Source organism: Glycine max, chromosome 12 (genome assembly GCF_000004515.6).
Source record: "Glycine max cultivar Williams 82 chromosome 12, Glycine_max_v4.0, whole genome shotgun sequence".
Classification (NCBI taxonomy): domain Eukaryota; kingdom Viridiplantae; phylum Streptophyta; class Magnoliopsida; order Fabales; family Fabaceae; genus Glycine; species Glycine max.
The window spans coordinates 14,846,458-14,917,246 of record NC_038248.2 but is presented as its reverse complement, the minus strand read 5'-3'; the positions used below and the strand labels follow the sequence as shown (position 1 = coordinate 14,917,246).

At 30.7% G+C, this 70,789-nt stretch overlaps 7 protein-coding genes, 1 long non-coding RNA gene and 1 pseudogene across 18 annotated transcripts; 6 read left to right on the top strand and 3 right to left on the bottom strand.

Annotated features, from left to right (window-relative positions):
- Positions 1-2,222: 2,222 nt before the first annotated feature.
- LOC100820213 (disease resistance protein RUN1) lies at positions 2,223-13,081 on the bottom strand. Of its 2 annotated transcripts, XM_006592417.4 has the most exons (5): positions 12,399-13,076; positions 4,566-5,658; positions 4,041-4,322; positions 3,112-3,906; positions 2,223-3,009 (listed from the first exon to the last, which is right to left on the bottom strand). In XM_006592417.4, exons 1-5 carry the CDS (start codon positions 12,902-12,904, stop codon positions 2,422-2,424), a joined length of 3,264 nt encoding a protein of 1,087 aa, XP_006592480.1. In that variant the 5' UTR covers positions 12,905-13,076; the 3' UTR covers positions 2,223-2,421. The 2 variants fall into 2 exon arrangements, with proteins under 2 accessions (XP_006592480.1, XP_040863623.1); XM_041007689.1 differs by having other exon boundaries at positions 2,223-3,906; positions 12,399-13,081.
- Positions 13,082-19,783: 6,702 nt separating this feature from the next.
- Positions 19,784-21,546, bottom strand: LOC100820004 (uncharacterized). Its single transcript, XM_014764704.3, has 4 exons — positions 21,523-21,546; positions 20,664-20,738; positions 20,387-20,450; positions 19,784-20,294 (listed from the first exon to the last, which is right to left on the bottom strand). Exons 1-4 carry the CDS (start codon positions 21,544-21,546, stop codon positions 20,200-20,202), a joined length of 258 nt encoding a protein of 85 aa, XP_014620190.2. The 3' UTR covers positions 19,784-20,199.
- Positions 21,547-23,931: 2,385 nt separating this feature from the next.
- On the top strand, positions 23,932-29,821 carry LOC100819678 (disease resistance protein RUN1). 6 transcript variants are annotated; one of them, XR_417123.3, is made up of 8 exons: positions 23,933-24,539; positions 24,651-25,773; positions 25,879-26,166; positions 26,414-27,184; positions 27,255-27,913; positions 28,701-28,956; positions 29,280-29,364; positions 29,493-29,821. XR_417123.3 is itself a non-coding variant. In XM_006592415.3 (6 exons), exons 1-6 carry the CDS (start codon positions 24,067-24,069, stop codon positions 27,557-27,559), a joined length of 2,856 nt encoding a protein of 951 aa, XP_006592478.2. In that variant the 5' UTR covers positions 23,932-24,066; the 3' UTR covers positions 27,560-27,696. The 6 variants fall into 6 exon arrangements, 1 of the variants encoding a protein (XP_006592478.2); XR_001383845.2 differs by having other exon boundaries at positions 29,219-29,364; XR_417122.3 differs by having other exon boundaries at positions 28,701-28,964.
- A 5,692-nt stretch (positions 29,822-35,513) lies between these two features.
- LOC102659803 (uncharacterized) lies at positions 35,514-38,120 on the bottom strand. The gene is made up of 2 exons (XR_005887665.1): positions 37,353-38,120; positions 35,514-35,868 (listed from the first exon to the last, which is right to left on the bottom strand). It is a non-coding gene; the product is annotated as an uncharacterized lncRNA (long non-coding RNA).
- A 496-nt stretch (positions 38,121-38,616) lies between these two features.
- Positions 38,617-39,186, top strand: LOC112998557 (probable disease resistance protein RPP1; annotated as a pseudogene).
- Positions 39,187-48,493: 9,307 nt separating this feature from the next.
- Positions 48,494-50,381, top strand: LOC100819139 (E3 ubiquitin-protein ligase RNF133). Of its 4 annotated transcripts, XM_041007686.1 has the most exons (4): positions 48,494-48,643; positions 48,756-48,945; positions 49,102-49,184; positions 49,656-50,381. In XM_041007686.1, the coding sequence occupies exons 2-4, from the start codon at positions 48,805-48,807 to the stop codon at positions 50,221-50,223; spliced, it is 792 nt and encodes a 263-aa protein (XP_040863620.1). In that variant the 5' UTR covers positions 48,494-48,643; positions 48,756-48,804; the 3' UTR covers positions 50,224-50,381. The 4 variants fall into 4 exon arrangements, with proteins under 4 accessions (XP_040863620.1, XP_040863622.1, XP_040863621.1 ...); XM_041007688.1 differs by lacking the exon at positions 49,102-49,184; XM_041007687.1 differs by having other exon boundaries at positions 48,496-48,906; positions 49,105-49,184.
- Positions 50,382-54,920: 4,539 nt separating this feature from the next.
- Positions 54,921-57,002, top strand: LOC100818410 (60S ribosomal protein L11). Its single transcript, NM_001378632.1, has 5 exons — positions 54,921-54,984; positions 55,112-55,219; positions 55,301-55,343; positions 55,914-56,109; positions 56,625-57,002. The coding sequence occupies exons 1-5, from the start codon at positions 54,982-54,984 to the stop codon at positions 56,818-56,820; spliced, it is 546 nt and encodes a 181-aa protein (NP_001365561.1). The 5' UTR covers positions 54,921-54,981; the 3' UTR covers positions 56,821-57,002.
- Positions 57,003-62,135: 5,133 nt separating this feature from the next.
- Positions 62,136-64,202, top strand: LOC100812386 (60S ribosomal protein L11). 2 transcript variants are annotated; one of them, XM_014764882.3, is made up of 5 exons: positions 62,136-62,246; positions 62,384-62,491; positions 62,584-62,626; positions 63,159-63,354; positions 63,908-64,202. In XM_014764882.3, exons 1-5 carry the CDS (start codon positions 62,244-62,246, stop codon positions 64,101-64,103), a joined length of 546 nt encoding a protein of 181 aa, XP_014620368.1. In that variant the 5' UTR covers positions 62,136-62,243; the 3' UTR covers positions 64,104-64,202. The 2 variants fall into 2 exon arrangements, with proteins under 2 accessions (XP_014620368.1, XP_025980394.1); XM_026124609.2 differs by lacking the exons at positions 62,136-62,246; positions 62,384-62,491; positions 62,584-62,626 and adding an exon at positions 62,821-62,947.
- Positions 64,203-64,284: 82 nt separating this feature from the next.
- On the top strand, positions 64,285-67,441 carry LOC100818606 (ervatamin-B). The gene is made up of 2 exons (XM_041007685.1): positions 64,285-66,380; positions 66,759-67,441. Exons 1-2 carry the CDS (start codon positions 65,955-65,957, stop codon positions 67,341-67,343), a joined length of 1,011 nt encoding a protein of 336 aa, XP_040863619.1. The 5' UTR covers positions 64,285-65,954; the 3' UTR covers positions 67,344-67,441.
- Positions 67,442-70,789: the final 3,348 nt, after the last annotated feature.

Sequence of the window (70,789 nt, the reverse complement as noted above, 5' to 3'; positions counted from 1 at the left end):
TAGTTTAAATTTAGTCATTGAATAAAAATTGCATGATATTTGTGAAGTGACTATTTAGGCTTTTTCTGAAGGATTTAACACTTGAAATGTTGCATGACAATTGTGAAAATACTGGTTTCCTAGAAGCAAGAGTCGGTCAAACAGTGGAACATGAATCACAAAGAGAAAAAAGGTTAGTTTGATGGAAAGAGATCATGGTCCAGTAAGTCAATAACTTTATCTTGTCCTAGTGAGTTGTGTGAACTTAATTATGAGAGAACATTTGTTTTTAAAATCCTAATTTTGCATCATTTTTAGACTGGTAAAGCATCCAATAACACTTTTAAGAGCATCCATATTGTTCTTTCTTAATTTACTTTTTTATCTTTTAGCTGTAGCCAGCAGATAAGAGCACCTTCAACATATACTAAATGTTTATCCATCCATATTAATATAAAATAAAATGAAGGAACTAAAATGTCAAAGTCTGATACAACATTACTAAGTTATATGTTTTTCCGGAGAGCTAGCTCGATAAATATTTATACCCAATTCAGGAATAGCAATATATTTGTTAAATATATTCTTCTACTGTTTCACTTTAGTGAGAATTTAGACCCCAAACCTATGACTGAAGGATAGAAACAAGCAATATCAGCAATCATCCTTCAGCTAATCAGAAAGAGTATCCTCCTTGAAGAAAAAATAATAAGAATACCAGATAACGTGTGATTGGATAGAGCATTTAAAGAGTGTAATGTAATTTTTTATGGTATTTCAATTGTTAAAAGGAGGCATTTAGAATTCCACTAAAATAGTTAGAATTTCAAATTCTTCCATTATCTCACACTCATACCCCAGGGCCCAACCACACAATGTGCTCCTCTCCTCAGAAATAGATTGCTCCACAAGAACGATTTCTGGCAACGTTGCACAACCAAAAACTCATCGGAGTGAGGTATCCCTTACCGAAATGAGACTACCAATGGAAAACTCACTCCATCTACTAAGGTGTTAAGCATTCCTATAACAATTGTTGCTAGTGAATCAGCATTCAGCATTGGTGTTCGTGTGCTAAACAAGTATCGCACTAGTCTTCTTCCTTCCAATGTTCAAGCACTAATTTTAACCCAAAATTGGATAAATGGTTTTGAAGATATTGGTAATTTACATTTCTTTTTGCATAATTTTTAGTTTGTTATGGGTGTGCTGTTTTATTTATTTGACTTATTAATGATATTGTTTTTTTTTGTCTTTGTAGATGAAATTAATGGTGATGTTGAGAAAGAAGAGGAAGTTGTTCTGGATTTCACAGTCCATGACTCTAATGTTTAATTTCAATAGTTTAGAAGTTTATTTTTTATGACATTTAAATTTCAATTATCTTAATATTGAATGTTTATTTTGAAGACTTCAATCACTTTAATATTGAATGTTTGGATTTGATTTAGTTTGGTTTTTATATTGGATTTTATTTTAAGTTGTTTGAAATAATTTTTTTTTTATAAAAAAAGACAGAAAAGTGGGTCAGCCCGCATAATCCACCAACCCATGGTGGGCCGGGCCAGGCTGACATTTTGTTAGCCCACACAAAAGTGAGCCGAGCTGGGCTAGCCCACTTTTAGCTCAACCTGTTGCGGGCCAGCCCACGTGGGCCAGACTGGCCCGTTTTGACAGCTCTAGACTGATTAGTAATAAAAAAAAAAGAAACGATTTGTGTGGGATACCGCGAATAAATCTTTTTAAGGTCAATAATTGTCACACCTTAGAACCGTGTTTGTGATTTTCGACTTCATTGAGAACACATCCCCGTCGCCACTGTCAATTGCATATCAACACGCATCCCTCAGCGTCGGAGGTAAGGTGGTGTTGTGACACCTTACCTTCATTGCTGTCAATGCTTGCAAAGGTTCGAACGTGACTAATGTTTGGCCTTTGATGCATAAGTGAGATCGTTGAAATGGTTACCCTTGCCACTACAGATTGCCGGAATAGTACTTGCCATTGCTGGAGACGTTTTCCAGATGGAAGAATACAGCGGGAAAAGGAATCAGTTTTTAAAGGGAACGACTGAAATAAATATTAACAAAATGATACATATTAAAATACCAAACAAGTTATTTTGCAATTTAATAAAATTAGATTGCCTTCATTTGAATTACTTTTTATTTTAAATCCTATGGTATTTTAAAAGTCTACATCCAAACACAGGATAAAGAGGCATGTGCTGAAAACTGATCGAGTGAAGAATCTTAGTGTCATGCAATGCCAGTTTTGAATTGTAACGGTTGAAATCTATATATAGAGTCTAGGGAAAATCACCCTCAGTGACAAGCTTGTTCATAGAAGTAATAACTAAATGGGAATTGTAGAAACACCTACCAAACGCTGTCAACCAATTAAAAAACAAATTGTGGACAAATATGGAAGCCATTATTCTGACTAGCTTCCAGCTTCTAATGAAAGAATTGAACCGCCGTTCACAAAATCATCATCAACTGGAATGTTGCTGTATCCTCTACGCATTATTGTTGGGTTTAAGTTTTGCAGATCCTCCTCAAATACCCACTGATATCCACAACTGCACACCTCCAAGTGCAAACCTTGAGAGTTGTCGACCATGGCATGCATTTTGATGCCATAAAGATCAAGCATTTTTTCTATTTTAAAATAGGAAAAAAATTCTCCCCTAGTCAAATAGAGTAACCACAAGTGATGCAATTTAACCGTTACAAGATTCCTATCAAGAAGTATTGGAATATAGAGCGGTGAACCCCGGGATGAATAAGATTTTGTCTCAAAACCAATGCTTATAGAGGATTTCCAATCATTATCCAAACTAGTTGGATCATCAAATACCACAAATACCACGCTGCAAGCAATGCCAATCCAGTTATTGTCAAGCATAATGGGAGACGGGTCTAGGCTTATTGAATTACCAACACATCGATTGTTGAACCATCTTGGTATTTGATTTCCAGGAACAATAATATCAATCCAACCAATAGGGGTAGCTGACTCTTGGCTCACCTGGTACATGAAACATGGACAGGTCTTAGTTGCTATAGTTCCTACATAAATGGAAAGAGAGAATATGACAGGGATGTAGGGAAGATCGAATAGAGTGAGTACCTGCAGGATTTGTAACAACCAAGAAAATGCCATGCCACGACAACGTTCAATATCAACAATTTTAGGACAGTTGAAAATAATTAATCCTCTTCCGTAATGAGCAAAAGAATAGATTCCTCTTATTACTGGCAAGGCAGTAGGTGTTGGCATCTCAGGCAAATATCTTAATTGCTTGCAATGCTCCAAGTTTAAATGTACAAGTTTGGAAAGCTTGTTGATGGTACTGGGGAGGCTAACAAATTTGTTTCCCCCTAAATTTAAGGTTTCTAAAGAAAGGATGGATCCAATAGCATCAGGGATTTGACTTAGATTGCAGAAACTTAGATCAAGGTCATGCAAACAAGAGAAGCTAGGCAAGGAAGGCAACAAACAACCACCTGAATTTTTAGACCCTCTAGAGTAGGAGAAATGGAAAGGTATGAATCTCTTGATGATGGAGGAGGATGTTGACTGGGATTGCATGGCAGTTTCCCTGATATTAGGAATCATGGAATACTCCTCATTTATTGGGTTCTCTAACAGTTGATTACTAAATATTTTTGGACAACCAGAGATATTTAGATATTCCAGAGAACTTAGACCCAAAATATTGTTGGGAAGACTTACTAGATTTTTGCAGTTTTTCAAATTCAGGAAAGCAAGCTTTCTTAAAAGACCAACCGATGGATGGATCCATGCAAGTTTTGTGCATCCTTCAAGAATTATCCACTCAAGATTAGGGACCCCTCTAAAGTCTGGAACCTTAATAAGATTCTTGGAATCACTGAGATCCAAAGCTCTTAAATTTGGCAGATACTGTAAAATACCAACAAGAATGAAGAGATAGTTACTAGCCATATTTTTTAATAGATTCTGAAAATTGGTGGGAATCAACTGTGATATTAGTATTTTTTTTTAACTCATTTCAAAAAGTAAAATTAAAAAGATACCTTTATGCCTTTCCATAGTTTTTTGATGTTGCTATGTTGCAAGATCAATTCTACCAGTTTGTCTGGCTGAAAACTTGATGGTAAATTGGAGAAAGGATACTTAAACCACTGGAGAAATTGTAGTTTATTGGAGAGACAATCAAGGTTTCCCATAAACTTCACATCATGGAGTATGAGTAACCTAAGGTTACTCATTTTGGACAATGCTTCAGCTTCAATAGTCATCAATATTCCCATCTCTCTGGACATGTCTAAAACAATGGCTTCATTGTTTGTAGTTTCCTAAAGCATTACAAAATGATTCATAAATTGTTGTATACATAAAACTAGAAATAAAGATTAGTTTATTTTGTATTTTCAATTAATATATTATATTTTTATCATGATTTTTGTGAAGGAGTTATCAAAATTTTCATAACAGATTAAAAATGAAAAGAAAGTGATATCATCAAAGTTAGTTAATTAATAATTTTTTTAACAAAAAGATGAAATTAATAAAATCTTGTATTTTGTAACAATACATACCGTTGTCTTCGACATATCATAGAAATCCTTAGGGAGCCACAACCTGCTCCACTTTCGTGGCTCATTGGGTGAATTGCCTTTAACAATTTTTCTGCCCAAAACTTTCAACAAATCATGCATTTCAATGAATCCATGTGAATTGTCTATGAGTGATTTATCAAGGAGAACTCTTATTCCAATTTCAGCATGAAATCCACAACAATCTAGAACTTTCTTCACATATAACTCCTCGTACCCGCTGAAGAAACAAGCAATATCTAAAAATATTTGCTTTTCCAATTCCTGTAGCCCATCATAACTTATTTGAAGCACATCCAAGATATCTTTGTTTGGATTCTCTTTCAGTCTAACTAAGGCACTTCTCCACTCTGAGACACTTCGACCACACAAAAATGAACCTAGTACTTTGATTGCTAGTGGTAGGCTATTAGCATATTTTAACACATCATATGTCAACTCTTTGTAACCTCCCACAATATCATCACAATTGAAAGCCTTTTTACAAAACAATTTAAGAGAATCAGCACCATTTAAGAGTTGAACTTTGTAGACTGAAGTCACTCCATACTCTTTTAAGTTATGCATATCTCTAGAAATTATGATGATTCTACTCCCTGCACCTAACCATTCACGATTCAAAACTAATTTTTCTTGTTGTTTGACTTCATCAACATTATCAAGAACTATAAGTGTCTTTACATAACGTAGCCTACTTTGTATCAAATTAGCTGCGTTATGAAGATTGCATATCTGAAGGTTTTCTTCATTCAGAGTTTGATGGAGCAGCTGCTTTGCCACACCAGTTGGACCGCAATCTCTATAAACTTTGCTTACATTATCAATAAAACAGCAGGCATCATACTGATGAGAGATTCTATGATATAAAACAGAAGCGAGAGTTGTCTTTCCTATTCCACCCATCCCAAAAATTCCTACAATGCGAACATCTTCAACTGGGTCCAAAAGTAAAAGTTTTTCTAGTTCTTCAACCGGAGATTCCATCCCAACTAGATCATTTGGAAGACTTGAAAAATTGCGACCCAATTTACTTAGTATCTCTTGAACAATTTTTTCAATCTCATCATATTGTGACCTGAAAGTTTAAAGAATAGCAAAAGTACCAAATTATCACCTAAGAGAACCAAACCGAAAGTAGATGTATAGAACAAGGTAACTATTTTTTTTTTTTTCATTTTGATAACAACTTTTCCTTAAACACGTGCCACGTAATTCACATCAAGTTTACCTGTTAAATGGTTCTAAATCGTGAACCACAACACCTATTAATGCGGCTACAATACTTTGGTTGTGGAGCTACCCACAATGGCAACTACCTTATTTGCAGTGTGAATTTAAATCATGTGCATGAATTACCGCAACACAACTGGGACAGAGCCGTAATGAAATTGTAACCGAGCCCAAAAGAACCTCAACACAATTCTATCCCAATTTTTAGTCAAAAACAAAGATTTCAAATTTCAATATTCTATTCCAAGTGTCGATGGTCAAATGGATATGATTGAGTGGGGATGTTGGGTAATGTAGGAGACATCTAAGGGTGGCAAACATACAAAATTTTAGAATAATTAAAATATGATACAAATTTCTAAAATAAAAAAGAAAGTCACAGAATATCGTGATTTATCTAGAAGTTAAATATACTAAAAATGTATAAGAGTATTGTTAAGAATAATCTAGAAGGACTTAGGACCTAAGTAGAAAATATTATTCTAGACTATTGTATAAAGTCTAAAAAAATCTATATCTAGAAGATTTATGCAACCAACCTTGTTTGTCTAACTATAAACAGGCTTACAACACCTTAATTTAATGAGTTTGAGAAATCAATGTAAACTCCTTCTTCCAATGTCTAAGAGCTACACAGCCACTAAGTCATTTATTACTTCTAATTAATGTTTCTAACTACACCTCTATCCTAAATCCAACTATCAATTATCATCCAACCACTAACACCTTTCTATTTCCCTAAAATACTTACAGTAGTCCCAGAGCTGCGTTCAGTCATCTACTGGGCGTAGAAATATCATCCAACTACTTTCAAAAAAATCCCACCATATTCTAAAATACTCAAGAAAATTTACCTTAAAGCATGGCCAATACTACCCAAACTTCATTTATTCCGGTCCCTATTTTCACAAGAGACAATTATGACTATTGAATCATTAAAATGAAGACATTTGTTTTGCTCTCAAGATTTATGGGACATTGTAGAAGAATGATTCATTGCTCCTACGGACACTTTAACTCTTACTGCAACTCAAAAAAGGAGTTGAAGGAGAATAAGCAAAAAGATTCAAGGGAATTATATATTTTACAACAAGCAGTAGACGACGTAATTTTTCCAAGAATAATGGATGCCACAAATGTTAAAGATGCATGGAGTACACTGCAGGAGGAGTTTCAGGGCAGCAACAAGGTATGTGCCATTAAACTTCAAAGTCTAAGATGGGACTTTGAGTTAATAAAGATGAAGGAATCTGAGACCGTTAAAGACTACTATTCTATGATAAAAGAAATAGTTAGTCAAATGAAAACATGTGGGAAAAATAATCTAGGCAAGAAAATTGTTGAGAAAATTCTTATTTCTATTCCTCTTAGATATGATGTGATTGTGACTACAATAAAGAAAACCAAATTAAAGTTCTGTCCACCATATCAGTGACAAAACTTATGGATTCTCTTGAAGCGGGTGAGCAAAGATTGAAAAGGCACGATGAAGACTCTGTTGAAAATGTCTTCCAATCAAAGCTCAAATTAGCATCTCAAAATAAAGCAAATGGTGGAAAGAAATATGGAGAAGTTTCTATAAACAAACAGAATTCAAGAAAAATATCCTCCATAAAGCATTGGTAAAAAGACAAGTCACTCAGAGAAGGAATTGTTGGCATCATTGAAATTATATATTTTTTTTAGTATACTGATTTCTAAAAGCAAGTTATTTTTTATTTATTTCTTTAAGTTCATTTTAAATTTCTTTGAATGTAAAGACTCGTGATGTGTTGTACTCTCCTTCCTGTTCGCTTTGTATTTTATGTTCTCACTAAGTCTTTGTGACTTATTCCCTCATTTTATTTTATTTTCTCAGATACACAAATAGTGGAGTAACTGACTTCCTAGGATTTGCTGACTTACCCAAGAATTTGATTATCTTTTGGTAGGCCTCCATTACGTCTAATGGATATTTTGTTTGTGACTCCAGTATAATACAACTATATGAATAAGGGTAGTAATAGATTTAGAGAGAAATCCTTTATCTTGAAATTTAAATGACTCTCTCTTATAGGTATGTTGATGATGTACTTATGATGCTTTGAGATACCTTGATGATTAATATTTAAAATCAACAGTGTTATTAGTGGATATTCTGGATAATATGTTAAGGGTCTGTGTTGTGACCTGAGGCCTTGATATTAAATGGATGGAATGGGATATATATATATATATATATATATATATATATATATATATATATATAGAGAGAGAGAGAGAGAGAGAGAGAGAGAGAGAGAGATTTATCTAGATATATTATGTGTTCTTTTACAGGTTATTTAATATAGGGTAGGCTAGCCAGACTAAGGAAATCATAATCTGTGTGTCGGTCATGGTCCAAAGGTGGATCGTGACACCAAGTGTCGATGGTCAAATGGATATGGTTGAGTGGGGATTTTGGGTAACGTAGGAGACATCTAACGGTGGCAAACATACAAAATTTTAGAATAATTAAAATATGATACAAATTTCTAGAATAAAAAAGAAAGTCCTAGAAACTCATGATTTATCTAGAAGTTAAATATACTAAAAAAGTATAAGAGTATTGTTAAGAACAATCTAGAAGGATTTAGGACCTAAGTAGAAGATAGTATTCTAGACTATTGTATAAAGTCTAGAAAAATCTATATCTAGAAGTATGATGCAACCAACCTTGTTTGCCTAACTATAAACAGTGTACAACACCTTAATGTAATGAGTTTGAGAAATCAATGTAAACTCCTTCTTCCATTGTCTAAGAGCTACACAACCACTAAGCCATTTATTACTTCTAATTAATGTTTCTAACTAAACCTCTATCATAAATCCAACTATCAATTATCATCCAACAACTAACACCTTTCTATTTCCCTAAAATACTAACAGCGGTACCAGAGCTACGTTCGATCAACTGGGCGTATAAATATCATCCAACTACTTTCAAAAAAATCCCACCATATTCTAAAATACTCAAGAAAATTTACCTTAAAGCATGACCAATACCCATTTATTTTGGTCCTTATTTTCACAGGAGAAAATTATGACTATTGGAGCGTTAAAATGAAGACATTTTTTGGCTCTCAAGATTTATGGGACATTGTAGAAGAAGGATTCATTGCTCCTACAGACACTTTAACTCTTACTGCTGCACAAAAGAAGGAGTTGAAGGAGAATAAGCAAAAAGATTCAAGGGCATTATATATTTTACAACAAGCAGTAGGTGACGTAATTTTCCCAAGAATAATGAATGCCACAAATGTTAAAGATGCATGGAGTACACTGTAGGAGGAGTTTCAGGGTAGCAACAAGGTATGTGCCATTAAACTTCAAATTCTAAGATGGGACTTTGAGTTAATAAAGATGAAGGAGTCTGAGACCGTTAAAGACCACTATTCTAGGATAAAAGAAATAGTCAATCAAATGAAAGCATATGGGAAAAATAATCTTCGCAAGAAAATTGTTGAGAAAATTCTTATTTCTATTCTTCTTAGATATGATGTACTTGTGACCACAATAGAGCAAACCAAAGATCTTCCTACTTTATCAATGACAACTTATGGATTCTCTTTAAGCGTATGAACAAAGATTGAAAAGGCATGATGAAGACTCTGTCGAAAATGTATTCCAATCAAAGCTCAAATTAGCATCTCAAAATAAAGAAAATGGTGGGAAGAAATATGGAGAAGTTTCTAGACACAAACAGAACTCTAGACATTTCTCTAAGACCAATCAAGAAAAGTATCCTCCATAAAGCATTTATAAAAAGACAAGTCACTTGGAGAAGGAATTGCTGGCATCATTGGAAACCAAAGTTAAAATGGAGAAAGGAAAAAATGTTGCACAATGTCACTATCGTAAGAAATTTGGACATGTAGAAAAGAATTGCCCCGATAAAAACAAGCATCAAGCAAATTCCATTGAAGAGCATGACAATAAGCAACATGTTTTCTATGCTACTTGAGATTCCAATGATAGGACAGGTGGAAATGGGTATTTGGATAGCGGTTGCAGCAATCACACAACCACAGTCAAAGTTCAATTGGGAAATGGAGTCATGGTCAAAAGGAAAAGACACTGTCGTGGTGGAGACAAAGAAAGGTATGAGATTCATCAAAGATGTCTTACTAGTTCCAAATCTTAAAGAAAATCTCTTGAGCATTGGCCAAATGATGGAGAAAGGCTATTCTTTTCACTTCGAAGGAGATATGTGCACTATTTATGATAAAAAGAACAAAAGGCAAGAAATTGCCAAAGTTAAAATGGAGAAAGGAAATATAAGTTTTCCAATAAGCTTCAAGTATACTACTAATACTAACATTGCCATGAGAGCAACAATTGATGATTCATGGTTATGACATTAAAGATTTGGTCACTTCAACACTCAAGCTTTGAAGTTGCTACATCAGAAGAATATGATGAGACATCTGCCATGCGTAGATGAATATAATGACGCTTGTGAAGGATGTCTTCTCAAAAAGCAACACAAAATACCATTTTCAACTAAAAAAGCACGGAGATCTAAAGACTTGTTAGAGTTAATCCACACTAACATTTGTGGATTGATGAGGACACTGTCACTAAACAACAAGTAATTCATCCTCTTTATCGATGACTTTTCTAGAATAACTTGGTCTACTTCTTCAAAGAAAAATTAGAGGTCACTGGAATATTCAAGAAGTTCGAAACTCTTGTTGAGAAAAAAAGCGGAAAACATACTAACATAATAGGAAGTGGTCGACGCAAAGAATATAACTTACACGAGTTTGATAAGTTCTGTGAAGATGAAAGCATCAAGCAACAACTTACAATCAAATACTCTCTGCAACAAAATGGCATGTCTCAAAGGAAGAATAAGACAATCGCGGAGATGGCTAGATCAATGCTAAAAGAAAAAGGTTTGCCTAATACATTTTGGACAAAAGCAATTTACATTGCAGTCTACGTACACAACAAATGTCCGACTAAGGCAGTTCAAGACAAGACTCCTATTGAAGCATGGAGCGGACAAAATTCATCGGCTAAACATCTAAGAGTATATGGATCTATTTGCTACATACATCATAAGAGACATGAGCTACAAGACAAGAGTACAAGAGAAATCTTCATGGGATACAACATGCAATCAAAAGGCTATAGGGTCTACAACTTACAAACAAAAAACGCATCATCAATCGAGATGTTGAGGTTGATGAAAATATTTCTTGGATGGGGAAGCAGAAAAAGTTCAAGAAGTGGCAGAAGAAGCAGGTATGCTTCTGTCTCCTCTACAGCAAGATTCTTCACCAGAGTCTACTCCAAGATGAGTAAAATCATTGGTGGACATATATGAAATTTGCAACCCAGCTACACTTGAAGAAACTTCAAAGAAACTAAGCAAAAGCAAATCTAGCTCAAGCACTACAAGATCGAAGAACAAGTACTTACGAAGGCACTATCAAGAACAAAGTTCAACTTACCATAGACCAAATTTAGAGTTACTGAAATTTGTATCAAGGAGCAGTGTTAAAATATGATACGAATTTCTAGAATAGAAAATGTCCTAGAAGCTCATGATTAATCTAGAAGTTAAATGTACTAGAAAAGTATAAAAGTATTGTTAAGAACAATCTAAAAGGATTTAGAACCTAAGTAGATGATAGTATTCTAAAATATTGTATAAAGTCTAAAAAGATCTATCTCTAGAAGTATAATGTCACCAACCTTGTTGGCCTATAAATAGGCTTACCGCACCTTAATGTAATGAGTTTTAGAAATTCATGTAAACTCCTCATTCCATTGTCTAAGGGCTATCCCGTCACTAAGTCATCTATTACTTCTAATTAATACTTCAATCTGCACCTTCATCTTAAACCCAACTAATCAATTATCATCCAATAACTAACACCTTTCTATTTCCCTAAAATATTAACAAGAATGAACTAAAAATCTATACAATCTTATAAACAAAACATATATACAACAATAACTATAATAACCATAACAATAATTTTTATTGCATAGGCTACAATGTAATAATGGTTTAAATATGTTTTTGATTTCTAATAAATATCTAATTTTTGTGTTTGTTCCTAATAAATTTTTGTTTTGTATTAGGTCCCTAATAAAATAATACTTTTATTTTTTATAGTTGACATTTTGTTTTAGTCCTTAATATATTAAAAAAATTTATCTTTACTTCTTAATAAATTAGTAATTTTTGTTTTAATCTGTATTAATAGCAAATGAAAAATATTTATCATAAAACAAATACAAAATTTGTTAATTTATTAGGGACTAAAAATAAGTATTAATGACCAAAAATAAAATTATTGTTTTATCATCACGTTCCAAAAATTTATTAAGAAATAAACACAACCAAATATTTATTGCGGATAGATCAAATATATATTTAAGCATATAATAATTTCATGCCGCAATGATGACCACACTCACGACCACAACTGCAAGAACTATGATGTTAACACATCAAGGGATTATAAAATACTTTCATCAACTTATGTCTAGTTGTTTGAGAACTGAGAGTGAATTCATGACTTTTCATTAGTATTACAGAATATTACTTACTTATTCATCATATCCCAACCAGAGAAATTGGCTACTTGTGTGAGAGCTCTTCTCCATCTTTTCACTTCCTCCATCTTCTCTACATCATCTTTGAATCTCTCTTCGTGTTTGGTGAAGGCTTTCCCGTAATCTCCCGTTTGTTTTCGAACCTCAGATGGATCAACATCATAAAAAATAGGAAGAACACGTTTTCCGGGGACTATAACACAATCAAGAATCTTTTCAAGTTCTCGCAAGCACCATGTTGAAGAAGCATAGTTCTTTGAGAACACAATAACAAAAATCTGAGACCCCTCAATTGCTTGCATGAGGCTAGAGAGTATACGCTCCCCTTTCTTCAGCTTTGTGTCATCCCTAAAGGTAAGAATGCCCTTCCTTTGGAGAGCACCAAAAAGATGATCAGTAAAATTGTTGCGTGTGTCCTTACCTCTGAAGCTCACAAACACTTCATATTTCTTTATCATCGCTGGTGAAGTGCTGCATGGGACCATGCTGTTGGAAGCCATAGCAATTGCAACAGCGAAAGCTAACTAGTTGAGCGTTGATGACTTGATGTATAATTAAAGTGCAATACGGGAAGAAGTGTTTAATAACGAAATTGTGGGTTGTGATGTGTTTTAAAAAATCTCGAGAGAGCGTGTTCTCTCCATTGACGGGCCCTGACGCAGCTTTTGAATTAACCAGATTTAAAATGTGATAATTTTGCACTAAAATCTTATTATAATATTAAAAAATAGCACTCTAATTAGTTAGAAAAGGTTATAGCTAGGTTCGAACCATCGTGTACCAAAAGAAGAAAGACTATTAACAAACACGGGTCAACGCATAAATTTCACACCATCAGGAATCACGTATTGGTGCTTGGCCCTACCTGCTATTTTAACTTTCTAATCGTGGAGAAATTTTAGGTAGTGTCATACTATCAAGTGTTATGGTCTTGACTCCACTAATTATGTGACATATATATAATTTTCTTTTTTATTATTTAGCAAAATAATTTAGTAACATATAGTTATATGTGATTAATTGAGATCATGGTTTGAATTACTTAATAATTTTCCTTAATCATAATCCTTTTCTTGCCTTGCTTGAATATAATCTTTATTATTGACCTAGTGATACTTATTGAACTCTACTCATGATGTTATAATTTTAAATAAATTATAATTAATAATAATAATAAATATATATTAAAAAACGTGTTACTATAGATCCTTCAAAGAATATTTGTTGGGAGTGCATGACAGTGCTTTGCAGTTGCACCCCACGTGAAGAAGTATTATTCTAATTCTTTTCAATCAAGTCCTAAATATATCATTGTCCTCTTTTGATTATAAAGCAGGAGGTAAGTTATTCGTTAGCTTTAAAAAGTTGTTGTTATCCTACCCGGAAAATATAAAAGATAAATAGTAACGGTGACTTACTTTTTGCTGGCAAGCAAACGGAGACGGTGATACTTCAGTAAATTTATCTATTTATCATATATAAAAATTTAGTTTTATAATATTACGGTGTCATCCAAAACCAGTGATTCGAAGGAAAAATAATTTTTCAACAGTGCGCTCTTACATCAGCAAAATTAATGATCAAATTAGTGATTTGAAAAAGAAGAATATTTTATATTTTGTGCCACTATATTAATTCAAAAAAATATTGATTAATAGTTGTTGATATATTTTAATAAAATTAATAACTTCTCACATTAATAATAATTTAAATTATTTTAAATATTTGATTTTACAAATTGAATTAAGATGAAGGAAAAATTAAATAAAATAAATTTAAAAGTTTACACTAAGTTAATATTACTATCTACACACAAATTTATTTTTTTTTTATAATTAGTTAATCTGGAAAAATAATAACTTAAATTCATAACTTTAAAGTTATAAAATAATATAATATAATATGAAAATAAAAAATAAAAAATTATTATATATATAAATTTAAAAATAAAATTGTTAATAGTTATATTCAATGTTAATTATTAAAATTAGATAAATCTAAATTAATGATAGAATATTTAATATAAATATAAGAAATTTTACATTGTAAATTTTATTTTATAGACTATTTTTTTTTAAAACTATAAATGTAATAATTAAATAATAAATGTTATTATCTTTATTTTTATATAAAAATAGCTATATGTAAAAATATGTTACAAAATTTATTGTATAATAAAGTTAACAATATTTTTTGATTTAAAATTATGTTTTCTAAAAAAAACTTTTTGTTCAATGATAAAAAAATATTTTAGATTATTTTAATACCATATTAAAGTTACACAATGATAAAAGATATTTGAATGTGTTCCTGATCATCGTAAAAATCGAGAATTTAACTTTTTTAGATCAGGTAGGTATAAGGTGGATCTATATTCATAATTGATAAAAAAAAATTATTTTTTAAATTTTTATTTTTAGTGTTATTTATATTTATATTTTGATTTCGGGTCTAATGGTTTCTTTGAATATTTTTGTAAGATTGATTAAACATTTGAATCAATATCATGTTTTTATTAAAAGGATCTTATATGAATTATTTATCTAATATATTTTGTGAGAAATGAAAACTGAAAATTGGAGCTCATATTTGATCATGTATATCATCTTATTCTTTGTTTTATTATTATTCTTTGCATGTATCACTCCCGTTATTTTTTTTTCGTCATTTTATTGTTATGGTACTATATGTTTTTATATAATATCATTTTTTTATTCTTTATTTTTATGCATTAAAGGATACTTTGAATGTGTCATCGATCATTCTCAGTAATCAAAATTTAACTCTTTTATATTAATAAGGTATAATGTGGATTTATATTCATGATTGATAAAATAAATAAATTTTTATAATTTTTATTTTTTATTTTTTATATTTATATTTTGATTTTAGGTTTAATTATTTCTTTAAATAATTTTTGTAAAATTAAATAAACATTTGAATCAGTATCATGTTTTTATTGGAAAGTTCTTATATGAATCATCCTTCTCATTGTCTTTCATTATTCTTTATTTTTTCTCTTTCAGCTTTTTTCTTCTTCTTCTTCATTCTAATATTTGTTATTATAAGTTTTAATTATTATCTTTGTTCAAGTTTTTTTTATATACATGTTTCATGTTTTTCTTCTATAACTATTATATTACAAATCTTATATAATTGTTCAATAAGCCATGAAGAGATTTTATTATTGTGATAATTTTTTTTTATCAATCATATTTTGAACAAATCAATTACAAATTTTTATTTTTCCAATTCAAATCAATTGTCGAATGATAATTTTTAACTATCAATTGACTAATTTATTTTCTTTAAAATATATGCTAAAAATAAGTATTTTTAGTTTAATAATTATCATTAACACAATCAATTTAATAATAATATTTTTAGTTTTGAAATATATGCTAAAAATAACAATAAATAATTTAAATAATTAAATTGACAATAATAATATTAATAATACAATAATTAATTATAAATATTAATCATAAGAAGTTCACTATAAGAAAAATGACTTATGCTTCCGGACATCTTTGCCTACTTGTTTAATCTAGTATAGGTAAAACCTAAGAAAAACTTTTACTTAACAAATATTTTTCCAAGTAAAATCAAAGACTTATACATTTTGGACAAAAACAATTTACATTGCAGTCTACGTACACAACAGATGTCCAACTAAGGTAGTTCAAGACAAGACTCCTATTAAAGCATGGAGTGGACAAAATTCATCGGCTAAACATCTAAGAGTATATGGATCTATTTGCTACATACATCATAAGAGACATGAGCTACAAGACAAGAGTACAAGAAAAATCTTCTTGGGATACAACATACAATCAAAAGGCTATAGCGTCTACAACTTACAAACAAAAACCTCATCATCAGTCGAGATGTTGAGGTTGATGAAAATATTTCTTGGATTGGGAAGAAAAAGTTCAAGAAGTGGCAGAAGAAGCAGGTATGCTTCCGTCTCCTCTACACCAAGATTCTTCACCAGACTCTACTTCAAGATGAGTAAAATCATTGGTGGACATATATGAAATTTGCAACCCAGCTATACTTGAAAAAAGTTCAAAGAAACTAAGCAAAAGCAAATCTAGCTCAAGCACTACAAGATCGAAGAACAAGTGGCACTATCAAGAACGAAGTTCAACTTACCATAGACCAAATTTGGAGTTACTGAAATTTGTATCAAGGAGCAGTGTTAAAATATGATATGAATTTCTAGAATAGAAAAGAAGGTCCTAGAAGCTCATGATTTATCTAAAAGTTAAATGTACTAGAAAAGTATAAAAGTATTGTTAAGAACAATCTAAAAGGATTTAGAACCTAAGTAGATGATAGTATTTTAGACTATTGTATAAGGTCTAGAAAAATCTATCTCTAGAAGTATAATATCACCAACCTTGTTGGCCTATAAATAAGCTTACAACACCTTAATGTAATGAGTTTGAGAAATTCATGTAAACTCCTCATTCCATTGTCTAAGGGTTATTCGGTCACTAAGTCATCTATTACTCCTAATTAATATTTCTAACTGCACCTTCATCCTGAACCCAACTATCAATTATCATCCAACAACTAACACCTTTCTATTTCCCTAAAATATTAACAAGAATGAACTAAAACTCTATACAATCTTATAAACAAAAGATATATACAACAATAACTATAATAACCATAACCATAATTTTTATTGCATAGGCTACAATATAATAATGGTTTAAATATGTTTTTGATTTCTGATAAATATTTAATTTTTGTGTTTGTTCTTAATAAATTTTTGTTTTGCATTGAGTCCCTAATAAAATAACACTTTTATTTTAGTCCCTGATAAATTAGAAAATTTTGTCTTTACTTCCTAATAAATTAGAAAGATTAAAACAAAATTTTCTAATTTATTAGAGACTAAAAATAAGTGTCAAGGATAAAAATAAAATTATTATTCTATTAAAAACTTATCAAAATATAAAAATTTATTAGAGAACAATTATAAAATCAAATATATATTTAAGCATATAATAACTTCATGCCTCAGTGATGACCACACTCACGATCACAACTGCTAAAGAACTATGATGTTAACACACTAAGGGATTATAAAATACTTTCATCAACTTAGGTCTAGTTGTTTGAGAACTGATAGTGAATTCATGACTTTTCATTAGTATTACAGAAGATTACTTACTTATTCATCATATCCCAACCAGAGAGATTGGCTACTTGTGTGAGAGCTCTTCTCCATCTTTTCACTTCCTCCATCTTCTCTCCATCATCTTTGAATCTCTCTTCGTGTTTGGTGAAGGCTTTCCCGTAATCCCCTGTTTGTTTTCCAACCTCAGATGGATCACCATCATAAAAAATAGGAAGAACATGTTTTCCGGGGACTCTAACACAATCAAGAATTAACTTCCAGATTTAAAATGTGATAATTTTGCACTAAAAGCTGATTATAATATTAAAAAATAGCACTCTAATTAGTTAGAAAAGGTTATAGCTAGGTTCGAACCATCGTGTACCAAAAGAAGAAAGACTATTAACAAACACGGGTCAACGCATAAATTTCACACCATCAGGAATCACGTATTGGTGCTTGGCCCTACCTGCTATTTTAACTTTCTAATCGTGGAGAAATTTTAGGTAGTGTCATACTATCAAGTGTTATGGTCTTGACTCTCCACTAATTATGTGACATATATATAATTTTCTTTTTTATTATTTAGCAAAATAATTTAGTAACATATAGTTATATGTGATTAATTGAGATCATGGTTTGAATTACTTAATAATTTTCCTTAATCATAATCCTTTTCTTGCCTTCCTTGAATATATTATTTATTATTGACCTAGTGATATTTATTGAACTTTACTCATGATGTTATAATTTTAAATAAATTATAATTAATAATAATAATAAATATATATTAAAAAAACGTGTTACAATATATCCTTCAAAGAATATTTATTGGGAGTGCATGACAGTGCTTTACAGTTGCACCCCACGTGAAGGAGTATTATTCTAATTCTTTTCAATCAAGTCCTAAATATATCATTGTCCTCTTTTGATTATAAAGCAGGAGGTAAGTTATTCGTTAGCTTTAATAGTAACGGTGACTTACTTTTTGTTGGCAAGCAAACGGAGACTTGATACTTCGGTAAATTTATTTATTTATAATATATAAAAATTGAGTTTTATAATATTACGGAGTCATCCAAAACTAGTGATTTGAAGGAAAAATAATTTTTCAATAGTAGGCTCTCACATCAGTAAAATGAGTCATCAAATTAGTGATCTGAAAAAGAAGAATATTTTATATTTTCTATTATTATATTAATTCAAAATAATATTGAATAATAGTCATTGATATATTTAATAAAATTAATGACTTTTCACATTAATAATAACTTAAGTTATTTCAAATATTTGATTTTATATATTGAATTAAGATGAAGGAAAAATTAAATAAAATAAATATAAAAATTTACATTAAGTTAATATTACTATCTATACACAAATTTATTTATTTTTATAATTAATTAATCTGAAAAAATAATAAATTAAATTCATGACTTTAAAGTTATAAAATAATATAAAAATAAAAAATAAAAATTATATATATATATATATATATATATATATATAAATTTAAAAATCAAAATTATTACTAGTTATATTCAATGTTAATTATTTAAATTAGATAAATGTAAATTAATGATAGAATAGTTAATATAAATATAAGAAATTTTACATTATTATTATTTTTATTGTAAATTATATTTTAAAAACTAATTTTTAAAAAAAAACTATAAATGTAATAATTAAATAATAAATGTTATTATCTTTATTTTTATATAAAAATAGCTATATGTAAAAATATGTTACAAGATTTATCGTTATGATAAAGTTAACAATATTTTCTAATATTAAATTATATTTTCTAAAACAATTTTTTGGTCAATGATAAAAAAATATTTTAATACAAAATTACACAATGATAAAAGATATTTGAATGTGTTCTTGATCATCAGAAAAATTAAGAATTTAATTTTTTTTTAGATCAGTAAGATGTAAGGTGAATCTATATTCATAATTTATAAAAAAAAATCATCTTTTAAAATTTTTATTTTTAGTGTTATTTATATTTATATTTTGATTTCGGGTTTAATGATTTCTTTAAATATTTTTGTAAAATTGATTAAACATTTGAATCAATATCATGTTTTTATTAAAAAAAATTTTATATAATTTATTTATTTAATACATTTTGAGAGAAATGAAAATTAAAATTAAAGATTATATTTGATCATGTATATCATCTTACTTTTTATTTTTATTATTATTATTATTTTATTTGCCAAGTATCACTAAATGGGAAAGTACACCCTCGGGACAGAACTTATTGGTGCTAGTGCAATGGTCGGATTGATTCCCTGAAGATACTTCATTGGAAAGTCGGAAGGATCTCAAGATTGACTACAACCTGAGGACAAGGTCGTTTTGGATGGCCGCGGGAATGTTGTGATTAAGAACCAGAACAAAGAGCAAAACCCAGAGAATTATGCAGAAACAGAGCAGGAAGAAGGAAAGAATGAAAGCAGTGGCAGACCAAAACGTGGAAGCAACAGACCAAGGTACCTGGAGGATTACGTGGCCAAGTGATGCTGAGCTGGGAATACCTTCCAGAAGCAGAATCCACCAATTCTGCAGAGCTGATTACCGTTAGATGCTGTCCCCTTCGGTTTTGCAATTTCACAATTCCTCCAAGACAAATAATGCCAAAATCTGTTAGGATTATACCTAGGGTTTGCAATAGAAATGTCTATAAATACAAAGAAAGTGTAATTCTAATGGATATGAATAATACAAGCTCGTTTCTGTAGTCCACAACAGGTGATTTCACAGTTAGTAATTCATTCAACATCCCTGTTTATTTTCTTTATGATTCTCTTGTAGATGAAAGTAATGTGGATTGCTTTTCACAGGTTCAATTGTGGAATATTGACTCTGGAGCACTTCTTGATACTTGCGAGGTTGCAATTAAGGTATTTCTTATATTTATCAGAGGCTCAGAGTTGTATAATTTTCTCACTATAGCATTCCGTCATATTTCTTATATTAATTAAGTTACTGATTTATGTACCGTACTGGATGGTTTGCTTGTTGCAGTGGCCATTCAGAGGTAATTCTCTCACTATAGCATTCTGTCATATTTCTCTTCGGGAGAATTATGTTTTTGTCTACTGACGAGTTTTATTTGATACTCTGTAGCTTGCAAGGAATAGTATTGTTGAGTTGCAGTGTTTCTGCACAAACTCTTTCTGTTGCCAAGGTAATGGCTGTTAAACATGTTGGAAATGACCATTGACTTGCATCATTATGCTGGAATTGACTTTTTGACTTGACCGTGACTTTTGTGCATCCAAGGTGGAAAATATATTTCTGGTCATTAGTTTGACCTCTTAAGTTGATTGAATTATGTTGTCCACTCCTCCTCTATGCTTTCTGAGACATAAGTGAGCTCCTCTGTATGAAATTGTGGACACATGAGCATATGTTTCTTGTGCTTCTTTACAAATTATAAATTTCTGTTTTTTAATATCATGTTTGCTAATTATTTGAGTTTTGTTTGGATCTACTATTTCTATTAAATAAGAAATATTAATTAAAATGGTGGATTTCCTTTTTTTCTGTGAAAGAAAAAGAAAATGGGGGAGAATAAAGACTGGCAGGTAGCCTTAACACAGATAAAGGCTGGAAATACAGTGCTAAAGAGTTTTGGGAAAATAATCAATCTCTGGTTTCTATTTTATTTTTGTCTTTTATTTTATCTATTGGTCCTGATAGGAGACAAGATGAGGAGTTGGATGAGCTTAGTTTAAGTGTACAAATAATAGGAGGTGTTGGACTTTCTATACATGAAGAGCTCCTTACTGTACAGGAAAATTTTTAATGCTGAAGGTGAAAGTTGAAGTGTGTCTCATTGTTTATGATATCAGAAAAAAGTGCCAATGGTCATGTAGAAGGCAGTGCAAATGACCAGATCATGATGATATTGGGTTTGTTGGCACTGTTCATTTTCCTCTTTATCTTGGTTTTCTTCACCTAGTCATTGAGACAAACCTTGTCAATGCTCTCTTTGAACATGGAAAAAGATCTAAAGCTTTTGTGAAGATACAAGATTATTGGGAGATTCAATGTGTAAAAATTGAATGGAAGCCTCTTTGGTTTGTCAAGGCAGGAGAAAAATTTGATTATGATTAAGAGAGAAGCCATGTACTTGGACTCAATAGATAACAAGCAATGTGAATTTTCTATTATGTGATTTTTACCTATTATTAAAGTCTATAAGTACAAGTAATTAAATTGTTTGTATCTACCTTCTTTTAATGATAAACTTAAGTTAATGGCTTTTGCTTACAATTGGAGGTTGTGGGTACAAGTTAATATTTTTATCTACAATTAGAGGTTGTAGATGTAAGTTAATGACTTTTACCTACGCACAAATTCGTAGATAAAATCTATATCGAGAGACTATAATCTATGCTCTCTCAAAGTTGATGATCAAAATGTCCGTAAGAGAACATCTTTATCACATTATTTTTAACAACTAGTGATGATTTTTGTCTGTGGCATAGGTTATTTTTCTTGTAGTGGTTATAACTTAATATTCTTGTATATTTAGACATAATAAACATCAATTAAATCTCATTAATTTTAAATAGCTAACGGATCTAACAATATAATTATTATTACAAAGAAAAAATAGAATGTAATAGTTAATAACATATTAATAATAAATACAAATAATTGGTGACATATTTAATAAGTTAATAAATGTGTAAACAATGATATTTAAAGTTTGAAACATACAATTATTTTTATAAATAACTTAAAAATTAGTAAGTAATGAAAATAAAACTAAAACTAAGAGAACATAAATAATAATAATAATAATTAAATCAAGGTGATTTGATTTATATTACGTCATAGTGAGGTTAATTAATTCAAACTTCAAAACTTTAAAAATATTACACAAAATTAATATATTCAAAATACGTAAATTTATAATTTTAAAAATAATTAATGACCATATATATTTAATAGAATTCATACTATTTCAATAAATTTAAAAATACTTTTTTAACACTAAAAATTTAATTAAATATTGTACATTATATATATATATATATATATATATATATATATATATTATTTTTTAACTTTTATATTTCATATTGGTATTGCATTCAAATTATTACTTGGAGAAAAAATAAATTATAATGTAATTCAAGAGACTTAATAAGTTTAAAGATAACATATATTCATTAAAAATATAATATTTAACATTATTTTTAAATTTTAATATTTATATATTTATTTCACAACTAAAAATCTTTAAAATAGATAATTTAATTTATGTACATTTATTTTTCAAAAGATATTACATCGCCATTATTACTTGAATAAACAAAAAATTACAATAAATTGTAATGCATTCCATTTTTAAAATGAAATTAGTTCAATTAAAAATATAATTAATCAATTTTCTCATTAATAATATAATTATGTTTAACATAATACGGAATGTTTAAAAAAATTATTTTTATTTATATAAATAAATAATGATATATATATATATATATATATATATATATATATATATAATTTTAAAAAAAATCCCGGGTTCAAAATCTAGTTATAAGTTTATAACAGCATCTTATTATTTCGTTCACCTTTCCAATAGCTTCAAATCATGCCTTTCCCACGAACAAATACCACACAATAGTGCAAGTCCTTGAAATATCGATTTCAAGAATAGTGAGAAGGAAAATTCTCATAAATTTCCAGTGAAGTTGATTGAAATTTCTTAAACTAGATTGCGAAAGAGCAAAATGGGAGGCTTCCTAGAAGCAACACCTAAATGGTAGGTAAAACATTCCACAAGAGATGACGATAAATATACACACACAAAAATATATTAATTTATAAAATGATTAATGTTACTATCATCCCATAACTTGTCATCAATTTTTGTTTTAAAAATTTTGTGATATTTTTATTTGTAGTATATTATTTATTGTTTGTGAGTATTTAATAATTAAATATGAACGCCCATTTTGATATATAAAAACAATAAAATTTAAAAGTATGCAACTCTTATTTAAATCGGAGGACACATAATCATACCTAAAATCTCCGATCTTTTCCTCTTTTTGCTTATTTCATCAGTACTTTTAAAAAAAAAAACAAGTTTTGCTTTTATTTATGTACCACATTTAATAACGAATAGAAAGTACTTGATGGCAGGCCGTGTAAGCCACTAGGCCAGACTTTTTCCTTTTTTTAAACAATTATGACAAGTTATGAATGACAGTAACATTAGTCTATAAAATAATAAAATTTATATTTGTGTGCGCAAATATATATTAATTCATTGTCAACTCGTAGAAAGTTTTACCTAGCTGTCGTTATATGCCTTGTTCTAAACACATGCAGTATTATGGTCCCTATGACTTGACTCCTATACCTTAGAACACGTCTTCCAATTATTTACATTTTTGCCCACCGGCTGCAGACAGCGTTTTAAATTTTAACTATCTACGCACTTTGTCGTCCCACTATTCAATTATCTTCAGGAAGCAGGTTTAGTTTTCACCTTCTGCAATGGCTTGCTCTTCATCACACGCGAAGAATTTTGATGTGTTTGTGAGCTTTAGAGGTCTGGATACTCGTAATAGTTTCACTGATCATCTTTTTGCTGCTCTTCAAAGGAAAGGCATTGTTGCTTTCAGGGATAACCAAAATATCAACAAAGGGGAACTCTTGGAGCCTGAGCTCTTGCAGGCAATCGAAGGATCACATGTTTTCATTGTTGTCTTCTCAAAAGACTATGCATCATCCACATGGTGCTTGAAAGAGCTGAGAAAGATTTTTGATAGGGTTGAAGAAACAGGGCGAAGTGTACTCCCTATTTTCTATGATGTCACTCCTTCTGAGGTCCGGAAACAGAGTGGAAAGTTTGGAAAAGCTTTTGCTGAATACGAAGAAAGGTTCAAAGATGATTTGGAAATGGTAAATAAATGGAGGAAAGCTCTCAAAGCAATTGGCAATCGTAGTGGTTGGGATGTACAAAATAAGTAAGTACTTGGCCATATTTTTTATATTATATATGTGATTTTGTTTTTGAAAGTCTCTTAACACTTAGTGATGAATGATGATTGTGGTTTTGCTCTAATTTGGTGTTTTAGGCCAGAACATGAAGAAATTGAAAAAATTGTTGAAGAAGTAATGAACCTACTGGGTCATAATCAAATTTGGAGTTTCAGTGGTGATTTAGTTGATATGGACTCTCGTGTGAAACAATTGGAAGAGCTTCTAGATTTGAGCGCAAATGATGTTGTTCGCGTTGTGGGAATTTGGGGGATGAGTGGAGTAGGAAAGACAACACTTGTTACTGCTTTGTTCGGTAAAATCTCTCCTCAATATGATGCTCGTTGTTTTATTGATGATTTAAACAAATATTGTGGGGATTTTGGTGCAACAAGTGCACAAAAACAACTTCTTTGTCAAGCTCTAAATCAAGGAAATATGGAGATACACAATCTTTCCCATGGAACCATGTTGGTAAGAACTAGGCTACGTCGCTTAAAGACACTTATTGTTCTTGATAATGTTGATCAGGTTGAACAATTAGAGAATTTGGCTTTGCATCCTGAATATCTAGGTGAAGGGAGTAGAATCATCATAATCTCTAAAAATATGCATATCTTAAAAAATTATGGAGTATATAAAGTTTACAATGTTCAACTCCTTAAGAAGGATAAGGCTCTTCAATTACTTTGCAAAAAAGCTTTCAAATCCGATGATATTGAGAAAGGGTATGAAGAGGTAACATATGATGTACTGAAGTATGTCAATGGCCTTCCACTAGCAATCAAAGTATTGGGCTCATTTTTGTTTGACCGAGATGTTTTTGAGTGGAGAAGTGCATTAACTAGAATGAAAGAAAATCCAAGTAAAGATATCATGGATGTGTTGCGAATAAGTTTTGATGGATTGGAGACAATGGAAAAAGAAATATTTCTAGATATTGTTTGTTTCTTTTCAAGTGATCAATTCCAGGATTATGACCGGCGGTCTATACCTCCTGAGAAAATTCTAGGCTATCGGGGATTTTATCCCAAAATTGGTATGAAAGTTCTAGTTGAAAAATCACTCATAAGTTTTGATCGTTATAGTAATATTCAAATGCATGACTTGTTGAAAGAGTTGGGCAAGATTATTATCCGAGAAAAGGCACCCAAGCAACCTAGAAAGTGGAGCAGGTTATGGGACTACAAGGATCTCCAAAAAGTTATGATAGAAAATAAGGTAAAGTATTTTTTAATAAAAAAAATTAGGTTGTCATTTTTCAAAAATATATACAATATTATAAAAATCTAATGTGTTTTCTTCTTCTTTTTCACAATGCTTTAGGAGGCCAAAAATCTTGAAGCCATATGTATTTGTAATGAAAAATACCAAGATGAGTTTCTACAACAAACAATGAAAGTAGATGCTCTATCAAAAATGATTCATCTTAAGTTACTCATGCTTAAGAATGTGAATTTTTCAGGAATTCTCAATTATCTTTCTAATGAATTGAGATATTTATACTGGGATAACTATCCTTTCTTGTCTATGCCATCAAGTTTTCATCCCGATCAACTTGTCGAATTGATTTTGCCTTATAGCAATATCAAACAATTATGGAAAGACACAAAGGTACTATATAGTGTTCGTATTCAACTTTCTTTGTCTTTAAATTAACAAATAGAAAAAATACTTTATCTCATCTCATTATTTTAAAATTTATTTAACACAATTAAAGAAGCACGGGAAATTCTAAATGTTTTTAATTTTATCTCCCACTATTGACAAATTAAAAAAGACGACAGATTATCTTTTTTTATAAAATGAAAATTAAAAATTAATGCATATAGTAACTTCCAAACTTTGGTTTCTTTTGCAGCATCTGCCGAATTTGAAAGATTTAGATCTCAGCCACTCCCAAAATCTTATTGAGATGCCAGACTTAAGTGGAGTCCCACATCTTAGGAATCTCAATCTCCAAGGATGTACAAAAATTGTACGCATCGATCCATCCATTGGTACCCTAAGAGAGCTTGATTCTCTGAATTTGAGGAATTGTATAAATCTTTTCCTTAATCTGAATATCATTTTTGGGCTTAGTTCTCTTACGGTCCTTAATCTCTCAGGCTGTTCAAAATTACTTACTAATAGGCTGTTACAGAAACCAAGGGAGACAGAACATATGGAAAAAATTGATGAAAATAGAAGTTCCATCCAATTATCAACATCCTCTGTATACGAAATGCTAATGCTGCCTTTCTATATTTTCTCCTCTTGGAAACAAGTAGATTCACTGGGTTTGTTGGTTCCTTATTTATCTCGTTTCCCACGTTTGTTTGTTCTTGATCTGAGCTTCTGCAATCTACTTCAAATCCCAGATGCTATTGGGAACTTACATTCTTTAGTAATATTAAATTTGGGGGGAAACAAATTTGTGATACTACCTAATACCATTAAGCAACTTTCCGAACTTCGATCTCTAAACTTAGAGCACTGCAAGCAGCTGAAATATTTGCCCGAGCTTCCAACACCAAAAAAGAGAAAAAATCACAAATATTACGGGGGATTAAACACTTTCAATTGCCCCAATTTGAGTGAAATGGAACTTATTTATCGCATGGTTTTTTCTTGGATGACACAAATCTTTGAGGTAACGACTCTCTTTCTTTCTTTATATTACTTTTTCTATGTCTACCTGTAACGTGTTTTTCTGGTATCAGGTACACTGGCAATCCTCTCTTTCCTTTAATAGGCTTGATATTGTTATTCCTGGAACTGAAATTCCAAGGTGGTTCAGTAAACAAAATGAGGGTGATTCAATAAGCATGGACCCGTCTCCTCTTATGGAAGACCCAAATTGGATAGGTGTTGCCTGTTGTGCATTATTAGTGGCACATCATGATCCGTCTAATATTGGTAATAGATCGACACATCTTGATCATTATCCAAGTATTGGATACAGTTTTCAAAATAAACAGGTTTTGAATAAAACACATCAATTACTTCCAATACATTTGCAGAATGATCTGGTCACAGGTGAATTAGATCACTTGCTGATTTTGTTTGCCTCTCGGGAAGAATTCCTTCTTTTTCCTAGACACGAAACTGATATGCATGGTCTTGATACAAGGGGATTCACAACTTGGATACGTGACCACCCTAAAGGTTTGCGGTTGCAGGTGAAAAGTTGTGGGTATCGTTGGGTATTTAAGGAAGATCTTCAACAATTAAACCCAAACATGATGTTCAGAGGAAATTCTTCATCTAGGAAGTGCAAGCTTTTATCAAGTGATTAACGACGCTAATTGAGCTCATTCACCCAAAGCTAGTAGTTTCTTTTCAACCACAGTTCCATCAAAGAAATTCTAATCCATTTGAGGTAAGATTTAACTCAAAGGCACAATTATTATTATTATTATTTTTATATTCATTTATATATACTCTGTTTTTTGTTTCTTCAATTAATGATGTAGTGGTGATTTTTCTTTTCTATTATATTTCGATACTGAAGTCAATATTACTAGAGAACATTGTTAATAGTCATAATAGCTATCTCAAAATAGAAGCTTCTAACCATAATCCATTTGTTGCTTGGAATAATTGAGTGAATCCAACTCCTTTCATCAGTTTCCAGTTTCCAGTTTCCTACAGAGAACTATTTGTTATTTCATATACAATTTTCAGACAGAAGTCTAAAATACCTTGACAATCTGCTTTTAGAGTTAAGAGTTATTGTATATTATAATATGTGCAAGTGTGTTCTATCCCATTGGTACATGTTTAGTACACTCACCATCTTTGAGAAAATGTTATGCAGACATATATAGAATTATAGAAGACCACTTAACTCTTACTCCTAACATTTGTATCAAACCAAAACACATTCATAGGCATTTAAAAATTTCATCGAAGTTAATACATATTATAACGTGGAAACATTCTCAGTTTCCACTAATTAATTGACAACAATATAAAGCTAGGCATTGAATATTTAATAATGTTTGATAAAGAACTTGTAAAAGAGACCAGAAACATATTGGTGGTAGAACTTTCCAGAAATTATTTTCCTATGAGAAAGAAAAAAAGAAAGACGTGAGGTTGAGAGAAATTGAATGACCCTATGGTGACTATCTTAAACCCTTACATGGAACCCTTTCTATTTCCAGGAGTGTAGTACCAGAGCCACCAATCGCTCCACCAATTTCCAGGGCTTGGATGAATTGCAAGATTCAAAGCAAAGTTACTGTGCATTTGGAATTGAATGGACATTACAGCAAGATCAATTCAATGGATTTTTACTTGGTCTTGACTCTTGAGCTAACAGCATTTCCATTTTTGATAGAACTTAGTCCACCTATTAGATTGCAGTCTGTTGAAGCTTCTCCGTGGGATGATTTGATAGAGAATGTCCAAGAATGAGGGGTAAGGCGGTGAGTACGGTAGACATTAATTCTGCAGCTCCTATCTATTTTGTGCTTCATTGTGGATATTGATCTTTAGCTTGAGGCAATTGTTAATATAGTTGATAAAATAACAACATTAATATTTGAGATTAGCTATGTCAGTAAGGTGACTATCCCCTCTTTTAGTCTTTATTCATTCATGATTTAGAAAAAATTTCATTCACTCTAACCTAGTCTTTTTTAGTTCTGCGTTGTTAGCTAGAATTTCTTTTTCCCCACAGAAATCCTCTTCCTGAAGGGGCTGATTGCTTGTGCTTGCTTTCTGCCTATCCTGTGTCACAGTTAGAACTAAGAACTCATGCCTTGCTTGTTCCAAAAGAAAATCAACCAATGATATTACCGATATAGTTGCTGATGATTTCACCATGTAAGTGTCTTTTACATACTTTCTAAATATAGATTGATTTGTCAAATTTGTTCTTTGAATAATATTGATCTTTCAATTTTAATAATTAATGCTATTGATGTCATGGTCTTTTATTGTCTTCATTGCAGAGACCAAATCACAACAGAAATGCATTGGATACGGGTGGATTAAATGTAAACTTTGAAGACAAAGGTGCAGTGCAACAGTATAATATACTGTGAAGTCTGAAGTGAGCGGATATTGATTAAAATCAGCTCCGGAACTCATTGCTAAAAGCAGCTATACACCTTATGCTTTTCTTGATAGTAGATTTATAATAGGTGTGCATATTACTTTGCTAACAGCGCGCTTTCAAAGCATGAAACAAGTTAACTGGTGCACTAAATCTGTTTTGTAAATCAACTTCCTCATTTTACTTGACTGTCTATTACGAGCTTTAGCTGCTGAATTTCTTGTAGTTTCTTGTGATAATTATCAGTATGTGCAGTTGCTGAAAGATAGGCCTTATTTCTGTTGGATTCTGAAATAGGTCGGATCTAATTTGAAGATTAGCAATTTGAGAATGGATTCTTGGTATTGGGATTTTTTAACTTTGTTTTGTCAAAAAAATAAAAAATAAACCTACATTATGGTAAAATTGATTATTTTAAAATGTAAAACGTGACAGGTGTTATTATGAAACTGATGGAATAATGACAAAAATTACAAGTTGTTTTTTAAAACTTAAAAAACTGAAACAAATTTTAAAACATAAAAAATAAAAGCAAAAATTATTGCAAACTATATATGAACTCGCATAATGCGCTGGTGTTTTAAATTTTAATAAACATAAGTATAAATTTTTCATTTTCTGAATTATAGTTCATAACATGAAGTTTATCTTTTATGAAATTTGATAATTCAATGTGATTTGAGAGAAAGAATTTGGTATCATGTCATATAATTATTTAATAATAATTTATATATATATATATATATATATATATTATTCTAATATATAGTAGTTTATCTATAAGCTTATAAATAAGGGAGTCAGTTAATAAATTGTTGATTTAATTGGTCATTGTTGTTGGATGAGTCTTGTGGATGGAAAAAAATATGATTAAGAAAAAAGATTTCACTAAAAATCATTAGGTTTCCGGACAAAAATTAATAATGAGAAAACAAGTAAATATTCTATATGAATGTCATGATGAAAAGAATAACATTTTTGGAAATTATAAAGAATTTACTTGTACATATTATAGATGATGTACTCATCTTCTCAAAAACTAAAAAGAATATTATCTACATCTTAAACAAGTTCTTTATTTATTTGAAAAATTTGGCCTAATTATTTCAAAGTCAAAAATGGAAATCTGCAAAACTCACATCTCTTTCCTAGGAACAGAAATAGGAAACGGAGAAATAAGGCTCCAGCTTCATATCTCCCAAAAAATTCTTGGTTTCCTAGATGAAATGGAAGATATAAAAACTCTGAGAGCTTTTCTAGGCCTACTTAATTATGCAAGAAATTTTATTAAAGACCTAGGAAAATATACTGCTCCTCTTTACAACAAAACATCTTTGACTAGACAAAGAAAATTTAATATAGATGATATAAAATTAGTCCAGAAAATAAAAGAAATGGTTAATAATTTATCATATCTATCTTTACCACTAGATTCTGACTATTTGGTCATAGAATGTGATGGTTGTGAACAAGGATGGGGAGTCATCCTAAAGAAAAAGAAAAATAAATACAAAAAAATTCATGATGAAGAAATTTGTAGGTATGCTTCAGGACCGATTGCGAAAAAATAGTGGCTTATGGTAGCAATAATGGCTTATGGTAGCCAACAAATAAATACTGATAAAAAATCTCACAAAAGATGGCTTTTATTATTCCAAGAATATGTTTATCATAACGGAATAAAAATAAATTTTGAACACATAAAGGGAATTAAGAATGTTGTTGCTGATATTCTCTCTCGTTTTCCAGGGATACAACAAGATGAAGCCTTGTAAGGTTTCTTATCAAAATATAAAGCAGAAAATGAAGTTTGGCAATCAAGAATTGTTTCTACTTACAAACGAGTTTCATTACCCCGGTAGGGAAGCTGTCAATGACAAATTCAATTGTCTTATTGATAACATTTGGAATATTCCAAAACATACAAACAATAATGACCAATTTGTCTATTCAGTTAAAAAGGGCATAATTTGCACCCTATACAATTTATGTATAGCAGATAACCAGAGAGTCTCTCTCCTTACAAAAGTCTCTCCTTCTAGAGAAAAGGTTATACAGTTATCAGGATCTCATAAAAGTGTTTATACCAATTTTAAAGACCTTTGCCTTGCAAAGGAGGCTATTCAAAGCTCAATCTATAAATGTTACTATTCGAGGGAAGAAGCTGAGAAAGCCCTTGAATTAAATATCACGGACATCAATAAAATAAAAAAAGGCCCTTGAACCAGAAACCATGACTATAGTCATAAATGCTGACCAAATCAAAACTAGCCATAAAACCTATAAGGACTCTGTCAGCCCAAATATCCCTGAACCAATAAATGGCTTGAGCCTATACAATTTAAAAAAAATACAAAAATTATTGTTTAGGGTACATAGCAACCAAACCCAAATTTCAGGTCTCTACATAGGCATGAATGCCTATTTCAACCAAAAATTTGTATGCGTCAACAAAACCCCTTTCTGCGAAGACAAAACCAATTGTCCTTGCAAAATAAAATTTCTTTTCAAGAAAGCCAAACTAGACCTAGACCAGTTTAAGTCCTTTGGATATGAGGACTTAGCAATTTCCACAAAGAGTCTACTGGACTATGGATGTTTGGAATCAGTCTTGATTCCTCCACCAGATAGATTTGAAGGATTTAACCCTTCAATCAATGAGGCCATAAACTTAATACAGACAGAAATGATGGATTACATTGTCATCAAGATAACAACCTACCCGAGTAATTTTTTGGCCCAAAATTACCCCTGCCATGTCATGAAACTCCTACCAGAGGATCATAGAAATTTTCCCTGTCTGTTCAATGACGAATATGAGAGTTGGGATGTACAGGGTAACACACAGTACCAATACAGCCTCATGAGGGCACAAATACAAGGGTACCAATAGTTTTTCTCAAAGTCAGACAAACGAGAGTTTGACCTAATAAGAGAAACCCACGACACAAAGCTCTTCCAGCCATCATACAATGGGAAGTTTTTTATTCCTTTCTCGGTTGATCACAACAACAAATTGGTGCAATTCTTCCAAAAAGAGAAGAAAGATAAAGAAATTTATGAAGCCAGTGGATGTCATGGACAACAAACCTCTCATTTTCCATCCACCGATCTCTCAATGGAAGACTTATCAGACATTTTCTATTCTGGAAATATCCAAGACGAAGAAGATGTTACTATTACAAAATCAACAAAGAGCTGAAGACAGAAGCATCCTGCCAAAAACACAGCTGTAAATTTAAGGCGCGAATCTTTACTTTTTCTAAGACTCAGACACTGAGTCTATCTATAAAATTTTACTGTAAAATGGGCCTTGCAACAAAGTAAATGAATAGTAAATTTATTGTTCTTGACTGAAGGGGCCTTTTGTTGTTTTCTTTCCGTTTTCTCTATATAAAGGCCTTTTGGCTCAGTTGTATGTACACTGGAAAAACACTAGAAAAACTAGTGAGAGAGACTGAAAGGAAATAGTTTGTAATAGTGATTTATGCAATAATATCACACTTCTTCTCGGATCTTCCCCCTCTTCCCCCCTTTGATTTCTTCGATAAATTGTAAGTATGATATCTATTATGTCTGGCTAGTCTCTTCGAAGGCACCCTCAAGGGACCTTAGTTACCTTCATTTAGAAAATGCGAATATGATTTAGAACCTAGATGTTTTACTTTACTCTTAAAACTTTTCGTCTCTTTTTGTCTTTGTTTTTCGAAAACCTGAAATTGGTAAGCTTGCAAAGGTGTACCCTTGATATTTGCTTTTGAAAAACAATGGAAGTCCTATAAGGTTAGGCTGGTGCCTGGAGGAAAATAAGATCATCGTTGTTGGACAACTGGCCTCATAAATTTTAAGAAAGGGGAGTTGAAATAAGATTTCGTTGACTATCCCTAATTGAAATTTTCCCTTTCTTAAATATTTCCCAGATTCAATTATTTCTTTGTTAACAAGTTACTGAAATAATGAATGAAGGAAAATAACTTGCGGAAATGTAAAGACAACAAAAAGTAAAAGAGATAAGGGAAGAGAGAATGTAAAATCGGATTTATCTTGGTTCGGCCACAACTTGTGTCTACATCCAGTCCCCAAACAACCCGCTTATGATTTTCACTATCCTTGTAAAATCCTTTAAGAGCAATGAATCACAAAGGAATCCCCTCCTTTGTGTTCAGTGATTACATCCAAGAAGTTATGCCCACTTCTTGCAATGAACCCAAAAGCGGTTAGTCTTTTGAGTCCAGTGATAACAACCAAGAAGTTGTACCCACTTCTTGCAATGAACCCAAAAGCGGTTAATCTTTTGAGTCCAGTGATCAACCAAGAAGTTGTACCCACTTCTTGCAATGAACCCAAAAGTGGTTAGTCTTTTGAGTCCAGTGATCAACCAAGAAGCAAATCCTGCTTCTTGTAATGAACCCAAGGAACGTTGGTCCCTTGTGTTCAGTGTTCAACCAAGAAGACCTTCTCTTGAAAATAGTCACCAAGAGTAGGTCTCTTGAAAAGCTTTTTTGTAAGAATGGAGGAGGAGAGGAAAATAGAACAGCACAAGTTTTTACCCAATGAACTTTTCTTGACAAAGCAAGTATTGAACAAAAACTCTTAGAAAGATGTTGAGAATGAATCAATAAATCGTTATTTCTGAAATTCGTGCCATGGTCACATATTTATAGTCATTTGATGGCTCTTGAAGAAATCATGTTAAAAGTTGTGACTCTTGGTAATTTCTTCAAAAACTAGTCACTTTAAAAGTTGTGACTCTCTTGAAAACAAGTCACTTTAAAAGTTGTGACTCTTGGCAAATTCTTCAAAAAACCAGTTACTTTAAAATTATGACTCTTGACAATTTATTTTTCAAAACCAGTCACTGGTAATCGATTATCATTATAGTGTAATCGATTACGCATTAACAGTTGTGACTCTTCATGTTTAGATTTGAAAACCAACGTTTAGAAATACTGGTAATCGATTACAAATGTTGTATAATCGATTACACAAGTTTGGAAATGTTTTATCACAAGTTGTGACTCTTGAAATTTGAAATTCAACTTTCAAAAACATTGGTAATCGATTACATGCTCATGGTAATCGATTACTACTTTGTAACACAGTTATAAAACTGTTTGGGCTTCTGGTAATCGATTAATGCCTTATGGTAATCGATTACCAGAGAGTAAAAACTCTGGTAAAAGATTTTTCTTTGAAAAATTCTTTTGGACAAATTTGTGTTATTCAATCTTTTATTTTGAAAAAAATCTTTTTATACTTATCTTGATGATTTTCTTGAAGTTCTTGCATATCTTGAGTCTTCTCTTGAATCCTCACTTGAATTTTGATTCTTGATTGAATGACTCTTTGATTCTTGAAACTTGCTTGTATCTTGATTCTTGACTTGAGTCTTTGGCATTATTAAAATAAGCTTGGAAGCTTTTCTTCCACAATCGTAAGACCCAAAGAGTATGGGCCGGTAGGCATGGCAACGGGGTGAAACGGGGACGGGTATTGCATTTCCCACCCCCGCCCCCGACTTTGTGACCAATCCCCAACACTGCCCCCGATCCCCGTCGGGATTAAAAATTACATACCCATCCCCGTCCCCGTTAGGGGTTGGGTTTCCCCGCCCCCACTAGTATTGATTAAAAATTTTTAAAAAAGAGAAAAAATATTGTAACTTATTGAAAAAAAATAGAAAAAAAATGGGGCTAAAAAGTAGTTACGTAACAAAAAAAACAATAACAAAGTCAAATTTAAAATATGGGATCATTATCATAATTTTAAAAATTACTAAAATAAATCAATCAACTCAATTAAAATCATAAAATTTGGGTATTGCATGAGGAATTAAGGACATGCATATTTATTTTCCCCCAAAATACAGTACCATCTAAATATATGTTGTCCCAACAATAAGTAGCATATAATTCTGTTTAGCAAAAAAAAAAGATACTAATATACTATGTTGGTTGTCATTCAACATGTTTCATTCTGTTTAGCATATGATTCTGTTTAGCAACTTAAACATGTTTCATTCTTTCAAATTACATAATAAAAAAAGAAATAACTTAAATTGTTCTGCAAATAAATGTTAATCATTCTTCCAAATTAGTGACATCAGCAGCACCCATCATTTCACCTGCATAAAAGAAATAAAAATTAGAACAAAAGCTTATATTATATAATAATAAAAAAATGAAATTTAGAACATTATTTACCTTCATCATCTGAAACCATTTCATTCATTACAGTAGCACATTCAGCAACAACTTTATAACTCATAGAACCTATAAAAATACATTACAAGTATTAGTTCTTGAATAAACACAAATATCAATTTAACAACATATATGAATGAGTTTGATCAATTGGTGAAGGTGAAGGAGACTCATTAATTGGTGAAGAAATAGGGTAAATTCCTTATGATGAAAAACTAATATCTTCCATTCTGAAAAGAAAAAAATACACTAATACCATAAAAAAATTTTCCCAAACAAGTAGTAATGTATTAAGGAAATAAGAAACCGGCTGTTGTTAGTATCAATCAATACATTATTATTTCTATTGTTTGTGACTACTTGCAAAACATTTTTTATTCTTCAATCTACTTAAAAAAGTTGTGCAAAGGCAAATAATATGAGTGAATGAATGAATGAAAGAACACCATTTTTGTACTTCCTTTTAAGCTAGCAAAATAGAAAAGAAAAACATGCATCATAGAACATAAAATAAGAATTATTTCTTCTAAAAAGAAGTTCCATATAAGAGCCATTAATTTTGAGCGTTTTCAAGCCTACAAGGATATGGTCTAACACTAAGGTTATTTAACGAGAATCATTTACCTGCTCCAGAGCCAAAAAGAATAAAGAGGCATGGTACTTGATGAGTTTTGTCATTGTTTTGTTTTGTTTTATTTTTAAAAATAGCATTTATTAAGAAAGGAGATACCGAGAATAAGACATCCTCCAAGACTAAATTAACCAAGAGAGAAAGGGGAAAAGCTAAGAACATGAAACATGTAACACAGCCTGCATTGATGTTCAAATTAATTAGCATTATTACATAGAGAAGTGGTTCAGCTCCTTCAAAAATGTAGTGCAGTGTTGTGAACACTTCAGAGAGTAAAGAACAAGTGGATGAGCAAATGAAATAATTAAGCGAATAGATTTGTATAATCCTCTTATTGTTTTATTTGTTGTACTCTACAGAAATCTAAACAATTGATTTCTCCATCAAATATTATCCACTCTACACACTTTACTCTCTAAAATACACCTTATAGCTTTAATTTCCTATTTTCTAATATTCTATTCATATTCACTAGTAAAATTTAAAATAAAACAGGGGAGATCAATATGTCTTCCAAACATAAATAAATACCAAGGTTACTTCTATTTTCTCCTTGATGTTTCTCAGTATCATTTTTAGTCAAAAAAATTAACATTGCAAAACTCAATTTCTTTACAATCACATCAAAATTTGCATTTCTGATACAAAACATCTTATATCATCAAAGGAAATTGCTATGTTTCTGCATTTTGATTCTTAACCGAGCCTTAAGAAACTCTTTCAAAATTCATGTACAAGTACAACAACAAACCAATTATATCCCAAGTAAAAGTATAGGTGACCAAGTGGGCAGAGTAAAGTGTTCAAAGGAACAAAGTTAAAAGGAGATAAATAACCAATCAATAAAAAGGAATGAAGTAATACGAAAAGTGGACAGCATCTCAAATTCTCAGTTGGTTAAGAGAGAGGGAGAGAGAGAGACCTTGGTGTCCTAGTCTATGGCGGAATCGAGATCGAAGAGTAGATCGAAGTACAGGAGTGGCAACTCCAAATCGGCAACTCCAAATCCCTAATCAGTGAATTTGTGAGAGACAGAGAGAGGTAGGTAGAGTGGGGACTGAGAGTTGCAACGGCGCAAATTAGACTTTAGGAATTAGGTTTTTCAAATTATAACAAATCTCGGGCGGGTCGGGGTCGGGGTTGGGGCGAATATCAATAATCTCATACCTGCCCCTGCCCCCGTTTTAGGTTATCAGGAAAACCCCAAATCCGACCCCGAACCCGATCAATGTGGTTTTTATCTGTCAAAGTCGGGGTGGGTTCAATTCAGTTCCCACGGGTCGGGTTCCACTGCCATGCCTATGGGCCGGTAAGGATATGCAATACTCGGCTTAATATCCAAAAAAATGATAAGGACCTTCAATTTAAAAAAAAAAAAACAAATCTATTTAAGGTATTGGATGAGTCTTGTGGATGGAAAAAAAAATATGATTAAGAGACGAGATTTCACAAAAGATCATTAGGTTTCCGGACAAAAATTAATAATAAAAAAAACAAATAAATATTCTATATGAATGTCATGATGAAAAGAAAAAAAAAAGTCATCACTCTTAATTACTAAAAAAAGACATAATTGAGATGAGACATCAGGATAATATGAACCAGAACTTCAAAAGATATGCAACTGTCATGCAATGCAAAGAAAGACCCCACAAATTGAAAGTAAAAAAACTTAAAAATATCAGCTATATGTGACTCATTCTAGTCGTGTAAAATTCATTACTGTTGACGCGTGCTTGTTCAAAGTCTTTCTAATTATTTCCTTCACACAGTACAAAAAAAAAAGTAATTTATGCTGATTAATCTTCTCATCAATTGGTTGAGCAGGGTCTAAGCACTACAGAGGAAAACGCCAAGTTTCAACACAATAACAATTTATTTAACAATATTATATAAGTCTCCGACTCCTAAAAATTGGAAAAAAGTTTTTAACTAATTTACGTTTTTGCCCACCAACGGCTGGCATCCTTTTCATTATCCACAGCATTTATCATATGTATTACAATTTTGTTTTTGAAAGTCTAAATTCTTAGTGATGATTTGGTATTTTGGCACTACTTTAGTACTGTTTCAAACTACAACATGAAGAAATTGAAAAAAAAAATTGAAGAGTCAACATATTGGGACATAATCAAATTTTAAGTTTTGGATATGATTTAGTTGATATGCATTCTCGTGTGAAACAAATGGAAGAGCTTTTAAATCTAAATTCAAATGAAATTGTTCCAGTTGTAGGAATTAGTGGGGCGGGTGGAATGGGAAAGACTATACTTGACTACTGCATTGTTTAATAAAATCTCTTTTCGATATGTTTTTTATTATTTCATTGAAGACATAAGCAAAATTTATTGGAATTTTGGATTGATAGCAGAAACAACTTTTTCATCAAGCTCTATACCAAGGAAATATCGAGATAAACAATTTTTGCCAAGGAACCATGTTGATAAGAACTAGGCTATGTCACTCAAAGCCTCTTATTATTCTTGATATTGTTGATCAACTAGAAAAATTGGCTTTCGACCCTAGATATGTAGGTGCTGGGAGTAGTAGAGTCATCATAATCTCTAGAGATAGACACATTTTAAGAAATTATGGAGTGAATGAAGTTTATAATGCTAAACTCCTAAATACGCATAAAGCTCTTCAATTATTTTGTAGAAAAGCTTTCAAATCTCATGATATTGTGAAAGATTATGAATGGATGACAAACCAAGTATGTTAGTGGCCTTCCTTTACCAATTAAAGTGTTGGGGTAGTTTTTGTTTGATTGAGACATTTGTGAGTGGAGAAATGCATTGGCTAGACTAAAAGGAAATCCAAAGATACCATGTATATATTGTGAATAAGTTTTGATGGATTGGAAAAAAATAAAAAAAATAAAATTTTCTGCATATTACTTGCTTCTTTACCTATGAATATAGGATAAGATAGTGAGGAAACTTCTAGCTTTTCAAGGATTTTATCTTAACATTGGCATGAAAATTTTCATTGAAAAATCACTTATAAGTTGCTATTGTTGGGGCGAAATTCATATGCATGACGTGCTAAAAGAGTTGGAAAAGAGTATTGTCTTAGAAAAATCACCCAAGGTGTGAATCATGCATGTTTTGATGATGTCGAAAAGAAATCACTTGATAATGATTGTCATCATCAAAAAGGGGGAGAATGTGAATGTATGTATACATGATTTTGATGATGCCAAAGAAACGCGCTTCTCAAGTTTTATTCAAGACAAGAATCTAAGATATCCAAGAAATTCAAGATATATGATCAAGATAATTTCTAGAGTCTTAGGAAGAAAATTCCAAGTTGAAACAGCAACAGGTTTGGCCAAAGGATTTAACTTAAAATGTTTTTTTAAGGAGTTTTACTTTCTGGTAATCGATTACCAAAAGATGTAATTGATTACCAGTGGCCAATGTGCCTTCTGAAAAGCTTTTAAATGTTTTAGAAAACATGTAATTGATTAAACATGACTTGTAATCGATTACCAGAGGTTTGGAACGTTTTAAAACAGCCTTAAAGAAATTTGAATTTAAATTACAAGTTATGTAATCGATTACAATGAATTGGTAATCGATTACCAGTCTTAAAAATTCAAATTTCAAAGTGAAGAGTCATAACTCTTTAGATAAATAGTTGTGTAATCGATTACACCACAATGGTAATCGATTACTAGTGAGAATTTCTGAAAATGGTTCCCAACAGTCACATCTTTTCATTTAACTTTTGAATGGTCATCAAAGGCCTATATATATGTGACTTGGGCACAAAATTTTCTTAAGAGAGTTTTTCTTGAATTGAAACGTCTTATCCTCTCAAAAAGATTCCTTGGTCAAACACTTTCATATTCAATAAGGAATCTTGAATGATCTTCAATTGTAATATCCTTCTCTTAAAAGAGAGAATTATTCTTCTTCTTCTTAATCAAAGAGATTGATTAAGGGATCGAGGATCTCTTAAGTTGTAAGGATTCTTGAACACAAGGGATAGGTTGTCACTGCGTGGTTTAGACTTTGTAAAAGAATTTTACAAAGAGAATGAAAAATCTCAAGTGGGTTACTTGAGGACTGGACGTAGGCACGGGGAGTAGTCGAACCAATATAAATCGAGTTTGCATTTCTCTCTTCCCTTATCTCATTTATTTTGTTGCAATCAATTTTGTCTTGCATGTTTAAAGAACATTATTAAATTAATTGTTGTCTCTTCTTCTGCATTCTGAGTCTATCATTTAGAAGGAGGTTTAAAGTTTGTTAGTAGAAAATTAATTCACCCCTTCTTAAGATAACTGAGGTCATTTGTCTAACACTAGGAACCAATAAAAAGGAGTAAGTTATGGGACTACAAAGGTCTCCAAAAAGTCATGATAAAGAATAAGGTAAAGAGTTTTCAATATTATAAAATCTTATGTTTTAATTTTTCCAAAATCTATAAACTATTAAAAAAAACCTAACATTTCTTTACTTTCTACAATACTTTAGGAAGCCAAAAAATCTTGAAGCCTTAGTTATTGAAGAAAGTCCAGAAGAATTTCTAGAAACAATGTTGATTATGGATGCTCTATCAAAAAATACATGAATCACCTTAATTTGCCTGTTCTTAGGGATGTGAATTTTTTAGTAATCTTCGATCATCTTTCTAATGAATTAAGATATATGTTTTGGGAAAAATATTCTTTCATGTGTTTATCATTAGGTTTTCATCAAGAGAGACTAGTTGAACTAATCATGCCTTACAGGAATATTAAACAATTAAGGGCAGCACAAAGATACTATAATGTTTTATTTCAATTTCCTTGTCTTTAAATGAATAATAAGGTAAAATATCTCTTATTTTTTAACTTTCGATAAGTTAATTAAAAACACAAAAAAGCTTAAATGTCATTAATTTTGTCTATTATTTTTAACCAATTTTTTAAAAAAATATTTTCTTATTTTTGTAAAAGAAAATTAAAAATTAATTGATGGTAATTTTCCTTACTTTTTTTTTTTTACAGTATCTGCCTAATTTGAGAATTCTATATCTAAGTTACTCAAAAAATCTTATTGAGATGCCAGACTTAAGAGGGGTCCCACATCTTAAGAGGCTTCATCTTGAAGGATGGGTAGAATTCATGTGGATTGATTCATCCATTGGTATTTCGGAAGAGCTTAATTCTATAATTTTGAAAAATTGTAAAAATCTTCACCTTGAACTCAATATCATTTTTGGGCTCAATTCTCTAGTGGTGCTAGATCTCAAGCTGTTCAAAATTGTTTAATAATCATCCTTTACAATTAGAAGCTGATGAAAATAGAAGTGTCATTCAATTATCAGCATCCTCTGTAAACGAAATGCTGATGTTGCCTTTCTATTTCTTTTCCTCTTAGAAACATGAATAGGTTTGTTGGTTTCTTATTTGTCTCGTTTCCCATGTTTATATCATCTACTTCAAATCCTTGACGCTATTGAGAACTTATATTCTTTGGGGGAAACAAATTTGTGACACTACCTAATGCCATTAAGCAACTTTCCAAATTTCAAAATCTAAACTTGTCTCCCGTTAAACAAAATGTGGTTAGTTCAATAAGGATGGACCTGTTTCCTGTCATGGACGATCAAAATTGGATACGCGTTGGTTACTTTGCAGTATTTGTGGCACATGATGATCCAAAGAATAATTACGGTAATAGTTGGGTACCCGATTATTGTCATCATATCGCATTTGGTGTTCGAAATGTACAACATAGGTGTTGCCCCTGTTTTGACGTACCAATTCAATTCAAGAGGGATTTGGTGAGAGTTGGATTCGAGCACTTGTTAATAATATTTTTCACTCAAGAATATCTCATTAATCAACTAAGGGGATGTGCAAGTGGAATGCATGATCCTGATACAATGGAATTCGGATCCATCAATAGCTTCAATCAAGGTTTCTATTTGGAGATGAAAAATTGTGGGTCTTTGGCTATTTGAGGAGGATCTTCAACAATTCAAATCAAACATGATGTTCACCGGAAATTCTTCATCCAGGAAGCACAAACTATTAACAAGTAATTAACTTTTAACAACACATCATTGAGTTATCATGGAATGTGTGATAACGGTTAAATAATTGTGAATTAATAGTAGTTAAATAGTCAAATTTTGGCTTAAAATTAATTATTTAGCCGTTATTTATAATTAAAAGTTGAAAAAATTAATTAAATTGAATTTCTGGTTGCAGATACGAAAAATGATGTTACATTAAGCAAAAAAGGCAACAGAAATGAAGAGAAAGAAAGAATTCTGAAGCAGGCCCAGCCCAACAGTGGCGCTAAGCGCGCAGAAGGCGCTAAGCGAGCAATCAAATGCTGGCGCTAAGTGTGGCGTTAAGCACGAAGGAGCAGAAACCGTTACGCGCGCTAAGCTGGCTACGCGCCCAGTGCGCGATCCAACAGAAGCACAGGCTAAGCCTGCAGGGAGCGCTGGGCACGCGATCCGAACGCGCTAAGCGCGACTACGAAGGTCCAGAAGCCCACTTCAGCAACTATAAATAGAGAGCCAGTCCCAAGGAATCATCACCTCGCCTCAGAGCACTATTCTCAGCACTCCAAGCTTGAGCTCTCTTCTCTCTCTATATTCTTTGTTTTATTATTCCCATTCTTTCTTTCACCCCCAATTGTAAGCCCTCAATGACCATGAGTGGCTAATCCCCTAGCTAGGGCCTGGCAGGCCTAAAAAGCCAACGATGTACGATGTGCTTCAAAGAGTTATCAATGCAAAAGGAATTTATTCCAGGTTTTTCTGTTCTAATTATTTTCTTGTTATCTTGCATTCGTTCTTAGATTTCTTTTGGGTTTTATTCGCTCGAGATAGGGTATTTCCTAATAAGGGTTTAAGAATTAATGCATGCATTCGTTTTAGGGGTTATACACTTGGGAAAGGGTAACACCTAACAGAACATCTTAAGAAAAGAATCATTGGGTTAGCATTGCTAGGCATAGAATGATAACTGCCCATGCATTTAAGCAACATCTAGAACTTAACCTTAATACATTTTAATTATTGAATCTTTGCAAAGGCATTTGGGAGATAGGTAGTTAAAATAGGCTTGCCAACGTGAGGCATCAGGGGCAAGTAATTAACAGATGTGCGTAGAACTAATACTAGTGCATTGGTAATGAATATCATATTTACATGTATCGTAGGCCAATTGGGTTTGTCCGGTCTTGGCATCTTTATTAATTGTCTTTCTTTTTAAACTATTTGATTTAGTAATAGCACTCTATTCCTGCACTTATTCCTGTTTTTCTTATTTTACTCTTACTTACAAATTGAAAAGTATTTAATAAAGTGCAATAAAATCCCTGTGGAAATGATACTCGGACTTCCGAGGTTTACTACTTAAGAGCGATTTGGTACACTTGCCAAAGTCTCAACAATGTGCAGCAATTTTATTTCAACCAGAATTCCATCAAAAAAATTCCAATCCATTTGAGGTGATATTTTTTGAAACTACTCTTTTTTTATCTTATATTGATCATATGGTGACTTTTTTTCCTATTATTTTTCCTGGGTAACTTTACTCACAGAACATTGTTAGATGCGATAATAAGCTTACCTGGTCATGGATTGGCATGAGTTGTAAGGAAAGATCCATAGCCAATTGTCAATATTCTTAATGTGATAATAATGTACAGTATCCATTTGGGTATAGTTATCTTAAAGTAGAAGTTCTAACAATGATTAGAAGAACATCAGGAAGATAATTAGCATTACAGTGTGCAGAATAGGATAAATAATAGTTACTTTTGTTCCGGAATATATAATTTGTTGGTCCCTAAAAAATGAAAATATAAAAAGTAGTCTCTAAAAGTGTAAAAAGTGCGACAAATATATATTCGGTTATTAACTCGTCGACCACCGTTAATAAAATAACCTACGCGATATAGAGAAACGAATTAGTCACTAAAATAACTGCCAACATGATCATCTTTAATTGTCAGCATAAGGACATATTTGTCATATAATATTTTTTTGACTTTTCATCTTCTCACTATCTAGGAATAAGAATGGATAAATAGTCACTTTTGTCTATGAATATGTAATTTGCTGACAAATACGTTCCTGAAAGATAAAAATACAACATTTAGTTCTCAAAAGTGTAAAAAATACGACAAATGTATTCAGACTTTAACTTTCGTCCGTCACCGTTAATAAAATAGTCAAGATTCGAAGAAATGAAATATGTGATATATTTATCTTTTATTTATAGTAGATTGTAACTAATTATTATAATTTGAAAAAAAATAATGATTAATACATTGTTACAATATTTATTTTGGTAAACTGATACAATATTTATTTTGGATAATATCTATTGTGACAGACAAATTATGATTGATAATCAATATTAATGATAATTAATATTATTTTTATTATTATGTTTATTTTAAATTATATTTGTCAATATATTTTTTAAGTGATTATTGTAATGTTATGTTTGTAATGATAAAAAATGGTAAAAATTTACCTTAAAATTATATTTTATCCTTAAATGAAACAAAATTTTGGATCTAACAAATTAGTTCAATAAAAATATACTAATATTTAGGTCCAATAAAAATTACTCATGTTTTCCTCCAATAAAATTTTTTTGACATTTTCATCCAACAAAAAATTATTGACATTTACGTCCAAAAATAGTATCTTACTAACATTTTCATGCAATCTAGTTAGTATGATCACGTTGTTAATCATTATAGTGATAAATTCATTTATTTGTGTCACATAGGTCATATATATTTGTCGCATTTTTTTATATTTTTTGGGACTAAATTTTGTATTTTTATTTTTTAAAAATACATATATTAACAAATTACACATTTAAAGACAAAAATAATTATTTATTCTTAAAAATATTTAAAAACTGTTATGGTCCTTTTATATTCCGCATATTTACTCAATTGTACAGTCAAGATATTGATGTTGTGAATCTTATATCTTTCCGTTGCATAAGTTTTCTAGTAGAATTTGTCCTGGTTAACTTGACCTCCATAGTAGATGCACTTATTAATTCTATGACTCACTATCCATCGATGGAATAAAATGTTGCTCACGGTGTACTACTTGGTGAACTTGGTAAAGTATCTCAAACTGTCAAATAAGACTCGAGGTATGTTTGGCTGTTTACTAATCATTAATTTATTTTGACTTAAATATATTTTTTGGTGGATGTAAGTTAACATTTTTTTATTTTTTTTCTGTAAGTTCATTTTTTTTTTAATTTTAGTCCATGTAAAATTGTGTTTTTTTAATTTTAGTTCTTGCAAGTTTTTTATTTATTTTTAGTTTACGTAAGTTTGTATTTTTTTTTTAATTTTAATCCCTTTAAGATTCAATTTTGTTATTCATAATTCCTATAAATTTATACTTATAGGGACTAAAATTAAAAAAACTTACGGAACTAAAATTAAAAAAATAAAAATTTGAAGAACTAAAAATAAAAAAAAAGTAAAAAAACATTAACTAATAGACCCAACAACATATTTGAACTTTTTATTTTTCTAATATTCTATGCTGCCTTTAATTATAAGTTCCTTAGATTCATTGCATATTCCCTTCGGTATCACAATAATGAACTTGTTTTTAGGTTTAATTAATTATTCATTTAGTGCATATGCCTACACATTTTTACATTTTAATCCCCACACCTATAAATTAGCGGTTTTAGTTCCTACACAAGCATCTTTTAACCCATTTTAGTCTCTACAAATACAATTTTAAATCTATTTTAATCACTACACTTTTGAATGGCAAGGATTAATAAATTAAAAAGTATATGTGTAAGGACATAGTTTTTAGCTGCAGCCTGCAAGGACTAGCTAAACATGAAAACTGATTAAGTATAGAAAATAAATCAATAATTAAACCTTGTATTTATTTCATTTACTAGTGTCTTAACTATGCAGAAAATGTTCTCCATCTCCTTCCTACATTCACAATGTTTTTTTCTAAACCACAACTATCTTTCTCTAGAGCAATCTGTTCGAGATGGATAAAACTACTATGAGTAGCAAAAGTCTTCTTCCAAATATTTAACACAACTATGTATCTAACACTCGAACTCCAATTTGCACATGTGGACGTTAATTTGAGAATTTCCGAGTATTTACTAGTGAAGTATTGATGGACATTCTCCAAAAATCCTATACTATAAGTTCTTGACATTCCTCTGGTACATCTTAAATGCATCTTCAATGACTAAATTTGCCACATTTCATGGCAAATAGTAGTACTACTTCTGCCCGATGACATGTTTATTGATTCTTATTTAGGGATTCAATCCAGATGCTATCTTGGATGTTGAAGACTGGATATATAATTCAGTGCCTTTCTGTTTCAAATTTTGTAGTTGCTTAAGAGTTTGCTAAAAAATGCAAGAGTTTTAGGGGAGATCAAGATATTCTGTTTTGAAAATTTATCAGCTGATTTGAAGAAGCAAAAGGAGATCAGCAACCAATTGCTACACATAGGCACGGCAAGTTGTGTCATTAATTTCCAGTCGATATTCTTTTGTTTAGTCTTTTTGATCTCCATATTATTTGTTTGATGAAAGAATCATCATGCAGATGTTCACCTCACCTTACTGCAAAATTTGAAGTGGTTGAATGAATTAGTTTCAGCTAAGCAAGAAATTTGTGAACTGAATCAATATATATATATATATATATATATATATATATATATATATATATATATATATATATATATAATCAGAAACGTGCACTTTATATTTTAGGTAACTTTGATGTCGAGCTCATTCCTCAAGATCACTGGGAGAACTTTGTCATACCTCAATTGAAGCGAAAGCTAGCTTAAAACTATTTTTAAGGTATTACACAATAGTTCAATGTATTGGGTCTTACAGGTTTATGCACAAGCAAAATCAACTGCTTTTTCCTGGAAAATAAGCAAAACCCAAAGACCTGACAGCTAGCCCTATTGATCCAACAAAAATAAAAAATTGGGATTCCAAAATTCCAGAAACACAGGTTCAACCAACTATAAAAAAATGAGCTACAGGACTGTGGCCTTTGAAGTAACTAGAACAAGGCTAATATAAAGAATAAGCCTTGGCAAAAAAAAAAAATATTTCAACTAAGAAAAAAGCCTGAGGCTAAGAAATTACGCAAGTTTGTGAAGTTACAAACTGGACCGACAGAAAAACCAGACATATACGAGTGGTATAAGATTTGGCAAAATAGAGATAACTAAAATGTATATAATTAAGAGTACGTGCTCACAATTTTCTAAGCATAAATTAATGGTAGTTTAGTTCTTCCTACAATGATAATTGATATGCACACATTAATCCAAAGAAAAGCATTGCTGCAGAAGCCTAAGAAGTCTAAACTTTTAGACAATATGATGTCTCTCAAACTCAAACACTAACTAGCCCATCTGCACTCTCCTATTGGGCCCACATTCCATGGCTTAATTTGTAAGTGTAATAAGTTAGGAGGGTCACTATTATTAGTTATATAATAGTCATTGTAGTTTAATTATTATGATATATTTAGTATTTTCTTACTGATGTGATCTGAGGGTAAATATATGAGAATGGCTTTTTTTCCATGTAAAAATGAAAATACTAAATCTGAGTCATCTAATCGTCAATATTTGAAGTTGAGAAAATAGCTGATTCATTTATTGTGTAATGTAGTTTTTATATTGGTATTTAATTTCAAACCATTCTATATGAGGTGTTTGTAGATTTTTAGTATAACTACCTTAAAAATCATACTAAGAAAGATTTTTAATTAGTTAACAGTATAAACAAATTTACATGGATAATGCTTAATAATTAAACCTACAAAGTTTACATGATTACTTTAAAAAAATCATGTATTCTTAACCATTCATAATAAGATCATATGATTAATATCTATTTTTCTGAATCATAATCTAGATATATTCTTAACCATTCATATGATTAATATCAAATTAGTGATGTAACCATATTCCTTTCGAAAATTTCCACCACTCATTTTATTCCTTTTTTAGGAGCTGTTTCCGTCTTCTCAAAACTTCCAACAAGCATCATATTGATAAAGAATCCATCAACATATGAGAATACGATTCTTCCTTGATTTCTGTTCCTTAATTTCTGAGCAGCAGCTACTAGAGCATCTTCAACATGGAGTGAGAAGCAGGCTTTGAATCAGAATAGAAAATGAAGGAACTAAAAAAGTAAGAGTAGAAGTGACACCATTATTACTAAAAGGATATATTCTTGTTTACACCCAAATGAACAGAACAAATGAATTCCCTTAGTTGACATATGAAGCAATATTTGCACCAGGAAAAAAGAAAAGCATTTTACATGATCAACTGAAGAGGAAGGTGAAATCATGAGCCGCAACATGAACAATTTTACACATTTGCTTGGGCCATGGCAAACAGATTTTAGATCCAATGATGGCCACACTTTCAATCATCGTGAATCCAATGAGGTGCCTGTGTTTTACAGATCTCACTCTACTCATGTCACTGTAAGTTTATTCTATTATTGTTTTAGTGCCAAGATTGTTAGGACACGAGGGCATAGAAAAGAAAGCCAAATTAAATTTATGTTCATGGAAGCAGAGAATGGAACTATCACTGTTTGAGGATGATAACTTGTGTATAAACTTGGTTCATAATATTAGCAGGATGACAGAAGTTCAGGTGTATTAGCTCGACAACGGTTTTCGGACTTCAGAAATCCTTTAGGATTCCACAGTATACCAAAGTAAGGCAAAATTGCATATTAAGTTGGTTATATGTTTAGACTTCCCAAGAATGGTAATCAGTGTGAGAAGTTTTCAATGATTAATCAAATGCTTTTATGATTGACATATGGAAGCATGTTTCAATTGCTCTAAATTTCACAGAATTAAAAAGTATTAGGTTCAATGTGACACATGAAGAGAAATCTAGTTAAAAATATTTCCTTCAAATTCAGGATTTCACAATTGGTAAATGAATTAACAATCAAATACTATTGTCAAGAATGCAAAAGGAAGACAGCAAGAGCCTAATTTTTGGTAGTAATGGAATTCTTTTTTAGAGCAGGGAAGAAAATGAACACTATGATCATATTAAAGCAACCTCTCCCCACCACTCTTTGATATACTTATCCTATTTATTTGCAAGAACTTGCAAATTTTTAGGCTTTAGGGTGGAAGACAAGCTAATTTACCAAATTTTGAGCAATTTGCAGTTTTCCAGCACCACCACCTAGAAGACAACAAATTCATGTGCACAATGAGGATATGAGAAGGCTTAGAGAGATTTTCCTTCAGCCACCTCAAAGATCCACATTCCAAATAAACACACAAGCTCCCCCACCGGTAGAAATTTCCAAATCAACGGCTTTGAGCAAGCTTAAGAAAGTAGTCCATGACCCTCCACCAAAGAGGTATGCTAGGAGGGTGAGCTTATATTACAGAAACAATGTTGCAAAGCCTTGGAAAGAGAAGGAGAAAGAAAAGGATGAAGATGGCAAGAGTTGTGCTATTTGCTTGGAAGATTTTGAGCCCAGTGAGGAGGTCATGCTCACTCCTTGCAACCACATGTTTCATGAGGATTGCATTGTACCATGGCTAACAAGTAAGGGCCAGTGCCCAGTTTGTAGGTTTGTGATTTTTGAGATAGAAAGGGGGAATCAATCATCCTTCAATAACAATGACATTGCCAATTTGGAACCTAGCAACATTATTAATAGAGAGTTTTTGTCAATTTTGAGGGCAATGGAAGAAGATTTTCAATTGAGCAGTATGACTTACTAATGTACACATAAGAATTTGCTACAGTTGGGGGGAAGATTTATTTGTAGCTTCCAACATATACATGTTTTTCTGTTTTTGGCACAACATATACTACGAAATTTCGCAGGCAGAACTTGTGAGTTGTGAGTGATATGGAAATGAGACCGATTGGAAACCAACTTCTTATCCAATATTTTTCTTTTCAAATGCAGTAATTTAAGTTCTGCATACATGTGCACCTAAGAACACCAGCTTTTTTTCTAACTGCTTATCCTTAACGCTTTGTTGTTGATTTTGAAATATATAGAGAGAGAAAGAGGAGGAGAGATCAACTTACTATAAGTGTATAACTATTTAGTGTTATTCTACATCGTTTTTGTTCATTTTCTTAATATCTAATGATTGTAATAATTTTAATCATTAAATCTCAAAGAAATGAATGGTGAGGAGGAAAATAATTCTAAAAAAAATATTATTTGAGTCTTCATATATATATATATATATATATATATATATATATATATATATATATATATATATATTAGCAAGATACACCAAAATATTTAAGACAACATAGTACAATTATTTTTGCGTTTAATTAATTTTTGAGGTTGATTATAGGAATTAAACATTTCATTTTTTTTTAGAAAAAAAGAAGTTTCGTCTCTCTCCTCTCTCATATATTACGTCCCTCAATGAGCGTTAGTGATAAACCATATTCGCGAAGAGGGTAGAGATGAAATTTTGATAAGTTAATTACTCATTATCAATTATAAAACAAGTATGATATGGCAACATAAGGAGTGCAAACCAATGGAACTGACAATGATACAAACCAACGGCACTAGCTACTCCGGATCGCTCATACACAAATGAATAGAAACGTTTTAGTTTTCAGTTAAAGCAACTATATTATAGTAAATCATTGTATTGGAGTTGATGCTGCTCCATGGAGAATAGAGAAATGTGATTTTATTTTTAATCAAGCATTAAATTACTGTAATGTCCTAAAACTAATTAATTAAAATAAAAAATTGTAATTTTTTGTCTTAAATATTTTTGTGTAATTTGTTAATGTACACTAACTAGGATGAATATTAAGAATATAATATATATATATATATATATATATATATATATATATAAACAATTTGATGATTGATGAACTACACATAAATGCAATCATATTGATTAGAAATATAAGTTTAATCAAATCATGCAAGCGATGCACTTTCAACTTATAAATATAGATTGTGTACTTTTTGTTAGAAGAAATATGGATTATTTATATATATTTACCAAAAAGAAATGGAAATTTAACTATGTAGAAGTAAATTTTGTGAAAAAATTTAAAATTTCTGACAGAATATTTTTTGTGAGAAAAATTCCGTTAAAAATAAACATTTTTCTTGTAGCACAAGAAAGTGAAGAGTGTTAACTTCAATGGGTGCGTACCAAGGTTAATTTAATTTAACTGAATTAGGTCAGCATTCTGATTCATATGTTTGATTGGAGATATATGTAATTTGATATGTCAATTTGCGTAAAAACATAGTGAACAGATTTGAGTTATATATAAAAAATGAACAAATTTGGCTATAAGGACAAGTCAAACTTAGGGGAAATAAAACATATTTGCCTTAGTGTTGTGCCGCTATTGTTCCTAAATCCAATTAGTTTACTAAGGGTCCAACTTGGTTGAGTAGAAAATTATTGTAAATTTTATCTTTAATTTTTATGAATAAAAAAACTCAATTAGTTTACACGAGTCTTTTTCCATTCTCCTTCATCGTGAATGTTGATAAAATATAAGTGAATGATTAATTTAATAATAAAATAAGTATCATAACACTTTCAACTTATAAATATAGATTATGTATTTTTTGTTAGAAGAAATATGGATTATTTATATATATTTACCAAGAAGAAATGAAAATTTAACTATGTAGAAAAAAGATCAATAGTATCAAAAGAGTAATGACGTTAGTAAGCTTTTACTTACTTTCTAACTCAATTTCATACCATACTAGTCAAAGTATCTTTTCTCAATAAACTAAAGGATTAACACAATAAAAAACATAATCATGTGAGTTTGGGTTTAAAACCTCAAGCTTGATTTTAGTTTAATTCACCTCAAACCGAAATTTGACGACTACTAGTCCATCTAAGCTAGGTACAAAATTGATTTTTATTTTTTTATCCTCATTTCTTGGTATTAAATTAAATTTATTATATTATGTTAGAGTCTGCTGTTAAAAATAACAAAAAAAATTTAAATATAGAAGACATTTTTTCTAGAATATTATCTATTATTTTATTATATATGATAAATTATATGTTAATGTAAAAGTACATAATATATAATATTAATGAAATATAGATAATATATTTATACTGATACACAGAATGCTAAAACATGACAACTGATTATTAGATATATGGATATAAAATATCTTTTATTGTTTTTTTCAAAATAAGTCCATATATAAATCAACCAATGTGTTGAACTAAATTAACAAAAATTATTTCCTAATACATGACCCAACTTATCTAATTATCCTGGTGCAAAAGTCTCTAATGTTACTTTGGGCACCCAATAATTTTGCTAGGACATCCAGCACCCTAGGTGAAAGGGCTGAAATGCTCTTTACCCTATTAATATAAATAGGGCAACAATGCGTGTCTGTACGATTCTACCGTAGTACTTCTTCTTCCTTCATGTTGTGCTTATTCCTCCTTGTGGTGGTCTCCTTCATTCTTTGTCTATTTCTTCGTTCTACTTCATGCACGTCGTGGTCTCCTTCATTCTTCTTGTGATCTCCTTCATTCTCCTCGTGGTGTGGTTCTTCCTAGTTGTGGTTCTTCTTCTTCGTGGTTGCGATTCTTCTTCTTCGTGGTTGTGATTCTTCTTCTTCTTTCACTTCCTGCGCGCGCTATGGTTCTTCTTCTTTTCTTCTTCTTCCTCCACTTCTTGCGTGGCTGTGGTTCTTCTTCTTTCTCTTCCCTAGGTACTGGATGTTGTTGTTTTGTATGTTATTTATCTTCTTCTTTCTCTTCCCTAGGTACTGGATGTTGTTGTTTTGTATGTTATTTATATTGGTTAGATGTTGTTGTTTTGTATGTTATTTATATTGGTTTGATGTTGTTGTTTGAAGCAATGTCGCAAACAAAAATGACATTTTCCTGGAAAAACTCCATATGGATGATCAATCCGTATGATTTTTTTTTTGTTTTGTTGAATGATTTTTTTCAATTTTTTAATATGTTAATCTTAGTGAAATTTTATAATTTTCTGTGATTTATATGTTAAGTATTAATTTTATTTATAAAAAAATATATTAGTTATTGCTAAGATTAGAATAGATTGCTAAAATTAAGATTAGATAGGTGAAACAATTAATTTTCAATATTGTTATATTATATTTGTTTAACTTTTAGAAAAATAGATATTGAATTTGATACTTATGAAAAATATTGAAATCATAATTAAAAATAATTTAAATTTGTTAGTTACAAAAAATATTTAAACGAAAATTTTAAATAATTAAAGTTTGTTATAAAAATATTGAAACATAACAATGGTTAGTTGTAACAAATTATGAAACCAAAATTTCAAATTTAAAATTTGATAAAATTGTTAGTTTAAGATAATGATTGAAATCAAATTTAAAAATATATTTAATTTTTTACTTATAAAAAATATTGAAGCCAAAATTTAAAATTTAAAATATGATAAGATCATGAGTTTAAGATAATGATTGAAATCAAAATTAAAAATATATTCAATTTGATAGTTATAAAAAACATTGAAACCAAAATTTAAAAGTTAAAATATGATAAGATTGTTAGTTTAAAATAATGATCAAAATCAAATTTAAAAATATATTAAATTTGATAGTTATAAAAAATATTGAAACCAAAGTTTAAAATTTAAAATATGATAAGATTTTTAGTTTAAATAATGATTGAAATCAAATTTAAAAATATATTAAATTTGATAATTATAAAAGATATGAAAACCAAAATTTAAAATATGATAAGATTCTTAGTTTAAGATAATGATTGAAATCAAATTTTAAAATATATTTAATTTGTTAGTTATAAAAAATATTGAAACTAAAATTTAAAATTTAAAATTTAAAATATGATAAGAGTGTTAGTTTAAGATAATGATTGAAATAAAATTTAAACGTATATTAAATTTGGTAGTTATAAAAATATTGAAACCAAAATTTAAGATTTAAAATTTAATTATTAATCATGGCCATACATATTTAAAAATTAAAAAAAATAGAAACATATGTATTAACAATTTGTACCACTCATACAGATCAACCAACCAACCATATGTATGTTTCTAAATAATTTTTTTTACTTCATCTAATTTCACCGTATCTTCTTGAACAACGAATGTACGTCACTGAAGACAAAAAAATACTCAAAAAATGAAACTAACGGAAGCTAACGAAAATAACTTACACTAAAAGTGTGAGATTTTGTGAAAAAAAAGGAACTACATAAATAAATAAATAAAAAAACCAAACCTCTTATTTGTACTCAAAAATACCCATAAGATATTTTCGGCATTTTAAAAAAACTGCTGAGTGTCCAAGCAGTTGTCAAAAGTTTATTGGGCCCTTTCGAGTGAGTCCATATAATTCTGACCCAAATTGACACCAAAGTGAGTAGATCTATTAAAAAATATTGCAACCCGAATTGGGGTTTTACTTTTTATCATTGATCCTTCTCTTCCCTCTGCCGCCGCACCCTGCAAATTCAATGGTACAACACTTCTTCCTTTCTTCTCTTCTTCTTTTGGAATCAAATCATCTCTTTTCACAAAACCTAATAATCTTTACGTTTTCTTTAATTTTGTTTTTGTTGTGAATTGGAATGTTCCGAACTTCAGGCTTCAGAGAAGAAACTATCGAACCCAATGAGGGAAATAAAGGTGCAGAAACTCGTCCTCAATATCTCCGTTGGTGAGAGTGGAGATCGTCTCACCAGAGCCGCCAAGGTTCACCTCACTCCTCATAGCTTCCACTTTTTTTTTAAAATATTTTTTTACAATTTTCAATTTCTGATTTTCTTCCTGCAGGTGTTGGAACAGCTTAGTGGCCAAACCCCAGTGTTTTCCAAAGGTTATTTCTCAAATCTTTGTTTATTAGGAGCATTTTTTTTTTGTTTTTTTAGTTAATTTAATCATTTTTTGGACACTATCAAATTTATTTTAAAATATAGATTTCTGGTGAACTGTTTTTGAATAACCTTTTTCCCCCAGATTTTGGGTAATATATTTTAGGGTTTCTAATGGAAGGTTCGTTTTCTTTTTTTATTTATTTGCAATGTTAAGACTCAGGCCTGATGGTAGGGTTGTAATTGTAGTTTGAGTTCTGTATTATTTGTTAACTGCAATAATTAAGTGTGAACCTGTTCTTGTGATTAAAATCACAATATGGCGGGCTTAATGAAAGCATTAAAATGTCAAATTTTCTTCAGAAACTTGATTCAGAGGTTCAAAAGATGGAAAGTGTATGGCTTTTTTCTGCTTAATATAATTTAAACCTTGTTTTCAAATCCAAAAGATGGAAAGAATAATCTATTGCTCCGATTTTAGTATTTGTTTAGTGTTTAAATACTGGATATTTGTAGCTGTTTTTCAGTGTTAATTTAATTGTTAAGAAATGTTTTCCTCCACTTGGTTTTGACAGCAAGGTACACTGTTCGGTCCTTTGGGATTAGAAGAAATGAGAAGATTGCATGCTATGTCACTGTTAGAGGTGATAAGGCTATGCAACTTTTGGAGAGTGGTTTAAAGGTGAAGGAATATGAACTTCTCAGAAGGAACTTCAGTGATACTGGCTGCTTCGGCTTCGGTATTCAGGAGCATATTGATTTGGGAATCAAGTAAGTTGAAGAACTCTTGTATTTTGATGCTGTTGCTTTTACTTTTGCCTGAGATAAACCTTTTAGCACTGTAGGGGAGTTAATGATTTGATATGGGTTGTGGTACATACAATGCATATTCAACATTTTGGATGCATAACACAACTCTTCCTCTATATGTGGCATTCCGCCTTACTTGAACCAAATGCTAACTGACTTAAATTTATGGGTGTTTCAGAATTATCTTTTTTGTTTCAAAATTTTAAACACAATGCTGTTTTGGAGCTTATATTAAATCTGTTTTGGATGGCCTGATGATTTTGAGTAAGCAAGACATGCGTTAGTTTGGTTGATTTGTTAATTAGTTTTTAGGCGTGATGTTATGTCCAATAATTGATCGACTGGTTTTGCAATTTGCATGCTGTCTTATAAATGACATTCTCAAGTCTTTCACTTTTGGATTAATTTCGTTTATGTCAACTAACATTTGCTCTTTTTTTTTTTTTATCTAACCTTGATCCTTTGCTCTGCTTCAGGTATGATCCTTCAACTGGTATTTACGGAATGGATTTCTTTGTTGTTCTGGAGCGTCCTGGCTATCGCGTGGGACGTCGCCGAAGGTGCAAGTCCCGTGTTGGAATTCAGCACCGTGTCACAAAGGAGGATGCTATGAAGTGGTTCCAGGTGAAATATGAGGGAGTGATCCTTAACAAGTCTCAGGCAATTGTTTAGTTAGAATTGAGTTCACTTTAGGAGTGTGTTATCAGTTTTGTCAACTATAGTTCGATCTTTCTGGGATGGTGTCTTAATTTTGAGGCAGGTTTTGAATCAATGTTTGTTATTTCAGTTTAGTGATGAAGCACTTCGATTAACAATACCCTTTTAAACGACACTTTTATTGCAACGAACTTGTGAACCCCTAGATATGCAGTTATGGTTGGAAAAAATTTACTTTGTTTTTTGTGCAACCAAAGAGAAGCCGGTGCTAAACATTTTATTTGGGAGGGGCCGAATTAACGAAATATACATGAATACAATTAGCTATCGGCACACAATAATTTAGACCCTCGTAAAAAAATCCTGCTAAATTGTGGCAATATGTTGTTGCATTGCGTATATTACCTCATGTTTCGCCAATAAAAATATTTTTTGTCCAAAATATTCAATAGTATCTCTTAATTATCATGTTAATATGAAAAAATGAGGACAAAAAGATTGAGTTTTACGTGATTCAATAATTATAAAAGGCTGTCACCTGTGAGTTTTATTCCAATCAAAGACCAAGGTCAATGTGGTAAACAAAGAAGATCGTATAAGTGCTTTATTATGCTCTATAATCATCATATTACTCCTATGTTTGTTTGGTATCATTTTATGTTCCTTTTGAAACATTTGTCTTTAATTATTTATCACCTTAAAGTATTAATTACTCTTTTTCAATAATGTTTCAGTTTAATCAGTCAACCTAAATTAATTTGCTTTTTAAGATGTCTGCATTACCTTAGGATGGGTGTGGTTTTATGTTTGAAAGCTTCAAAAGGACCTTGGATCTAATGACACTAGTCTTATGAATTGAGTTGAACGTGCTTCCAAATGTGTGTCAATTGAAAATTAAACATAAACTTATGTTATTTTTGAATTGTTGTTAGAAGTCCGTAAGAGGGTTACAAACGTTGGAGAAAGAACTTTAGTGTATCTTTGGTTCTCAATGTATTTTTGAGAGGGACGGTACTCTAAACATGCGCTTAACCAATAAAATAAAGTAAGACAAAGAAAGTGTTAAAAGTAAGTTCATGTAGTTAGTTCTTGGGGCCTAAAACATTCGATTTTTTAAAATACTTAAACTTTGTTGTTATTATTTTGAAGGACAATGATATTTGGACACCGCAATAATACCAGCACTCCATTTTCATTCTCCATTTCTCTATATCTTTCCCTTGTCACATTATACTATCAATCATATCAATATTTATCTTATTTTCTTCCTATCTCTCAAGGTGTTTACATTACAAGGGGTCTCCAAATATAATTTTTCTATTTTGGATGTGCATAAATCTCAACCTACAAATACCACAAGAGAAAGTTGAATTATGATTTTAAGAATTTTTTAAGCCTTTTCATAAATATAAAGCTATTGTCTGAAATAACTTAGAAATACATATAACATATTTTCACAATAAATACCATTAGACAATGAAATTAGATTTTGTAAAAAAAAAAATTCATTTTTCAAAAAACAAAATCAAATTTAAATCCTACGTTAGTTTAAACACATAGTATAAGACGCTAAGACACAAGGATTTATATAATAATGTTAATTTTTTCATAAATATATGAAAATGGTATTAGAATAAATTTATTAAACATACTTTTGATAAAAGAAAATATAGTTTTCAATTACTTATTAAATAATATTGTAAAGTAAATTAAATTAGTTTTAATTATAATTATAAGTATAGTTTATAAACTATAAATATTATAAAAGTAATATCTTTGTTGAGTATATATAATTGTAAAAAAAATTAAATGTTATTTTTAGTGAACAATGATGGGGATGGGACAAATATGTCCGACCTCGAACATGAGTGTGAGTATGTAAATTTTTTTATCCCGATAGTGATCAAGGACGACGGGGATCCAAGAATAAGCACTGACATATTCATCCTCTGTCGTGTGACGTTGTTATGCCTATCTACAACAGGTCACTTAAACATTTTTTTTCACTTAACCCAAATGTTTTCTGCGTATTGTTATCCACAACAAAAAATATAGTTTAAACTTTTGTAAAGAATATATTCATAACCTAAACATTGATTTTTTTAAACATTCGTTCTTTTAATAACCATGACATTGAATATTTTTACATTATTTATTTGCTTAAATAATGTATGAAATTAAACAACTGAACTATGAACTATCCATGCCTAGACACAGCTAACGTGCTAGTGGTGAGAGAAAGAAGGAAGAGATTGAAATTCAAATTTGACAAGTGTGCTGCCAAACATACTTTAAGTAATAGTAATAAAAACATACTTTTAGTAATAGTAATAGATAGATAATAGACAATAGATTGATAAAAGTAGAGAGTAATTTCTTTTAAAGAGAAGCAAAGTAATTTCAATGGAACACCACTCAGTGAAATGATTATCGCCGATAATTTACCATTTGCTAGTTTTATGCAAATTAAAATTTATTTTAAATATTTATTGTTATTTTTTTAATTTATAATTTATTGTGAACCCAAAATTAATATAATGTGTTTTTTTTTATAATTTTTGAATAAATAAATTATGCTTCAAGAATTTTTTTTTGATATATTTATTATTTCAAAATAAAAATACAAATGAATTATCATTTTAAAAAATATAACTATAAAATTATAAACATGTGGGATAAGATGTGAGACTAAATTGAAGTTCTCAATAAAATTATTATTAACGTAAAAAGTTTGTAAAGGTCTTAAAAGTTTAAGTAACAGGTAAAACTCATCAAACACAAAAAAAAATAGTTAAGATAAAAAAAAAAGAGATTTTTTTTTATTGTAAATGCTCTTAATGATTTGATACTTTTAATATCAGTTATATTAGTTAAAAGTAATACAATCACTAATATTTAAAGAAATTTAGAGGGAGGTAATGTAATTGCTACTCTCAATGGCGTACATTTTTGTCTCCCCATGTTGATTTTTTTTTTTTAAACCTAAGATTGGTATTTTTATTTTTCATAATAATATGTACAATAAAAATATTTTTTAATTTTAAAATTTGGGTTCTCATGAGTCCTGTACAAGATTACTATAGTTACACATGCGACACATGCTGGAACACTCTAATAATAAAATTTTGCAAGAATTGATTCTTAAGTTGATAACCCAAATAAAGCATGTTTGGGACAGGTTATAATATTAAATTTCAGCTATTTTTTTAAGAAAATAAGTTGGTCCCAAAATAAGTTGAATGTTTGGATCCTTGCTTAAATTTATAAAAAAATCTTTTAAGAAGATAAATTATTTTTATGAAGCTGAAAATTTGTAACTTATGATTTTTTTCAACAACTTATTTTTTTTCCATTAAGCTGTTTTTATACTATTTTACCATGTAAAAACTGAATTTTTGTTACATTAAACCAAAATTAATTATTTTTATATTACTTTTCAACAAACTTACGCAAACAAAAATTGATTATGATTATAATTAATTATATATATAATCCATTATTGAAATAATATAATTTTCACAGCTATTCCTAACACATCCAAGTATTCAACGTGTTGAAGATGAACTTGAAGGGCAAAGAGTGTCTAGTGCTACATATGAAGAATAAGGGAGACTTGAAACTGCAATAATCGAGTATCATTTTGGTGGCAAAGAGTGTCTAGTGTAGTAGTGTTACATGTATCGCATAAATTCTTTGAGCCAAAAATAAAATTTTCCGTGGTAAAATAAAATATCTCTTTATTTCGCTCTCAAATAAATTATTATTTTTTCCTAGATCTTGTATTGCGCTAAATTTAATATATAATATTTTTTCTTATTTAATGACGTGTATATTAATTAAAGTCCATAAATCAACGAGTGTCATTGCTTTGAATTAAATTAAAGAAAACATTAATTCGAAAGATGACCCAAGTTATCCTAATTTAAAAATTTACCCAAATGCTATATTCACTTGTTTTGTTTTTTCTAACTACACTTCTTTTTTTCTATTTTAAATTGATTATGACTTAAATGACCTTTTTTAAATCCTTATTTTTTTCCTCACCTCTCTTCGTCTAATATTATTGTTTTTTTTTTATAATCAAGCTCTCAAACATGATATATTTAGGCTCTATTTTGTAATTTATGCATAATTACAAGAAATAAGGCTGTGAAGGAAATAAAATTAAAAATTAAATTCAATACAGTATTTTTTCAAATATTTATTTGAAAATTATGGAAAGTAATTTCCAGAATATCATTTCACATTTCGCATTCAAGAAATTACTTTTCAAAATATAGAATATAAAACAATATTGTAGAAATTACTTTCTAGAACTTTAGAATTTTGTTTTAAATTTTGCATTCTAGAAATTACTTTTCAAGACTAAGAAATTTAGATAGTTTTTGGGAAACTACCTTGTGAAACAATGATATAAAAGTATTTTGGATATAAAGAACATTTATAATAGTAAAAAATTTAAATAAAAATTAAAGAAAAATGTACTTAAAAGGAGAGGGGAGTTGATATTACATTTGCCGAAATTTATTAGGCCTTTCACAATGCGTCTCCAAATGGCCTGACACAAATTGACAACAACAAAAAGAGTGAAAAAAACACACCCCACGACAGCCTAGTTTTTTTTTTTTTTTTTCATGCTGTGTTTGATTTCCTAAAATAAAAGATGATGTACTGCATAAATATTAAAAAAATTGTAACTCATTAAGTTTGTATAATTTTTTCTTCCATGTTTAATAAAAATAAAAATAAAATATTATCTTAATTTTTTGATTTTTCATTATCTCATATAATTTTCTTTTGTTATTTCACACTTCTCATTATTTATGTTTTTTTTACTTTTTATCCATTATTTAACAAAAATAAAATATAATATTATTTATATTTTTTGTCATTTCATTATTTTACACTTTTTTAATTCACATATTACCAAATATCATCTTAATAAGCTTTTATATTTTTAATAATATTATATAATTGTAAAATATTTTTAATTATAACATATGATAAATTATTATTAATTTATTTATGTATTTCGTTAATTTATTTTAAATTATTTTTTAATTTATAACATTGTACTTATAAGATGTAGTTAACATAATTAATAAATTATAATTTTTTTATAACAATAAGTATAAAATAATGCTTTAAAATATATCATAATATTAATAAAGTATAAATATTAATAAAATATGATAATAAATTTTATGTAAAATAATTTCAAAAATTTCAAAATTTTATTTTATATTATTTTCTACTTCAAATCAAACATTATACATTACAAAATATAAAGAATATTATAATAAAATTTTATATTATTTTATCCAATACATGATTATATTAAAAACATATAACAAATTTCCTCGCCTCTTTGACTAGGGTTTTCTCCTTCTTCTCCTCCCTCTGCCTGCAGCGGTGCAACCTATCAGCCTCCAAATCCAATGGTAAACGCTTCTCCCTTTCCTTTCTTCTTCTTTCGATATCAAATTAAATCTTTACACAAAACCAACTAATCTTTACATTTTGTTTTTTAAATTCATTGTTTTGTTGTGAATTGGAATTGGATTTTTCTGAACTTAAGGCTTCAGAGAAGAAACTGTCGAACCCAATGAGGGAGATGAAGGTGCAGAAGCTCGTTCTCAATATCTCTGTTGGAGAGAGTGGAGATCGTCTCACCAGAGCCGCCAAGGTTTCCTTCACCCGTCAATGCTTCCACTTTTATTTTTTATGGAAAAAAAAAATATTTTTTAAAAATTTTAATTTCTGTTTTTCTTCTTGCAGGTGTTGGAACAGCTTAGTGGCCAAACCCCAGTGTTTTCCAAAGGTTAGTTCTCAAATAAGTTTCTAAATGGGTAGTTCAGTGAAGTGTTTTTGAAGAATTCCCCAAGGTTTAGGGTAGTTTATTTTAGGGTTTTTAATGGATTTTTTTAATTGCATTGCCAAGACTCGATGGCCTGACAATAGGGTGGAAATGGTAGGCTGAGTTTTGAAATTTTTGTTAATTTATAATGATTAAGTGTGAACCTGTTCTGTGGTTATAATCACAGTAGTGGTGGGCTTAATGAATGCATTTAAATGTCAAATTTTCTTCAGAAACTTGATGCAGAGGTTCATGGAAGAACTGAAAATGAGGATTCTGATAAGTGTATGACTTTTTTCCTGCTTAATTTAATTTAAAGCTTGTATTCAAGTTCGAAAGACGGAAAACATAGTGTATTGCTCTGTTTGAATAATTTTAAATAGTACTACTTGCTTTACCACTAGTGTATAATAATGGTTTTTGTATGCTGGATATCTTTGGCTGTTCTTCACTGTTGATCGGTAAGTAATGTTTTTCCTCCTCTTGGTTTTGACAGCAAGGTACACTGTTCGTTCCTTTGGGATTAGAAGAAATGAGAAGATTGCATGCTATGTCACTGTCAGAGGTGACAAGGCGATGCAACTTTTGGAGAGTGGTTTGAAGGTGAAGGAATATGAACTTCTCAGAAGGAACTTCAGTGATACTGGTTGCTTCGGCTTTGGTATTCAGGAGCATATCGATTTGGGAATCAAGTAAGTTGAAGAACTCTTTGATTTTTATGCTGTTGATTTACTTTTTCCTGAGGTAAACATTATAGGACAGAAGGGAAGTTGATGATTTGATATAGGTTGTGGTGTGCACAATGCATATTCAAAATTTAGGATATGACATAACATGTTTCTTCCCCTTTATGCTGCATTCCACTTTTGACTTGAACCAAATGCTAACTGGTGTATAAATATGGGAGTTTCAAAATTTTCTTTTGTTGTTTTGGACTTTGGTGCTTATATGAAATCTGTTTTTGATGATTTTGAGGAAGCAGGACTTGCATTAGTTAGGTTTGGTTTGCTAATTAGTTTTTGGGTGTGATGTTGTGTCGAATTAATTAACTGGTTTTGCAAATTGTATGGCATGCTGTCTTTAAATGACATTGTCAAGTCTTTCACTCTTGGATTCATTCCCTTGTTATGTCAACAAACTTTTGGTTAATTTCTCCTCATATATTTTTTATTGTGTTTTCAATTTCTTTGATTATGAAGATTTCAATTTACACATATTGGTCCTTGAGCGTTTACTCTGCTTCAGGTATGATCCTTCAACTGGTATTTATGGAATGGATTTCTTTGTTGTTCTGGAGCGTCCTGGCTATCGTGTGGGACGTCGCCGAAGGTGCAAGTCCCGTGTTGGAATTCAGCACCGGGTCACAAAGGAGGATGCTATGAAGTGGTTCCAGGTGAAATATGAGGGAGTGATCCTTAACAAGTCTCAGGCAATTTTTTAGTTAGATTGAGTTCACTTTAGGAGTGTGTGATCAGTTTTGTTAACTATAACTTGATCTTTCTGTGATAGTATCTTAATTTTAAGGCAGGTTTTGAATCAATGTCATTTCAGTTTCATGATGAAGCATTTGGATTAACAATAGCCCTTTTTAAACGACATTTTTACTGCAAAGAACTTGTGAACCCCTCGTTATGCAATTATGCTTGTCAATTTACTTTGTTTTCTTTCTACCACATTAGAGAAGCCTGTGTGCAAAACATTTTACTTGTGAGTGCTCAAATTAGGGAAATATACCTCAATATATTTCGCATTCCCCTAAAGAGAAGTGCTGGGAACAGACATTTTTTTAAATACGTTCTCGTACCAGTTACAATTTATTGAAAATATCCTAATTTTGTGATTTCTATGTTAATATTCAACTATTAATGATTTTGTAGTTTTCAATAGATTTTAATCTATTAGAGTGTTAGGAGTGTTTAGAGAGTTTGTTCCTTGCACACTTCTTCCCCTAAATCCCTAATCACTGAAGTGAATTCATGCGTTGACATTCAATAATCAATAACATTCAATAACCCTTAGGCCCCGGGAAGAAATTCTGCAAAAATTGGCCAGTATGTTAATGCACTTCATATTAATTTATGTTGAGAATAAGATTATTTTTTGTTGAAAATATTTTTATTTGATACCATCTCTTGTTATTATGTTTAATATGAAAAAATGAATTAAGACAAGTCATTCTATGATAGCAAATATGCTTCGGTCACTTGCATGACCAAGATTTTATTTTTTAATTATCATAATATTGGTGTAAAATATTTATTGGTATTGTCGGTGGTTAATTTGTAAAAAAAAAAAATAAATTTGACTGATCACAGTAATTTTTTTTTCCTCTAGAAACTGATGGATCAATGACATGTTGGTCTTGGCTAATTGATTTACCCATGTATAATTTTGAGAGATTTTTTTATTTAAAAAAACAGGCGATTATGTTAATATTGTACATTGATCTAAGTTTTTTTTTTATCCTCTATAAATTGACTCTTCTAAATTATTTTTTGGCCAACTCATCTAAGTTTCATTCGAACATGAATTACATTTGCACAAATAATTAGTAATGCATTGGTATGGTATGAAGCAAGGGAAAACAATATTTGTGACAGCACTATTATTCAAAGCGTACCTGGGTATGTCAAATTCCACATGTCAAACGAACTAAGGCACTAATGCTACAACTAGCAGATTTTATTGAATGCAAAGAATGCACAAATGTCTGGTAATTTCATCTCAGCAGTCAAGCGTTATCGTGAACTCTATCACTGATATGTTTGACTATACAAAACAGAATAAAACCAACACAAAGGATCTTTTGTAATTTGAAACTATGCCCTGATGTGTACTATGTGTTGGTTGGTCGTTATTTTGTTTTCTTACATAGTGGACAAAACTTCAGTAATTAGCCTAATGAATTTTAATTATGTAACAAAGCATCTTAAACGGAACAGAAATTAAACTAGTCTGTTCAAATAAAAACAATGATAATAAAATAACAACATAAACTACCAGTCTAAAAAACTAAATTAACGCAAATAAAAATAATGATAATAACATAACATAACATAAACTACCAGTCTAAAAGACTAAATTAATGCAATTTGCCGGGGTAGGGAGCTTCAATCAGAAAGCAACCTTGCATACATATTCAGATTATTAATTCCATAAGATAAAGTCTATGATCTCTATATAAACCACCGTAGTCTTTCTCATCAATGCATAACAAATTAACATTTCTCTCTATAACACAATCTCACCAAACCGTCTCTTCCAAAACTCATTAAACTTTTGCTGATAAGAAATGGCTTTCACTAGCCAAAAACAGTACACGATAGCTCTATTCCTCCTCCTTGCACTTGGGATTCCCCAAATGATGTCTCGCAAACTTCATGAGACATCTATGCGAGAAAGACACGAACAATGGATGGCGGAATATGGCAAAGTCTACAAGGATGCTGCAGAGAAGGAAAAACGTTTCCTGATATTCAAGCACAATGTGGAGTTCATTGAATCATTCAATGCTGCTGCCAACAAACCTTACAAGCTTGGCGTTAATCACCTTGCTGACCTTACAGTTGAGGAATTCAAGGCTTCCCGTAATGGATTGAAGAGGCCTTATGAGTTAAGCACAACACCATTTAAGTATGAAAATGTGACTGCAATTCCTGCAGCCATAGATTGGAGGACAAAAGGAGCTGTTACTTCAATCAAAGACCAGGGTCAATGTGATAAGATATAGAAGTCATATAAGTACTTTGTTATGCTCCATAATCATCATCATTTACTCCTTTGGTCTCATTTTATGTTCCTTTTGAAATATTTCTATCTCAGTAATCATGTATTAATTACTCTTTTTCAATAGTGCTCCAGTTTAATCAATCAACCTAAAATAATTTGCATTTTAAGATCCTTTAGAAAGTTTCAAATGGGCGTTGAGTTGAATGTGCCTTGGAATGTGTGCCAACAAAAAACCAAACACACACTTGAGCTATGTCAAAAGTCCCTAGAGGGTCCCAAATGTTTTTTTCTATTTCAAATGTGCCTCAATTTCATTGTACTGAAACGAATTGGATTAATGTTATGTTAAATTTTGTTTGGAAAACCAGGGAGCTGCTGGGCATTTTCAACTGTGGCTGCAACTGAGGGTATCCACCAAATAACTACAGGAAAACTAGTTTCCCTCTCAGAACAAGAGCTAGTGGATTGTGACACAAAAGGTGTAGACCAAGGGTGTGAAGGGGGTTACATGGAAGATGGGTTTGAATTCATTATCAAAAACGGTGGAATCACCAGTGAGGCTAACTACCCCTATAAGGCAGTTGATGGAAAATGTAACAAAGCAACCTCACCAGTGGCTCAAATTAAGGGGTATGAGAAGGTTCCTCCTAATAGCGAGAAGACACTTCAAAAAGCCGTGGCTAACCAACCAGTGTCAGTTTCTATTGATGCAAATGGTGAAGGTTTCATGTTTTACTCTAGTGGAATTTACAACGGAGAATGTGGGACTGAGCTAGACCATGGTGTTACTGCAGTGGGTTATGGCATAGCTAATGGAACTGACTATTGGCTAGTGAAGAATTCATGGGGCACACAATGGGGTGAGAAAGGATACGTAAGGATGCAACGAGGTGTAGCTGCCAAGCATGGTTTATGTGGAATTGCCTTGGATTCATCGTATCCAACTGCTTAAATAGTTCAATTATGTAAAACGTGTTTCATGCTTGCCTTTTATTTTGCACTTATGGCTATATTTAAATGTAAACTCCTCGTTCAAGCACTTTAGAGTTATATATACTCTTGCTATAAAGCTTTATATATATATATATATATATATATATATATATATATATATATATATATATATATATATATATATATATATATTACTGAAAAATCCAAAATTCACTTCACTAATATCTACGTTTTAGAAGAAATTAGGGTCAAATTATGGTTTGAGATATCCTTAGGGAACACCAATAAAAAAATTAAGTTAGAATGTTATGTGAAATTTGTGAGGCTTAAATATAAAATTGATCCTTTAAGTTGATGTCTTTTTGTTTTTGTTTTATGTATAAATTTTTATTTTTTAAGTTTTAGTTCCTATAAATTTAAGACTTTCTAGTTGCAATCCCTATCATCCATTGCTGTTACAATTTTTTTTTTAACAATTATGTTATCCTACGCCCTATGTCAGCTAAGAAATGTCATCAACGCCATGTTAGCAAAATACCAGGTCATAAAAAAGTCATGCCATTAGTGTCAAATAATAGTGGGACGTTAGTATTGATATCATAGGAATTAAAAATGCAAAACAAAAAAATTTACAAAGACTAAAAGAGAGAACTTAAAAGGGACTAAAATAAAAAGAAATTAATTAAAATTTTTATGTATAACAAATTATATATCTTTAAAGTCATGCATGTTCACCGCAATGGCTTCATACATAATTTTTTAAATTATTTCTTTTATGTTCATTTTAAATCAAATTTATACATGATATTTAAATTTAAGACTTAAATATATTTGTTTTAGAAATATGCAACTTTTTTTTTTCTCTTTTAGTCTATTTATTTTATTTTTCATTTTACTCTGTAAGTTTGTTATTTTATTTTTAATTTTTTGTCTCCATAAGTTTTTTTTTATACTTTTAGTCTATGTAAGTTCTTTTTTTATAAGTCTCTAGTTTTTTGTTTCCTTTTTATCTTTTGTTTCTATGACATCATGTTAACCTAACACTGTTGTTGATGTGTCACTATTAGAACAAAGGAGACAATGAGTGAAAGTTTGGAAAAAAAAAAGAAAAAAAAAGTTTCAAGTCCCACATCGCTCAGGGTAAACACTTGAGTAGTGTTTCACTCCCTATATATAGAGTCCCTTTCTTCATTTTTTCTTGTCCTAGTCGAGAAGCATTTCCTCAACTTTTCTTTCTCCCTCCCAAATCTCAGCCGATGCATTTTCGACAAACTTCTTTTTCTTTCATTTGGTCGCACTAAATTTTCGGTTGGCTATTAGAGTGACTTTTCAAGTCATATTTTCGGTTGGCTATTAGAGTGATTTTTCAAGTCATATTTTCGGTTGGCTATTAGAGTGACTTTTTCAAGTCATATTTTCAGGTGGCTTTAGAGTGACTTTTCAAGTCATACAAGATGGTGTAATTCTAAAAAGGTTCCCTCAGTGCAGTGAGAATCTTATACAGTGATCTGGACTGTTTTATCCTGGGGACTTCGTGGTTGATAGTCTGCTTGCACAATTTTTGGCAGTGCCACGAAACGTTTTAAAGAAAGTGACATTGTCCGTGACTCAGCCAGTAATTTTTTCGGTTTGCCATAAATTATTTTAACAACAATTTTAAGACGTGTTTCGGTTCTGCCATGGCTACCGTAGATATTACTGGCTCGAACAGGAATGACCTCAACAAACCTTTTAAGTTTGAAGGGTATCATTTCAAATGTTGGCAACAAAAGATGATGTTTTCTTTAACTATGAGGAAAGTTGCCTATGTTTTGAACACTGATATTCCAGTGGTACCTGAAGATGCTGAGACTCTGGAATGAAAATGATTACCTATGCAAGAATTTCATTCTGAATGGGTTAGCTGGCAAGAATTTCATTCTGAATGGGTTAGCTGACGATCTATATGATTATTATAGCCTATATAAGTCTGCCAAGTTAGTTTGGCTGGCTCTGGAAAAGAAATATGATACTGAGGAAGCTGGGACTAAAAAGTATGCTGTTAGCCGCTACATCAAGTATCAAATGACTGATGATAAATCAGTAGAGTCTTAATCCCATGAGATACAAAAAATTGCTTATGATATCATATAAGAGGGTATGGCTTTGGATGAGCAATTTTAGGTTGTTGTCATCATAGACAAGCTGTCTCTTGGTTGAAAGGATTTCAAAAACCTTCTCAGACACAAGACCAAAGAATTCTCTTTGGAGTCTCTGATCACAGTCTGTGCATTGAGGAAAAGGCACGCAGACAAGATCAGAAAGATGAAGTGTTGGTTGTGTCTCACAACAACACTAAAAGGAAGAACACAGGTGCAGTTCTGAAGCCTACTAGATAAAACTTTAAGAATCAGAACCGCAATATGAACAATACCTCCAACCGCAACAAGAACCCCCCAAGGGTCCAACATGCTAGACAACATCCATCTGACAAGAATAATCCTAGTGAACCATTCCTCTACTACAATTGTGGCAAACCAGGACATATGGCACGTAAATGCAGAAATCCTTCAATGACAGGTGCTCCCCAGGCTAACATGACTCAAGAGTCATACATAGTTGTGATAACCGAGATCAATATGATTGGAGGATCAGATGGATGGTGGGTAGACATTGGTGCCTCCTGCCATGTCTGCTATGATCGTGCTATGTTTAAAACATACACAAATGTTGAAAATAAGAAAGTACTGCTGGGTGATTCCCACACCACCACTGTTTAAAACATACACAAATGTTGAAAATAAGAAAGACTTTGATCCTCAAAGATGTGATGCATACTCCAGAGATGAGAAAGAATCTGGTTTCTGGTTTTCTTTTAAACAAGGTTGGGTTTACTCAGACCATAGGTGCAGATTTATTTACTTTGACCAAGAATGGGGTATTTGTAGGGAAAGGGTACGCCACTAATGACATGTTCAAATTGAATCTTGATATTAATAAAGTTTCTCCTTCTGCTTACTTGCTGTGTGATTTTAATATCTGGTATTCTAGACTTTGTCATATAAATAGTTGTTGCATATCTAACATGAGTAATTTAGGATTTATTCCAAAGCTATATTCAAATCACTTTGAAAAATGTGCTTTTTGCAGTCAATCTAAAATAACTAAGAAATCACATAAATCAGTAGTTAAAGAATCTGAGCCATTGAATTTAATACATTATGATATATGTGAATTTGATGGAACGTTAACCAGAAATGGAAAATGATATTTTATCACTTTTATTGATGATTGCTCTGATTATACATATGTATATCTTATGAAAAATAAAAGTGAAGCGCTTGACGTGTTTAAGTTATATGTAACAAAAATTGAAAATCAATTCAATAAGAAAATTAAGAAACTTCGAAGTGATAGAGGCACAAAGTATGATTCTGGATTGTTTAATGAGTTTTATAATTTGCA

What these genes read in the sequence shown, in the direction of transcription:
- LOC100820213 (XM_041007689.1), bottom strand. Translation starts at nt 12,904, where the DNA reads ATGGCTTCCAACAGCATGGTCCCATGCAGCACTTCACCAGCGATGATA. An exon ending in GGTTGGGATATGATGAATAA is followed by an intron (nt 5,659 to 12,398) that starts GTAAGTAATATT and finishes TTAAACTTTCAG; the next exon opens with GTCACAATATGATGAGATTG. An exon ending in AACTATGGAAAGGCATAAAG is followed by an intron (nt 3,907 to 4,040) that starts GTATCTTTTTAA and finishes GGTATTTTACAG; the next exon opens with TATCTGCCAAATTTAAGAGC.
- LOC100820004 (XM_014764704.3), bottom strand. Translation starts at nt 21,546, where the DNA reads ATGTTCAAAGAGAGCATTGACAAG. An exon ending in TCAAAGAGAGCATTGACAAG is followed by an intron (nt 20,739 to 21,522) that starts GTTTGTCTCAAT and finishes CATGTTTAACAG; the next exon opens with CCATTACCTTGGCAACAGAA. An exon ending in AGTCAATATTCCACAATTGA is followed by an intron (nt 20,295 to 20,386) that starts ACCTGTGAAAAG and finishes AACTGTGAAATC; the next exon opens with ACCTGTTGTGGACTACAGAA.
- LOC100819678 (XM_006592415.3), top strand. Translation starts at nt 24,067, where the DNA reads ATGGCTTGCTCTTCATCACACGCGAAGAATTTTGATGTGTTTGTGAGC. An exon ending in AATTATGGAAAGACACAAAG is followed by an intron (nt 26,167 to 26,413) that starts GTACTATATAGT and finishes TTTCTTTTGCAG; the next exon opens with CATCTGCCGAATTTGAAAGA. An exon ending in GGATGACACAAATCTTTGAG is followed by an intron (nt 27,185 to 27,254) that starts GTAACGACTCTC and finishes TTCTGGTATCAG; the next exon opens with GTACACTGGCAATCCTCTCT.
- LOC100819139 (XM_041007686.1), top strand. Translation starts at nt 48,805, where the DNA reads ATGAGCCGCAACATGAACAATTTTACACATTTGCTTGGGCCATGGCAA. An exon ending in CTCACTCTACTCATGTCACT is followed by an intron (nt 48,946 to 49,101) that starts GTAAGTTTATTC and finishes TCATAATATTAG; the next exon opens with CAGGATGACAGAAGTTCAGG. An exon ending in GGATTCCACAGTATACCAAA is followed by an intron (nt 49,185 to 49,655) that starts GTAAGGCAAAAT and finishes AGCAATTTGCAG; the next exon opens with TTTTCCAGCACCACCACCTA.
- LOC100818410 (NM_001378632.1), top strand. An exon ending in GTCTCACCAGAGCCGCCAAG is followed by an intron (nt 55,220 to 55,300) that starts GTTCACCTCACT and finishes TTCTTCCTGCAG; the next exon opens with GTGTTGGAACAGCTTAGTGG. An exon ending in CATATTGATTTGGGAATCAA is followed by an intron (nt 56,110 to 56,624) that starts GTAAGTTGAAGA and finishes GCTCTGCTTCAG; the next exon opens with GTATGATCCTTCAACTGGTA.
- LOC100812386 (XM_014764882.3), top strand. An exon ending in GTCTCACCAGAGCCGCCAAG is followed by an intron (nt 62,492 to 62,583) that starts GTTTCCTTCACC and finishes TTCTTCTTGCAG; the next exon opens with GTGTTGGAACAGCTTAGTGG. An exon ending in AACCCCAGTGTTTTCCAAAG is followed by an intron (nt 62,627 to 63,158) that starts GTTAGTTCTCAA and finishes TGGTTTTGACAG; the next exon opens with CAAGGTACACTGTTCGTTCC.
- LOC100818606 (XM_041007685.1), top strand. Translation starts at nt 65,955, where the DNA reads ATGGCTTTCACTAGCCAAAAACAGTACACGATAGCTCTATTCCTCCTC. An exon ending in TCAAAGACCAGGGTCAATGT is followed by an intron (nt 66,381 to 66,758) that starts GATAAGATATAG and finishes TTTGGAAAACCA; the next exon opens with GGGAGCTGCTGGGCATTTTC.